Raw genomic sequence first — 72089 nt, 5'->3', positions numbered from 1 at the left:
CTAAGCGGCAGGGCAGCAATGAGGTCTGGGAAGATTTAGATGGCATTGAATTCCCACTGAGCGCAAACCGTGGTGCACACAAGCTTCTAAATGTAATGGTGTGCCTGAAGGTCCTTCACAGTGAGCACTAAATGATGGGCCTCCCCTATTTTCATCTGCAGCAGCTGAGCCAGCCTAGAATTCCAAACAAATTAAACTCTCCATAAAATCTGATGGACACAATACTGTCACTTAACAAAGAGGTCAATGTTTTACAAGCCCCACTGCAGCCTTGCAGCACTTCCAAAAGTGAATAGCACACAGAGGCCATTTAAGGTACTTCAGCGCCAAGGATAGCCCCAGAAATCAAAAGAAAATCATCCTCTTAGTGGGAGGAATGGGCAATAAGAAGTGTAAAAATTAGAGTACAACTGTCCACCTCATTGAAAAAACAATCCTGTGCATCTAGCGCTACCTGTGGCAATATCAGACCTGGGGTACACTCAGGAACCCTTGGTGAACAGGTTGGTGGGATGAGGAGTGCATCCGCAAGCAATAATTTCAAAAAGCACAAACTCTGCTACTGTCATGTGGCCCATTGAAAAGATGGAGTTTTTAGTAAAAGCCAAGGTGCATCACATTCCATTACTACTAGCATTTCCATTGGAGCACACTAGCAATCCACCTGAAGAAGCGATAATTAGGCGGCGACTTCCAACAAATGCACCCATCTAACAAACCCCTCAACGATTTCAGCCAGCTAAGTGGCAGACTGGCTCCCCTTGCTACATCACTTCCCTCTACCTGGGAAACTACTCCCCAGTTACACAAAAGAAGCCTGACAAATACAACTTGAACACAATGGAACCCCTTTTGGATGGAGAAACGGGGACATTGGAGGTTCTGCTAAACTCCTTCCAAGGTGCAGTGGATACAATAACATAACTCTTGACTTCCAGGTTGATTTACTTAATACCCTGACAATTTATGTCAGCGTTATTGATACTAAAACAGGGGACTTAACTTGATCCAGTAAGCACAAGCAGGTGGATTTGAAGAGAACAGGGGTGAAGGTTCACAAAGTACCTTATTGAGGTTAAACTGTCGGAAAGGGATCACATGAGAAAACCGTCAGATGGCCTGCCCACCTCCTTAACTACCTCTTCAAAGAACCCCAGGCCAATAAGACAATAGCTCAGTTAACAACCCAGCCATGGGCAAAAGGTAAGAGGAAGTCGCCCACTATTAGCCGACTAGTCAGAGTTGGAGACCCCAACAGATCTCCCCAGCCCTTAACAGCCGTACATGAGTGAAAGTGTGTGAAACAGAGAACTAGTGAAGCCAGAGAAGCCAGCGAGTGACTGCAGGGGGTAGGTGGTGAGTGAGGGGACTTGGTAGGGTGGTTGGTTGGGGCACTACATTGGGTTGAGCCCGGCCACATGGAAACGGCCACACTTGGTTGGCGTGCAGCTTGTGTAGCTGTGTAGTTGGTGTTTGCTCCACCCAACTCCCACACCCCCCTCCACCCACACCTACGGCCGGGATTATAGTCAGACAAAGGAACAGTCCAAGGTGTATCTGGTGTGTTGCCATGGTGGGGCAGGTGGTGCTACATGATATGGTACATCCCTTTTGCTATTATAACCATATCCTGTCCATTCCACTCTGCAATTTTTATTTGACCTCATTTTGTTATTTTACAAGTAGCATTCTACAGAAAGGACACCAAGGAACTACATTGAACTCTAGCAGGTTAATCAATGACTAACTCAACCTAATTAGATAATCATTGCACATTAGTGATCGGTGCTCCTCTATTTGCAAGATGCAATAACAATTAGGAGTGGGTGTACTAAGGGAGATCAGGTAATTTTGAGGTGCTCTCTGATTGTGTATAGCAAGCTAATTATGTTTCTAACCAAGGGCAAAAGGAGGCCCCAGGGATAGCGAAACACACCACTGACCGAGGCCCAAGAGCTTGATGTATGTATGTATGTATGTATGTATGTATAAACCATTTTATAGCGCGCTCCGTTACTTGAGAGTATCCTGGCGCGATAAGGGAAAAACAGAAAACAGAACAGCAGGAGGGCATTTTAAATTGTACTCATGAATAAGTGTGTTTTTAGATTTTTCTTAAATAGGGCCACAGTTTGCGTAGAACGCAAGTGGAGAGGGAGAGCGTTCCAAGCCCGAGCCACGGTCACAGAGATCGATTGACCGCCGAGCCTGGCTCATTTAAAACGGGGAAGAGACAATTTGAACAGAGTGGATGATCTAAGGGTACGAGCGGGGGTATAGCAAGTGAATCTCTTTCTTAGATAGTGGGGGCCTTGATCATGGATAGCTCTGAACGCAAGCACCAGAGACTTGAACAGAATGCGCTGCGCAACAGGAAGCCAATGGAGGGTGCGCATCTCAGTGTGTACACTCTTCCATCTAGGGATGTTAAGTAGCAGACGGACAGCCGCATTCTGAATGATTTGCAAGCGTTTCACCAGGTAGGCCGGAATGCCACTGAACAGTGCATTCGCGTAGTCCAGCCTTGCCAGTATGAGAGCCCGAGCAACTGTCTCCTTAGCCTCCCTAGGGAGCAGTGGGAAAAATTTGCGGAGCATTCTCAGCGTGGCAAAGCAGGTGCCTGTCAATTTTTTAATATGGTCCTCAAATCTAAGATCCTCTGCAAACCAGATGCCAAGGTTTTTTGCCGGTCTCCCCATCTCTTTCGGGCTAGGAATGTTGGGGGGCCACAATGTGTTCTTAAACGAGGAGGGAAAGGAACCATAAAAAAGCACCTCGGATTTGTCCTCATTGCATTTCAGCTGGGCCTGGGTAAGCCAGCGAAATACAGAGGACAAACACAGATGCACTGCCGATACATCCAGATTGTTGTCTGGCCAGGTAAACAGCAGTTGGGTGTCATCTGCATACCCTATAATCTTAGCCCCATACTGTTCCGCTAGATAAACCAGGGGGGTGATGTAAACATTAAACAGTAGGGGACTAAGAGTGGATCCCTGGGGGACCCCCGTGAGAAGTGGTTTGGGCTCAGATGCATATGGGGGCATCCAAACCTGCTGAGACCTGTCGGAAAGGAAAGAAGACAGCCAGGCCAGCACAACTCCCCCAATACCAATAGCAGACAGCCTGGCGAGGAGAAGCTCATAGGGAACGGTATCGAACGCGGCAGAGAGGTCCAATAAAATTAGGACCGCTCTGCCGCCTCCGTCTAGACAGTCCCGAATCGCCTCAGTCATCTCCACCAGTGCTGTCTCAGTGCTATATGCGGCCCTGAAGCCCGATTGGGCAGGGTGGAGGGCATTGGAGGTTTCCTCGAAGTTCTCCAATTGTTGAAAAAACACTTTCTCACAGATTTTCGTGAGTGCTGGCAAAAGGGATATGGGACGATAGTTCCCGGGGACCGTAGCGTCCAGTCCTGGTTTTTTCAGGAGCGGCAAGAGTTTGGCTCGTTTCCAGCCTAGAGGCACCTCACCTGAGGCCAGGGAGAGATTCACTATCTGCGTGATCTCGGTGCAGACCGTTTCTGCCACTTCCGAAAGCACACGGGCTGGGCACGGATCGGCGGGAGAGCCAGATTTCAGGGATTGAAGGAGAGGCAGAATAACGCACTCACCAACTTGCACAAAGTTCGAAAGCTGTTGTCCAGAACCAGGACATAGTGTGGAACACATGTCGGCCACTGAGCCGTCAGCGGGCAAAGCCGCTAGTAGGTCCTGCTGGATCTTCGCTATTTTGCTGATGAAAAAGGTGGATAGATCCTCGCACCATTGCGCAGAGGATGGGAGAGTAGCTGCATCAGCAACCGGCGTGACAATGCTTTTGACAATAGCGAAGATCTCTCTGCTATTGTTATCTGCTTTCACAATACGCCCTGCGTAATAGTTCCCTTTCACTACCTTAATGGCTGCATAATAGTCCTTTTGTGCAAAACGTAGGGCGGATTTAGCCTCAGAACTATACCTAAGCCTCCACACTCGTTCTAATTTTTTGCAGCCAAGTTTCATCACCCTCAACTCAGGAGAGAACCAGGGTTGAGAGGGAGAGCGTCGTGATCTGGACACAGTAGTGTGTTTCGTGGAAGCGGAAGCCGCCTGCCGCACCCACTCGTTGAACTCGCAGACCGCCTCATCCAGAAGCATCATAGATTTAGGGCGCGCTCTGGACAGGGCCTGTCTGAACGCGGGCAAATTGATCTTTTGAGTGTGACATATGGGGGGTGTAAAACCAGATTCCGCCATTACCCACGCGAACCTGACCAGATCGTGGTCAGACCAGGTTGTTTTTTCCACGGTCACAGACTGAATTGGAAAATTAGAGCAAACCAGGTCAAGCAGATGACCTCCCGCATGAGTCGGAGCAGTAACCCATTGCTTGAGCTGAGCCAGGCTAAGAATTTCACCGAGCCTACGGGCTTCCGGTGAATCAGGAGCATCAACGTGAATATTTAGGTCGCCGACCAAAAGAAACTTTGGAAAACTTAAGGCCCGCGGCACTATATATTCTTCTAGGGATTCAAGAAAATGATTAGCCTGGCCCGGAGGCCTGTAAATCAGGGAACCACCTAAGGTGAAATGGGGGGAAATTATTATGGAGAAGTGAAGGACCTCGCCGCCAGCATCCGCAGTCGGTGGCTCAGAAGCGAAGCGCCACCCATCCCTAAAAATAACGGCTAATCCACCCCCTCTCCCCAGTGGTCTGTCTACCCTAGCAATCTTAAAGCCCCTAGGGACAGCAAGTTCCACGCTCGGAGCGGATGTGCTGGTCATCCACGTCTCCGTGACGAACAGCACATACGCCTGGCCATCCACCAGTAGTTCAAAGACATCTGCAGTATGTCTCACCAAAGATCTGGCATTAATCAGACCCGCCCTAATGGTTGTAGCATCGGCGTTACTGACTGAGCGTGGGGGTAATGCAGGTTGGGGGAGAAAGCCACAATTGGGGCACTTAACCCAAGCACAGTCTGGGTCTGCACGTACACACGGCAGTCCTTTACTGGGGGAGGCAAGTTTCATGAGATCGTTACGAGAATACTTGCGTTTCCCAGAGCTGGCCATCCCTGAAGGTAGCCGGGCAGAGTAGCAGGCCCAGGGCCCATCCGGGGCACGGACGGGCACAGACGGGCCCTCCTTTGGCGCTCCTTCGGCGCGCAGACGGCGCGCCCGCTGCGCGCGACCGCTGCGCGCCCTATGGGATATCATTATTTATCGCCCAAGCCCCTCCCCGAGCTGGACCGCTACCTCCCGCCCAGCCAGGGACCGGGCCTCACTAAAGATGGCGCCGCCCGACCTGGCCCTCCACTACAATCGGCACAGAGCAGCCGCGATGGAACAGGGCACAGGGGAACCGGGAATCCAGCACAAGAGTTTAAAACGGGTGCAATTAATTAAAAAACAGACATCACAATTCTCAATCAATTGAATGTAGAAAACAGATAAATTTTTTAAATTGCGCTTAAAACTGCAGTGCAGAAAAGCGAGTGGGCAGAAGAGTGAATCTCGCAGTCTGCCCGTCTTTCCCCAGCGGAATTTCAAAGTGCTGCCACCACCATGATCAACCACGAGGGTCTGGGAGCAAAGGATCTATTTATCGCCCAAGCCCCTCCCCGAGCTGGACCGCTACCTCCCGCCCAGCCAGGGACCGGGCCTCACTAAAGATGGCGCCGCCCGACCTGGCCCTCCACTACAATCGGCACAGAGCAGCCGCGGTGGAACAGGGCACAGGGGAACCGGGAAAACAGCACAAGAGTTTAAAACGGGTGCAATTAATTAAAAAACAGACATCACAATTCTCAATCAATTGAATGTAGAAAACAGATTAATTTTTAAAATTGCGCTAAAAACTGCAGTGTAGAAAAGCGAGTGTGCAGAAGAGTGAATCTCGCAGTCTGCCCGTCTTTCCCCAGCGGAATTTCAAAGTGCTGCCACCACCGTGATCAACCACGAGGGTCTGGGAGCAAAGGATCTATTTATCGCCCAAGCCCCTCCCCGAGCTGGACCGCTACCTCCCGCCCAGCCAGGGACCGGGCCTCACTAAAGATGGCGCCGCCCGACCTGGCCCTCCACTACAATCGGCACAGAGCAGCCGCGGTGGAACAGGGCACAGGGGAACCGGGAAAACAGCACAAGAGTTTAAAACGGGTGCAATTAATTAAAAAACAGACATCACAATTCTCAATCAATTGAATGTAGAAAACAGATTAATTTTTAAAATTGCGCTAAAAACTGCAGTGCAGAAAAGCGAGTGGGCAGAAGAGTGAATCTCGCAGTCTGCCCGTCTTTCCCCAGCGGAATTTCAAAGTGCTGCCACCACCATGATCAACCACGAGGGTCTGGGAGCAAAGGATCTATTTATCGCCCAAGCCCCTCCCCGAGCTGGACCGCTACCTCCCGCCCAGCCAGGGACCGGGCCTCACTAAAGATGGCGCCGCCCGACCTGGCCCTCCACTACAATCGGCACAGAGCAGCCGCGGTGGAACAGGGCACAGGGGAACCGGGAAAACAGCACAAGAGTTTAAAACGGGTGCAATTAATTAAAAAACAGACATCACAATTCTCAATCAATTGAATGTAGAAAACAGATTAATTTTTTAAATTGCGCTAAAAACTGCAGTGCAGAAAAGCGAGTGGGCAGAAGAGTGAATCTCGCAGTCTGCCCGTCTTTCCCCAGCGGAATTTCAAAGTGCTGCCACCACCATGATCAACCACGAGGGTCTGGGAGCAAAGGATCTATTTATCGCCCAAGCCCCTCCCCGAGCTGGACCGCTACCTCCCGCCCAGCCAGGGACCGGGCCTCACTAAAGATGGCGCCACCCGACCTGGCCCTCCACTACAATCGGCACAGAGCAGCCGCGGTGGAACAGGGCACAGGGGAACCGGGAAAACAGCACAAGAGTTTAAAACGGGTGCAATTAATTAAAAAACAGACATCACAATTCTCAATCAATTGAATGTAGAAAACAGATTAATTTTTAAAATTGCGCTAAAAACTGCAGTGCAGAAAAGCGAGTGGGCAGAAGAGTGAATCTCGCAGTCTGCCCGTCTTTCCCCAGCAGAATTTCAAAGTGCTGCCACCACCATGATCAACCACCATGTGAAAGCCCCAGTAGAGTCCTATGCTGTTCCCAAACTTATAACAAGCTTTTTTCAGACGATTAGCAAGGAACCAACATCTGCCTTAAATGCTCACACTGGCATAGCCAGCACGAGCCAGGATAGAACTTGCAAAGTATCCAAAGTCCACTGACGACATTACAAAGTAAGGTGAATGCTATACTTGGCGATGGAGATGCAGAGGAAGGTGAAAGATGAGAGGAAAGGAGGATCACTGACAAAGGGGAAGGTGCTGGCAAAGCTGAGTTGAGTGATCAACATGGTGCTGAGATGATTTGCTAGGGTTGCTTTGATCATGTAAATTGCTTACTGCCCACATGGCTGAGAGAGGAGAGCAGAGTGCTGAGACGCTTAATTGCCATGCTTGTGCTTTAAGGAAGACCAATATTAAAGGCAAGCTTCTGGACATCCATTCTCCCAAAGGCAGCACCTTAGAGTGTGCAACTCATGAAATCTACACGGATTGCTCAGGTCATGGACCTCGAGGAGAAGAGTCCCTGACTGCCAATTCTCCAATTTTCCTCAATTACACCTTACCTGATCTACTGGCCTTACCTATAAATTTGGTTGATAACAGGGGGACAATTGATCTAGAGACTGGTTACATTAAAGGGGGTGTAGCATTTAGCGAGGGGTCTAGAGAGTAAGACGAGCTCGATAAGTGCCTTGCAGAAAATAGCAGGAACTCTATTGAGAGAGCACAATCAGAACACCTGATCTATTTGATATTATGGATAATAGTTATACGAGTAATGTCAATCCTGGGAGCCCCTCTTATAAGTCAGAAGGTCACCAAGAATTCAGCATCTCCGAAGCGATAAATGCCTTGCATAAGGTATTGCCATCTATACTCCTGATGGAGCAAGGTTGCACACGTAAAGTGACTTGCTTGTATTCAGCCCTCTCAAAAATAATATTAATGTACTAACTAATATGTTTTGTCATATTAATATTGCATTACATGACATTTTAGGTATCTAGTGGGAAGCTTGTCAATGGGCTTTTACTAACTATAATCCACTTGCATTAAAATGGCTGCTGCTACGCAGGATTTTTCTATTGCGCATGTGTTTGTCACACTCACGTGACATGCTTGGTGGGAAAACTTTTGCTTCTGCGCACTAGAACTAAGATGGCTGTTCTGTGTACTAACGTGCAAGAAACTTGCATCGCTGCTTTGCTAAGTTGTTTGAATGTGCTTAACATTTAATGCAATAGTTTAAATAAAATAATGGGAATAGAGTAGAAAGAAGTGGAATACAGTGCATTCATTTTATTCAGTGTCTCTAAAACTGTTTCTTTTCTATTCTTGCATGTATCGTATTTGGGCCTAAATGTACTTCTGAACTCCATCTTTGGAGAGACGGTGCCTGTGCAAAAGAAACCCTGAGCTACTGAAGCTGTGGCATTGAACCCATGCCAATCTGACATGGATAGCAAGAACTATGAGAAGAGTGAACTCATCACCCTGCCAGAGGAAGCTGCAATTGAATAATTTGTTTGAATGTCTTATTATTACATTTCACTACTGGGCGGAATAAAAGTACATGGGAAGATAAAGTCATGGGAGGGAACATTTGAATACATGATTGACAAGTTACCTCATATCAATATGGTGTGATGCCTACTCCTCGTTCTTTGTCCAATAAAATTGTGGGATTCACACATTTGCAAAATTTGGGGGTGGTACACGGACCTGGAAAATAGTATAACTAGGGTAGGCTTAGCTAGTTAGATTGTCCGACTTGTCCGAATAGCTGACCTGTCACTGACCCAACGCACTCAATAGGTGATCGAAAGCAGAGTTGCTGGTGGAGCACTCTGTCAGAAGATTCGATAACCCAATCAGGGTTCTGGGAAGGAGTTCGATGACCCCATTGGGGTTCGACTATTATCTGCAGAGAGGGTTTACAATGCTGGTGTTTGAATTTTAGCTGTGGGTGCCGGTCTTAGCCTGTGGTGGTCCTGCCCTGATCCAATTTGGTCCGTAACCTGTCCTGATTCTGGTCTGCACCTGTTCTTTCCTGCTGGCACCTGCACTTTGGGATTCTTATTCTTTATCTTATCCCGTGGCCAGGGTTGGTCACCATACCATTCTAGGTAACTATAAAGTGTAGGTTTGTCATTGTACTGTTTATTGTACTGTTTCCCCTTTTCTCTTTACCCACCCTTTGTCGAATTACTTAATGATATTTCTCTCAAAATTATTGCATATATTGTTCTTGATCTTCAACGTTCTAAATAGAATAAGAAATTATTGATTTCATGGCTTCAAATATTTAAAAGATTTTTCTTAGATAAAGAATTAAAAAAAATTCCGAGTTTGTGGTTATTTACAAAATGCTGAATGTTATTTTACTGCCTATTTCTTGCTAACTTCCTTGATCCTTTAGGACTATAGGTATTGATGACTTGGATTGGTAAGACAAATGGTATAGATCTTGAATGGAAACATTTTAAATTGATTCAGTGTAGGTTTACCTGTTTTAATATATATATAAACATATGGGCCCAAGGTGAGTATGTTGAACGGGTGAGCCCGCGCTCTATCACTCCTAATGCTGGAGAAATACTTAGGAGGATCAGATCACATAGCTTCCCTACTGACGTCAATATAGCTTGCTGTATTATCACTTAAACAAAGCATGGACGTAGACACTCAGACGATTAGTTGTGGTGAAACGCAGGACCAAAAACAAGTGCAGAATACAGTAAATTCCTAACTAAAGTACCTTCAGCCAAGAATGTTTAAAAGAATGAGGAAGAAGAGAGAAGCTTTGGCAGCAGTTGCACGAGGCCCAACAATCCAAGGGCAGAAGAAAGTGGAAATATAAAGAAGAGTCAGACTAACCCACGGCCTACCAAAGCAGAGATGAACAATCAAGCAATCAATCAATCAATCAATCATTTGTAGAACACGCTTCTTACCCGTGAGGGTCTCAAGGCGCTGAGGGGGGGGGGGTGCTGCTACTGCTCGAACAGACAGGTCTTGAGAAGTTTCCTAAAGGTGAGCAGGTCCTGGGTCTGACGCAGGTGGATGGGGAGGGTGTTCTATGTCTTGGTGGCAAGGTGGGAGAAAGATCACCTGCCGGTGGTCGTTCGGTGTATGCGTGGAACAGGGGCGAGGGTGAGGTCCGAGGACCAAAACTGGCAGTTTGGGGAGTAGAAGGAGAGTCGTTTGTTGAGGTGTGTTGGTCCGGTGTTGTTAAGAGCTTCGTGAGCATGGTGGAGGAGCTTGAAGGTGATCCGCTTGTTGACGGGGAGCCAATGCAGGTCTCTCAGATGGGCTGTGATGTGGCTGTGGTGGGGGATGTCAAGGATGAGGCGTACGGAGGCATTCTATATGCGTTGTAGTCATTTCTGGAGATTGGCCGTGGTTCCCGCAGAGAGTGCGTTGCCGTAGTCCAGCCTGCTGCTGACGAGGGCCTGGGTGACCGTCCTTCTGGTTCAGGTGGGGATCCATCTGTAGATCTTGCGAGCATGCAGAGGGTGTTGAAGCAGGAAGAGGAGATGGCATTGACTTGCTGGGTCATTGACAGTGATGAGTCCAGGATGAACCCCAGGTTGGTGCATGGTTGGTTGGAGTCGGTGCAGCTCCTCACAAAGCCGGTCACCAGGAGTCGTCCCAGGCAGAGGGGGTGGAGCCAAGGATGAGGACCTCCATCTTGACAGATTTCAGTTTCAGGCGACTTCATTTCTTTGTGGAGGTTGGTTTTGGCAGTGGTGGGGTCGTTGGTTAGGGAGAGGTTCAGATGGGTGTCATCGACGTATGAGACGAAGTAGAGGTTGTGTGATCGGACAATGTTGTAGACTTTGAAAAGGGTCGGGCTGAGGGATGATCCTAGGGGTATGCCGCAGGTGATCTTGGTGGCTTCGGATCGGAATGGAGGGAGGTAAACTATCTGCGTTCTGCCGGTGAGGAAGGAGGTGATCCAGTCCAGGACTCCATCGCGGATTCCTGCTTCCTGGAGGTGTGTGCGTAGGGTGTGGTGGCAGACGGTGTTGAAGGCAGCTGAGAGGTCCAGGAGGATGAGAGCCGAAGTTTTGCCGTTGTCCAGCATGGCCCTGATGTCGTCGGTGGCGGCGATGAGGGCGGTATCGGTGCTGTGGTTGCTGCGGAATCCAGATTGGGACGAGTCCAGGGTGTTGTTCTCCTCGAGGAAGCAGGTCAGTTGCCTGTTGACAATCTTCTCGATTACTTTTGCCGGGAATGGAAGCAGGGAGATGGGCCGGAAGTTCTTGAGGTCCTTTGGGTCTGCCTTGGGTTTCTAGAGTAGGGCCTTGATCTCAGCATGTTTCCAGTCCCCTGGGAAGGTGGCAGTTTTGAAGGACCTATTGATGATCTTCTGGAGTTGGGGGGTTGATGATGGAGCTCGCTTTATTGAAGACATGGTGAGGGCAGGGGTCTGATGGTGAGCCAGAATGGATGGTCTTCATGATTTTGATGGTGGTGTTGTCTTCGACATAGTCCCAGGAGAGCAGGGGGCCGTGAGGCTGGAGGGCGGTGAGTGTGGGGTGTCGGTGGCTGTCGGGTGGGTCTGGGTGTTGAAGCTGTCATGGATGTCTGCGATCTTGCGGTGGAAGAAGGTGGCTAGGGAGTCGCAGAGGTCTTGCGACGGCGGGATGTCGGAGCTGGAGCTGGGGTTGGTGAGTTCCTTCACGATATTGAAGAGCTCCTTGCTGTTGTGTATGTTGTTGTTGATGCATTCGTTGAAGGAGGTCCTTTTGGCGGCTCAAATGATTTGGTGGTGCTTGCGGCTGGCATTTATGAGGGTAGTGTGGTTGTCCAGTGTCCGCTTGTGGCGCCATTTCTTCTCGAGTCTGCGGCAGTTCTGCTTGGATGCCTGGAGGTCGGTGGTGAACCAGATTGCCCTCCTTTCCGCGCGTTTGTTAGAGGGTTTCTTGATGAGGGTGAGAGTGTTGGCGCAGTTGTGAATCCAGCGTCTGTAGTTGCGAGCGGCTGTGTTGGTGGGATCGGTTGGGGGGTCTCGGCAAGGGTGGTAATTAGCTGGTTTTCTGTGACCTTGTTCCAGCTGTGGTGTGAGATTTGTTACGTGTGGTTGTGCGTGGTGCGTTTCTCGAAGGAGAAGTGGATGCAGCGGTGGTCGGTCCAATGGATTTCGGTGGTGTGGCTGAAGGTGACGTGGTTGCTTGCTGAAAATATGGGGTCGAGCGTGTGTCCGGCGGAGAGGGTGGGTGTCGTGACAAGCTGTTTGAGTCCGAGGTTGTCAAGCTTGTCGAGCAGGGCAGTGGAGTTGCTGTTATTGGCATTCTCAAGGTGGAAGTTCAGATCTCCGAGGAGGCTGTAGTCAGTGGAGGCAAGGGCGTGCGTGCTAATGACTTCGGCGATGGTGTCGCTGAATTGTGGTCTGGGTCTGGGGGTCTGTAAACAAGGGTTCCTCTGAGGTTTGTGTTGGGATTGATGTGGATCTGGAAGTGCAGGTGTTCGGCGGTATTGAGGGTGTCTACGGTGCTTATCGAGAATCTGAGGGTATTCCTGTGGATGATGGAGATTCCTCCTCCTGGTCTGTTGGTGTGGTCCCTGCGGGTGAACTTGTAGCCCTCCGGGATGGCTATGGAAACGTTGGGCGCAAAGGAGGGGTTCAACCAGGTCTCCATCAGGTAGGCAATGTTCAGGGAGGATGAGTCGAGTAGATCCCAGAGTTTGATGGTGTGCCTGTGTACGGAGTGGGTGTTCAGTAGTATGCACCTGAGATGGTTGCGGCCTGCCTTGGTGGGGGGGTTAGGACGTGCAGGTGTTCGCTGACTGGTGAACCTGCTGCTTTGGCAGGTGAAGGGTACATGGGTGAGCTTAGGGGTGGCCTGGAAGCAGATGGTTGATTGGCCAAGGTTGAGTTTGTGGATGATGTTGGCGTTGTAGCGGCATCTGCCGTCATGGTGCTTGTGGGGGCCAAGAGATCTGGCGCTGGGCGTGGTCCAGGCACGGACGGATGCAATCGGGCTTGCCTAAGGCGCGCTAGCGGCGTGACCGTGCAGCGGTCGGCATAATGTAAGGGAGGGTGGAGGGAGGAGGAGCTGGGAGGCGGGCGGTGGGGGAGGGGTCGACGGCAGTGGGAAAAACAGAGGGAAGACGATGGGGAGCAGCAGCAGCCCACAGCAAGGCTGTGGGGGAAAAGTAAAATAGAAAAATAACAATAGCCCAATTAACAGTAGTACGAATTTAGGTAAAACAAGTCCAATACTAAAGTTATTTAAAAAGGAGTAATCCCCAAGCACCTGAAAGGAGACCTGTATCAGGGTAGCCTTGAACCCTGCAATGGAGAGGGGCTGGCTGGCTTAAAAAAACAGAGCAGAGCACCGTGGAGCTGCCGGGGAGTGTGTGCCTTAGAGCAACGTTGGAGTATTCACACGCGCTCCCATGCAGTGGTCGGCATAATGTAGGGGCGGGGGGAGGGATGAGGAGTTAGGAGGTGGGAGCGGGGCATAGGGGGAGGGGTCAGCAGCAGCGGGAAAAACAGAGGGAATATGAAGGGGAGCAGCAGCAGCCCTCAGCAAGGCTATGGGGGAAAAGTAAAATAGAAAAATAAAAATAGCCCAATTAACAGCAGTACGAATTTAAGGAAAACAAGTCCAATACTAGAGTTATTAGGTCTCGCTGGTGTTGCGGCGCGAAGCGCTGCCGACAACGAGACTTATAGTCACCTTGCTAGGTCCCAAGGGAACCAGAGCTGTGCACGAGCCGATCCAGACCTGGGCACGAGCCGACTCAGGTCTGTGAACGCGCGGGAATGCCAACGTGCACGTTCACGGCGTCACGCTCCTGTCCTCCCGCGTCTCTTCCGAGGCGCGCTCCAGGCCGACTTGCGGTGTGCGTGCTCCAGCGATTCTGTGGCCGGAGGTAGGTAAGTGAGGGCCAGGGGGATTTGTTTGCTTGTTTTTTGTGAACTTGCCTACCGTTAATCAGGTGGATTAACAGTCCGGGAGACAAGAACTTATCTAAGTCGCACCAAATGAGACAGTGTCTTACTTGAAGCAACAGCTTACCTTTCGGAACGTAAAAAAGACAGTTTCTAGTGCCTCATGTTTTTTCCCTGCTTCCGGCGTTAGGCGCTTCGGTCGCCGTGCAGCCCTGACAGACCTCTCTGGTCCTGGCCCTTGTTCTGGGGGCTGCGCGCAGACCTCTCCCTCGCCAGGCAGGTGTTCCCGGGCACACACCGGCCCGTGAGCAGCTGAAGGGACGCAGCCGGCACCTCCAGACAATGCTCCTGTGTGCCGCTTCCGAGGCAGTGTCACCAGGGAGTACCCCCCCTCACCCCTCGGGTGCCTGTAGGTGGCATGGGGGCCCCTGCCACTCAAGGCGCTAGCACCGGTGCAGCGGCAGCTACCGCCGAGCCCGAATCGAGAGAAGCATTAATGCAAACAAGAGTGGACAGACCTTCTGGTCTCGAGGGGAACTGGGGGTCTCACAAAGTGTCCGGCTGGCCAGGGTCCTGTCCCTCACACCCAGACCATGCCATCCTCACAGAGGCGCTGGGCTGCTTTACTCCTGTAATTCGGATCAGTTTAAAAATAATTCTGCTTACAACCTACCATGTTCCTTCGCTAGATAACATCCCAGGACACCTCAGTGCAGGGTATATAGGGTGACCAGAATTTTAAAGCCAAAAAGGTACCTTATACTTTGCATCCAAAAAATAGCACGGATGGCGGCACTGTAAGCGACCAGCACGGGCAGGCGACGTTTACGGGTGGATTTTTGCTCCAGCAGTTCTTCCTCTCTTTCCATTCTCACTCCGCTTCGAGACCCTTTTTGGATGTACATTTTGCAGTTCACCTGCTTTATCACCACTGCGCCCAGTCACTGGCCTGATAGAGTACGTTGTAAACTGCCAACGCAGGCTGGTTGAAGCCGTTATTCATGTGCCCATGAATTTCCTCATAGTTTGTTGCAATGGACCCCCCACAGATCTGTTCGACAGTTTGGAATCAGGAAATGTATTGCCACACAATGATATGGAGAGTTGCAATGAAGCAACGTACAAGGACGTGTATTAGCACACGAACAACAATACAACGTAAACTTAAGGGCGCAGAAAGGCAGAAACGACAACTGCCGTGGCCAGGACACACTTTAGCACTGTTAGCGGTTGTGCTGGTGTGCGCCGCGACGTGGCGGAGTGCCACGTCCCAGCGGCTGGGATAGTGTACCAGGAGATATATTTCCAGTAAGAAAAGAATGTTACCGAACAGGTACTGTGCTGAGAAAATGTATCTACCTTCAAATGAACACTGCTAGGCTCCAACGGCCTTTTTGTGCCTTGACTTGAATATTCGGATGAGTGTGCATTCACTTTTATCAAACAAGACAGCAAAACCTCGTTTAGCCAAGGGCTCCAATATTGTAATATATTATACAAACCCTCTAAGGTTTCTCGCACAAGCGGATCGCATGCCATTATATGTACCTTTGTCCTGGACCTTGTCAAAGTACAGCTAGGTTCAAACTACACAAGTACCACACTTGTCTCCAAGAGATTGTTTGTACTCGTGCAGCATGAAACGGTAGCAGAGACATCCATCTCATCCTCCAAGCTGTCACTTGAGCCCCCAGAAGAGCACCAGCAAGACTCAAAGCACTGGAGTGTGTCAACATGGAAGGTGACTGACTCTGCCCCAGCCTCCATAAGACTTTGACAATGTACAGCGATCCACTGGCCAGGTTCACGCCAGGTTCACGCTCTATAAATACTACATACATACATATATACATGCGAGGATTAGTTCACTGGGGAAACACTTCTAAATGTTTGAAACTTTTCTTCTCATAAATGAGGAAACTTTGAACTCACATCTGTAGCAGATGTTTTGAGTTAGTCGCTATTGATCCGATTGCTTAAAATCTGGTGTGAGACATTTTCCCAAGGACGTTCGTGGTCACCGTTACTGAGCAGCCTTCTTGCTTACCACTGATGAGCAAGGACATGGGTCCTATTATACGGCTCATTTTTAGGTCTCCCCTAAAACAACACATGCCTGTTCTGTTGCAAGACATATTGTTAACTTACAGTGAGCTTAAAGCCTGACCATTCCTTATTATTTGTTGACCTAATGGTCACCCTCGTTTGCTTGCTTCGTATTTATCAGGTTCTGTGGGATTTCCTTCCTTTTCTTTTGCTTGTCCCTCCTCTGGAGCACAGATGCATTACTTATGTCCTTTCACTGCTCATTTTTCAGGTGCTACGTTTTTCTTTTTGTTTAGGCACTCTATGAGAGTGCATGTGTTTTCTTACCATCTCCCTCGTGTACTTCTTTCTCCCACAGTGTTCCTCTATCTTCCACTCCCTGAGTTGTCTTTTTGCTTCGTCCCTACTACTTACCCCTATCGTTTTTGATTCCCTACCACTGCTACATCTGTTTATTCCACTGCTCACCCTCCATTGTCCGTTTGCTTCCCTAGCCCCTCCTCCCCACCCTCAGTTTTCCTTGTTTCCACATCTCTGCCACGTCCGGACTGGCCGCAGCGAGCATTGAGTGTTTCCCCGGTGGGCCGCTAGGGTAGGGGCCGGTTTTGACCCTCTGGGTGGCCATTTTTAGGTCTCGCCTGTCAATGCGCATGCGCATTGAGCGGAGCGAGACTATAGGGGCTTAAACAGACTTTAACGAGACTGGCGATTTGATGCAGTGCATGTGCGGTTTTAGCTCAATGCGCAAGCGCAATGAGTTAAAATGCGCGTGCACAGCATCTAATCGCCAGTCTTCACCATCTGTCCCCCCCCCAGCCGCCAGCACCTCCCCTCTCTCTCACGGCCGCCAGGCCGTGTTATTTTGCTCGCATTTCACACAGCCTTGCTCGCATTTCTCCTCCCCCTCCCAGCCGCCAGCACCTCCCCTCTCTCTCACTGCTGCCAGGCCGTGTTATTTTTTCAGCCTCCCCCTTTTTTTTAAAACTTGTTAGTAACAGTCTGCACGGTCCCCGAGGGCTCCAGACACACTGCAGTGCTGGGCTCATTATCGCCCCACCCCTGGCCTCATCCTTCAATGAATATGGAGGCCACCCGCTTTAATTTGGTTACGCAGATCAGCGTAGCACACAGTGCTCTCTCTTTACATGTATCGGCGTTGCATTCTTAAACTGCTGGTCCACAACAATTGGGACATGTTCTCCCCCCTTCAAATTGGTAGAGAATGGAAACTTTGAACAACACAATGGGAGCAGTGTTTTATTCCTCTAAAGAGACTAAAATAGGTTTGCTGTACATTATTTTAAGGCTGCGCACCTTTTAATTACTCTCCAGCAGCCCTCACGCTCAGCTGCCACTCACTTCTCTTCCCTGTTGCCTCCTCCTCCTCCTCTCCTCTTATTACAAGGAACGCACCTTTTAACAACACACATATAAACAGGGAGTGCCCTATTTCCCTGTGGGTTGCCCTCCCTCCACCACCACTCAATTTGCATGTCATCTTTCATTGTATTATGACCAGGTTCCAGTACGTTCAGGTAGCCATGTTGTTCCTGCTTACATTTGACATGCTATATTTTAACAGCAGTCTACTCGTTTTCTCTTTACATGCATCGGCGTCGGATTGTTCCACTGCCCGCACACAACAGTTGGGACATGCTCTTCTCCCCTCCACATGGGCAGAGAGTGCGAAATTTGAACCACACAATGGGAGTGGTGTTTCATTTCTTGCCAGTGACTAAAATAGGCTTCTAAAGTTATCGTTCCTCGGAAGTTGTGAAAGCCGAGGATGTACCATCATTCGTCCACTTTAACAGCCCAATTCTGCATTGTTTCTCTACTCCAAACTGCATTATGCAGATAAATCAATATGCTGCTTTGCTTTTGCTGGGCTCATTATCGCCCCACCCCTGACCTCATCCTTCAATGAATATGGAGGCCACCCGCTTTAATTTGGTTACGCAGATCAGCTGTCTGCCTTCTTCCGTCTTCCCTCTCCTCTCGTTTCCTTCACTTTCTCCCCTCTCTGTTTCTATCGTCCATCTCTCTCGCTCGCCGTCACTCTTCCTTTTCTGTCACTCTTGCATGTTGCATTACAAATGCTATAGGTGTCACATTTGCAAAAGTTATAACTATTGGCATTGTAAATGACAAAGCTATTAATTTAAAAAAACAGCACATAAATAAAATAAATGTCATTTATAAGACCAATAGTTCAAACTTTCCTAATGCGAGACCTATTGCATTTCCAATGCTTGTTTAAAAAGGAGTAATCACTAAGCGCCGGAAAGGAGACCTGTATCAGGGTGGTCTTGAACCCTGCAATGGAGAGGGGTTGGCTGGCTTCAAAAATGCAGCAGAGCACCGTGGAGCTGCCGGGGAAAGTGTGCCTTAGACCGAAGCGCATAAAGATTCAGCCTGTGGCAAGGAGATGAGCGATAACTAGCAAAAGCAATGTGCACTTTTTTTATAGACGGACTCGGGTGTAGATACCTTGACTGATAAAACATCCGGCAGGAGTGAGCAGGAAGACTTTCTTTTGTGATTTCTTCTGTGATTGAAAGCATACAGTGGTGTAGCTAGAGCCTTTGCCACCCGGGGTGGTCCCTGAGCTTGCCGCCCAGGGACGGCCGGTACAGGTAAGAGTGGGGAGTCGACAGACGACGACAAGACAAAGATAAAATGTAAAAAAAGAAAACCACTTACCTTGAACTAACTGAAATTGCTCACCATACGGGAAGTGCCGCTGACCCAATAAAGTGCTGCCCACCCCCCTAGCTACGCCACTGCAAGCATATCAAGTTTTCCTTCAGAGCAGTAACTTTGTGTCAAATGAAACACTCCTATTTAATGGACATGTGCATACTGTTTGCTGTGGTTTGACAGGTCTGTTCTCCCTTTTCCCTGCTCAAAACTATCTCTCCAGGGCCGAAAGAAAACCAGTGCCTACAGACTCACACAGGATATTTGGGATAAAGCAAGATTGACCCTACCCCACCCCCCATTGATGCAGCTCCCCGATTGGAGAGTCCTCACCACCATAGATTACGGATAGCTATGGGAGATGGACAACTGAGTGTGGGAGATGGACAGCTGAGTGTGGAAGATGGACAACTGAGTGTAAGGGAGTCAAGTCCATAGGGCACCAAAGTGCTCATAGAGGTTCTCCACCAGGTCAAGCATAATCTTCATCTCCACCTCATGGGGCATATTACCCCATATTATAACGATTAGCGATATTTATCGCTAACTAGGCTTAGCAACTAATTTTTTATCGCTAAGCATCGCCGGAAATTAGTACTGAGATAACGTGCTATTAGCAACGTTTATCTCCAAAGCGATACATTTTCCGGCGATAGCGTGAATATCGCTGAGAATACAGCGATATTCACGCATTAGCGACAAAATGCTCTTAGCCATGTTATCCACCTCCCATTGGATAACATGGCTAAGAACTGGTCAGAGCAGGCGTTAGTTTTTGGCGATAGCGGGAATATTTCAATCGCTACGCCTGCCTTGCTAATAGGCGATATCAACGTTAGCGACTGCTTTCAGTCGCTAACAGGTTGGGGACGCCCACTTTGCATGTCATTAGCGATAAATATCGCTGACATGCAAAGCGGGACCCAAACCGCTCACTATCGCCTAAAGCTGTCGCTAACTGCTCTTAGCGACAGCTTGCTAATAGAGCGATAGAATTATCGCCACTTAGCGGCCGCTAGAGCAGCGATAATTGCCTATCGCCCTGCTTGGTAATATGCCCCCATCTTTGTCGACAGCCGCTCCGACAATATCACGCCCAGGATTGAGACACCCATGGTTGTTCACCTATTCATCAGGCACATGCTGTAGTCAAAGGCGCCCAGTAACCACTGGCTGCTTCATCACCCAGAGAACATGATGACAAACAACCTTTAGAAATGTAGGGGCATATTATCAAGGCTGGCGTTACAATTATCGCCGCTTTAGCGGCAGGAAACTGCCGTTAAAGCGGCGATAATGGGCTTGATTATATGCCCTTGAGAATTCCAATAGAAGCCCAGGTTCTGGTGTTAACCTGGGCATCTTAGGGAATTCACAAGGGCGTTTTATCAAGCCCATTATCGCCGCTTTAGCGGCAGTTTCCTGCCGCTAAAGCGGCGATAATGTTAACGTCAGCCTTGATAATATGTCCCTCAGTCAATTGGCCGGAAATAACTCATGTGTTATCAGCTCCGTAAAGCACGCACAAAGTGTGCTGGACAATGCCAGAGACAACATGGGTCGTGCACAAGCTTTGACTCTGCTAGTCATTTTAAGACCCTTTTGATGCCACTGAGGAACTGTAATCAACTTTCTCCTAGTTACTGCACACAAAAGTCCGCGATTTACATACTTCCGTGCAATCACCTGCCAGCCACCTTTGCCGCTGCAGCCCACTGCTGTCTTTTCATCAGTTTAGATATTGTGCGCTAGGGCAAATAATGACAGAATATCTAGCTAAAGAAGGGGTGCTTAATCAGCAATCAAGATTCAATTTGTTTTAATTTTAGCAGGTGTTTGCGAGGTACATTGATGGCAGAGATAATATGAACCGCTTTCATTAGCTCTCTTGTTTTTGTGCTTGAACATTTAAGAGACAGATGTTCGGAGGTGAGCTGATCAGAATATTAAGTCCCCAGAGGTTGGTTTCCATAGAGCTCCGCATTCCTTTCTGAATCTCCCCCATGTCACCCTGAGCTGTTAGGTGCAGCCGTGCAAGTGCTCGCAATGACAAACTGCAGAGCCGCTCCAGCTCAACCCAGGATCTAAATGAGAGACTAATTCTCTCCACAAAATACTTCATTCTCATAATCTGCAATTAATTCCTGATCCCTGGATCAGATTCTTTACACCAGGAGGAGGTATTTTCACAGAATATGCTTCTTTCAGGAAGGCTCTGTGTAGTTTTTTGGCATGAGAGGAGAAGAGTTTATGCAACAGAAAACGAGAGCATACAGCAATATAAAGGAAAATGGCAAATTGTTGTTTTGGTATCTAAAATAACTAAAAGTTAAATGTATATAGGATGTGTTGCCAAAGGCCAAGAATGATGCTGTGCCAGAAATAAATGGGCACTTATGGAAAATGGAAACAAATAAGATTTCCCTCATTAAATCAACTGTTTGTTTCAATGATTCTTTCTTTACAGGCATCTGAAATTATTTACCATTGCTATGAGAGACAGAGAGCGGGAGGGAGAGAGAGAGGAATGTTCATTCAATATGTCAACATTTTTTTTATAGCTGAATTGTTTTATAATAGAACATGAAACGCTGGTCAGTAGTATGTCTACAGTAGTGCTGATCACGTTCTTCGTCAACTAGATATAATTTAATCAGCAACAGATGGCTAGAACCTAGAAGCATGAGGAACGTAAAGGAAATACCCATTGAAAACGGCAAGGTGAGGCTCGCGCGGATGGGAGAAACCAAGCGCGTCCCGTGGGGAGGGTGGGAGTGCTTCATTTGAGCAGGTGCTTTCAGGTGCTCAGCACCGGCACTTCTTTCACTGGGCCGGGGCTACAATTTCTGACCCTGCAGGTGGTGGTCTCAATATTCATTGTTCAAATTAAAAATAAAAAGAATAACATACATTGCATGGTGACTGGCTGGTAAATGTTCATAGACAGACCAGCATACGCCTGTCAAGGCAGGCATGATTGTGTATCACCACGTTAGTGATGATGTCATCACGCCGATCACAAATCCAAGAAGTAATCGACAAACTACTCCCCAAGTCTGCTGCACCCTGCCACTGCCTAAGCCTAAGCCTCCAATTGGCTAATTGTAGCTGGGGGCTGGCTCATGACGGAGTTCATGAAAGGCAGCTACAAGAGCGCATTTGGAACTTGGGGGTGAGGGCTCTTGAGGAAGAATAAACAAAAGTAAGTGTGGACTTTCCACTTGCTGTATAGCCAGAGCTGCGCAGCCAGAGAGGCATTTCCTGCAGACCTGCATTGCTGCTGTCCTCAACATGGTCGATGCAGCTGTAGACCAACACAACTTTTGTGCACCATTGCGTCACCTGTAAAATCTGTGCGCTGCAGCGCAGCATGGTAATTGCTGAGCATGCGTGAGTCCAGTAGGCACCACAGACATACTTACCGGCATAGGCAGCATTAAGGTTGGGGACAATGACTATGCTGTAGCAGGAAGGGTAACAGCAAGCTGAGCAGTGGATGCTGATGCCATCGCCATCCCTTGACCTACTATTTACAGGCAGCACTAGCAGTGAGATCACCGGCTGTGCTCGAGCAGCTGTCTGTTTCGCAATAAACCCAGTCATACGCACTGATTAATATATGCAAAAAAAGCATTTTCATTTGGTGTACATTTTGTTTTTGTACTCGGTGTAGTTGAGAAAGTAAAACACGCCATCTTCCACTTCTTTAGGAATGACAACAGGAAAACGCAGAGTTCAAAATAGTAGGGACATGTATAGGCTGACGACAGGGGTCACAGGCAGCAGCAGTGTTATAGATGAGAGAGAGAGCAGGAGTAAAGAGGAGAAAGAAACAACAGGAGAGGACAGAGATAAGACAGAGCTAAGTATAAAAAAAGGAGAGCAAATCAGATACAAAGAGAAGGCAGCCATGATGTGAAGAGAGCATTAAAAAGAGAGAAGATAGAATGAAAGGATGTAGAGAACAGGACAGAAGAAAAAAAGCAGACAAATGATAAAACGGAGACACAGCTAATCACTGCTAGAAGAGTGATAGTAAAGAGCCAAGATCGAGGGGAGAGAGAGCAGAGCATGGATAAAAGTGAAGAGGAAAAAAAGCAGGGCTAGAATGAATAGAGGGCAAATCAGAAATGCAGGGAATAAGGTAACACACCAGGTGTGACAAATATGATAGAAAACAATTAGAGAGGTGAGAGGATAGATTCTTACAGCAAAGACTAAGGGGATAGACAACAGATCAAGGTTAGAAGATAGAGACTGAGGCAGTGAGAGTGTTGAAAGTGGGGCTCACCGGAGGAAGAAGTGAGCTGTGGCCTCCTTGGCAAAATTTTCAGCAGCTGCACTTCTTTGTTTTTCAAATTAAGCACTGCGGCTTTAAACTATATTGCTTGATTCACAAAACCTTGAACAACCAGGGCCCTGTCTTACTAGAAAAGAAACTGGTAAAATATCAGTCAGGGCGCCCCCTTCGCTCATCCAACAATTTCCTGTTGAAGATCCCCAAGGTTGGACTGTAAAGAATGGGGACAGGTCCTTTTCCAAAACTGCTCCTGAGCTATGAAACTCACTGCCGATACAACTTCGCCAGGAAATGAACAACAAAAAATTCCAAAAAGATCTTAAAACATGGTTATTTTAATCTCTGTTTCTCCCCTCTAGACTTTATGTTGGCAAAGCGCTATGAGACCTCAGGGTGAAATATGCGCTCAATAAATATCTACTACTACTACTACTACTTTAAGGGTAATTTGCTCTTTCTATGTGTGCTACAAAATGCAGCACACATAGAAAAAGCAAAAACAATGAGAAATAAAAGTATTTCTCCACATTGCACCAATCTAAGGAATGCTATTCAGTGGTGTTAGTTTTTGGCGCTGCCTCAGATTTACAGATCCTTGTTGTGGTGGAAAGCCCACAGCAGCACCCATTTCAGGCCCCTGTCACTCAGATAGCTGCGTGAAAGGGGACGATATTTACAAAGTGGCGTTAAGCCATGGAAATTGGCTAAACACCGCTTTGTAAATATAGGGCAGGGCATTGCACCACCGGAACATCAGAAAAAATTATGTTCCGGTGGCACAATGCCCTCTTAAATATGCCCCCCACATTTCTCAGCAGGAAAGGTTTTTTTAACCTTGGGAGGAATGTGATCAGGAAAGTGGCAATCTTTCAATCTAACCTCATCCTCCACCACTGCTTCTCTGCGAACTCTTGAATGTTCCACTAAAATAATGCTGCTTATCAGAGACTGCTGAAACTAAAAAATGTCATCTTTTACACTGGAGAACAATCCTTGAATACAATAAAAGCATTGAAGGCTACTAAATGGAATAAATGGACAGCCAACCTCGTATACCAAACATACAGCAGTGTAAGGTTCCAACATTTGATCTATTCTATTTACACTACCCATGTGCTTATTGTAGTCTAAAATGCACAAAGGTTTGCTTACTTCAGCAACCTGACCCCAAACAATACTAGGTGAAGTCCTTTCATCATGGATGGTAGTCAGCATGTAGACATGTCTTCTGTCAGAAAATCTCACAGCTAATTCATCGCTACCCAAGGCACTGCACTGTCCCTTCTCAAGTTCTTTACAAAGAAGCTCATTTGGGTAAACTTTACAGTTATAGCAGATTGTACCACAAGCAACAGTGTCCACTTTGAATAATTTCCTGAACAATTGCACACCAGTATAAAAGTTATCGACGTATAAATGGTGACCTCTGTTAAAAAGTCCTCGACCAAGTTCTCACACAACGTTTTCATTTTCTCCAAAAGTGGACGGCCAACCAGGGGGGTCAATACTGGAATCCCTACCGGTGTACACCTTGAAATTATAGGCTTATCCAGTACTACTCTCGGACAGCATATACTTATCATTTCTATAACATGCCTTCTTGCTAGGAATGTACTGCCTAAAAACCAATCGGCCCTTAAACAGAACCAAAGACTCATCCACAGCTATTTCTTTCCCTGGAACATAGATCTCTAAAAATCAATCTACAAAGTGATCAAGGAAAGGCCAAATCTTAAAAAGGCGCTCACAATCAGGGTGATCTTGTTGGAATGCTAAACCATTAATAAAAAAATGCAGCAAACAAAAAAGCAAATACTGATTGCAAATCATGATTGCAGGAACGATAGCCGTTGTCATCAAGGGACTAGCAGACCAATATGAAGAGAGCCACGGCTTCCGTATCAGGCCCATCAAAAAAGTGAAACCCAAGAACTTCTTCAACTCATTCAGATTTGTGGGACTCCACTGGGTAGATCGAGAATGGGGGTTAAGTCTTGCACTGTTGTCCCTCAAATACTGTTCAGCATACAAATTAGTATGCTCAACAATCTCATCTAAAAATACATCGTACATACACAACTGAAAGAAATGTATAGGCAAAAATGTTCAGTATTCGCTCTACACCTTGCAACACTACTAAATGTAGGCAACACCGACTGCACCATGCACCCAGAGTCCGGCACTTCCAATGGGAAGCCTTTCAGCCCTAGTCCCTAGGCTGCAATCCAGATGCCTCTTGCTGCACTGTTGGCACTTCAGTGTCTTCCTTTAAAAACTGCTCTTCATCCTCACTGAGAGTGGCTTCATCATCAGATGATTCCTCTTGGATAGAAAATTCACTGCCAGAAGTCTGGCCTTCCACCTTTGCCTCAGAAGCAGAGTCCATTTCATAATCATGGTCAGAAGAAAACTCGAAAAGTATACTAACAACCTGTTGAGCAGTCATCCTCCAGCTAGCCATAATCCTTACTGAGAAACGCAACTTGACAAACAACTCAACAATGTACAAAATAGGTAATAAACAAAGTGTGTCAAACGGAAAGTAAAACTACTGGAATATAGTAAAATTTAGAAAGAAAAGTCAATCACTACAAGGCACATAAAGACACATCTACTCTAAAATGATTCCACCCACTTGTCAGAAACAGCAACACTGAGCATCAACTGCACCTACTCTGCACAGGCACAGCACGCACTAAAGTATTCCCACTAGAAAGAAAGGGACAAAACATTACACAAATGGCAGTAAAGAACGTGCACAAATCAATATGTTACTTTAAAAGACAATCACAAAATAGCAAACAAAACAAATTATACAAACAGGCGAAGGATACACATTAGATGAAAAGATTTTGAAATGAGTGACTTATCAATCGCAACTCCAAAACTGCAGATCTGCCAGTGCTGCAACCACAAATAGGATTCACCAATAAGACAAAAGAAACAATTGGCTCTACATCAAAAAAGAAAAGAAAATTAAAGCATAAAAACAAAATATCAAAAAACACAGATATTCATTCAAAAGGAGGCGTGGCTCCACCAGTTGAAATTAAAACTACCCCCCAAGAAGCGGATCTCCCACCACATACATAGCCCTGTTCCCAGGTGACTCAAGTGATACCACCCATCTTGAGGCTCAATCCACTCACAAATCTCTTGAGTGAAAAAAATCACACTCCAGAGGGCAGATCAGCCTAAATATGCCCAATATGCCCTCAGGGGAGAGTGCATGAAAATAAAGATGGGTCCTGAAGGAGAGCGAGCCTTCCCCACAGGGTCACTCCCCTTCAAAACAAAACTCTCAGTTGAGTCGGGAGCCACATTATAAGAGACTGTAATAGACAATAGCATACACAGATGAGTACTAGCTTCCATGTATGATGTGCAAGTTATGAAAATGGCAATAAAAAGAACTATGACTAGGGGCTTCCAACCCCACACAGGGCAGGGGTCGGAATACAAAAAAAGGTCTGTCCCAAAGGCAGCTACTCTTGCCCAAGGGTTTGCTCCCCCCCAAAAAAGCTATCACTGGTAGTTTAGTGAGCTTCCACCCCCCACCCCAGAGGGTGTATCGGCTAAAAAGCAGCCGATCTGCCCTCTGGGGGGTGGAATAGCCTAAAACAATTCTCCCCTAAGGTGAGAAGCCCTTGCCCAAGGAGTCTCTCCCCGAACAACAAAACAATCCCAGTTGTTCTAGTGGGCTTCCACCCGCCCAGAGGGCAGATTGGCTTAAACATTTCTGATCTGCCCTCTGGGGGTGGAACAACTAAACAAATTCTTTCCAAAGGGGAGCTACTCTTGCCCAAGGAGTGGCTTCCTGAACAGCAAATCAGTACCAGGTGGTCTAGTGGGCTTCCATCCACCCAGAGGGCAGATCGGTCTAAAACGGCTGCTCTGCCTCTGAGGCGAGTGGAATAACCAAAAACAATTATCACCCAAGGGGTCACTCATCATAACTTAGGCCTAAATAAAATCCCTCTTGGTATTGTGGATTTTGGCCCCCCTGGGTGGAGATCCGCTGAAGAAAACATCTGCTCTACCCCCAAGTGGGCCGAAACACAGATATTATATGCCCCCAGGTTAGCGACCCTTGCTTAAGGTGTCACTCCCTGTATTTTGTGCCTAAATAAATTTCCCTGGTGGTATGGTGGGTTTCGGCCCCACTGGGGGCAGATTGGCCAAATATACGTCCGATCTACAACTCAGGGGGGCTGAAACTAGGATATTAGATGCCGCCAGGGGAGAGACCATTGCCTAACGGGTCACTTCTTCAACAACAGAAAAACAAATCCCTTGTGGTCCTAGGGTTTGAATCACGGCACCACCCATGATCGTGGACCAGAAATCCACTTTAAATAGGCACAGGATAAAAGAAAAAACTCTTCCCTTTCATCCTGTGTCTATTTTCCTAAAACAAACACCCCCCCAAGAAGGGCTCACCGAAAGTGCATCCTCCCTCTAGACGCACTAGAAGCAAATGGCTTCAGCATGTCCCTGGCTGCACTTGATGACGTTGGTGTAATGTGAGCGCGCCACGTCATCGGATTGCCACTGGGAGTGTTGGGCTGGGCGCGGAATCTCTTCCAGTGCCATCCCTGGTGTAGGGGTTGAAAGGTTGGGCCACTGGGGAAGCCCGACATTACTTACATTTATGATAAAAAATACAGAAGGGTTTTTTAATTTACATATTTGTACAATTCAAACATTAGTGAATCACATATTTTACTGGACATTAACATTTTGGTGCAAGCATTTGTCATGATAATGGACACCAAAGGAACCTATATTTTATTTTAAAGTGTTAATACAGATGTGTTATTTTAACTTGATAACTAATAAAAAACACATATGCATTATACCGTAAAAAAATAAAGCGAAATGTAAAGTTAAATACAATATAGGAAATGCACTAGACAAGGGCAAATGTTACATTTATAATTATATGAAATGATTTAAGTTTAGATCTAACATTAATTTGACTTTTTTTTAAAGCAAAACATGATACTGTGTCTAGTGCAATTTCTACAGTATATTAAATTTAAATTATTCCAAAATTGTGTAATGCATGTTTATAATTTGATAATTTACGAAAAATAAATGAACACACCTGTATGAAAACATTTTCAATCATTTCAATTCATGAAGCTTTATTCGATTGTTACAAAATTACAATCATAAAAGCACAAATTAAAAATCATTATTATATCACATACAGTTGTAATTTTTTTTTACAAAGTGTCAGCTTTCATACTGTGCAAACAACGCTATCATCAAAAGCGAACAAGGTTAATCCATAGAGATTTTAAAAAAATTCAAATAAAAATGTATAATTCAACAGTATTACTTAGTCTTTTCCTTGGATAAAATACTCTCTTTAAGAACATGTCAAGTCTCCATACAGTACGCTCATTTTCTAATTGCTGGAGTTTTAAAAAAGCGGGGCAACACTGTCTTACTCCATAAGCTTTAACAAGCGGGACCAGCCACACTTTTCTCAGTTCAGAATAAAATCTGCAGAAAAAAACAGTATGGATTGTAGACTGGCATGATTGGAAATCACCTGGACACAGTTTGAGATGTCTTGCCAATCGTTCAATTTGGGCCACAAAACCATCCTATAAAATATATTTAGCCTGCATCTAATCAATAACATTCTATCAAATGTAGCAGGAACATATGACAAGTAAGGCTCCATTCCAAAAGAAGTTACAATAGTTTGATGCTGGTTAACAGTAGGTTTAGTGAGTTCGCTAGACAATCTGGCCTCTTCTAGCATAACCTAGCCCCTCCCTTTTTAATGCTTCCAGCGAGATTTTCTGCATGGAGCTTGGATTTGTAAAATACTCTATGTGGCCGAAGTTGGTCATAAAATCCCGCACGTATCTGATCCATGGTATTTTGTGCACTCTGTCAAGTTGGAGGCAGTCAGCAATAATATCCCTATTTAACTGTGTGTGCTCCTTAACCCAGACACTATGCCACAATAGTATTGGTTCTATTTTAATTAAATCAGATAAAAAAGAAAGATCCAACTCTTCGTGGCAAATAAAAGCTGACGTACTCGGGGGAACAGACAGAATACATCTTAAAAAAGAATTCTCCACTTGCTGCAGCTGCGTTGTGTTAGGTAGACAACAAACTCCAGCTCCATACATCGTGGAGCTAATACACTTCACTTTGTAAATTTGGATCAGCTCCAAAGGGGGTTTCCGGCCCAGTTTCTTAGCAAACCCCATCAGGGCGTTCGAGGTCCATATAAGACTCAGTTTTTTAGCAGTAATAGTTTGGGCCCACAATTCGTTTTTATTAAACAAAATGCCCAAATATGAAAAACTCTTAGTTGAATTTAGTTTCTGCCCCTCTACAAAGATATCTTTCACTTGCTTGGGTCCATGACCATATTTCATTACGTATGTCTTAGAGATGTTGATACTAAGGCCTAGATCCTTCATAAAAACAAAGAATCCATTAAGGACCTTTTGGAGGGCAACTTGAGTTCTAGCCAACATAATTGGGTCGTCCTTATAAAGAAGTACCGGGATGGGCCGACCGGAAACATAGGGAAAATCATGTGTAGTTTTAGCTAGTGCTTCCCCTAAACCGTTTGTATACAAATTAAACAGAAAGTGGGCGAGCACGCAGCCCTGCCTCACCCCCTTCTAACGGGAAAGTTAGCTGTATGTTCCCCCCTATTCCATAACGCACAGTAGCCTTTGCGCTGCTATAGAGATTTGTTAAAAAAATAATAATTTGGGGATCCACTTTCAAGTCCTCAAGGATTTCCCATAATCTTACATGTCTCACTGAATCGAAGGCAGCAGTTAGGTCAACTAGGACCATGTACAATAGTGTGACATTGAATTAAAACAAATCTATCAGGATGCCGTCTGGTCCGGGCGCTTTGCCGGACTTGCTCCTGTCCAATGCTCTAATCACTTCATCTAAAGTGAAATTTAAATTCAGTTTTGGGTGGTCGTTCTCTACTTCTTCGACAGGTGTACTATGGGTAGCATCAGTGCCATTATATACCTGCATGACATGGGTTATCCACTCCTCCTCTGTAATAGCAAAAGCTATTGAAGGGCCTTCTAGTGTGGTTAGGAATGGTAGCTTCACCGCCCTCCAAAAAACCGCACTATCCTTCAGGACTGCCACTGTATGTAGGGCTTCCCATGCTTCATTTCTCAAGGTATCCTTCCTTTCCCTTAAAGCCTGTCGATATTCCATACTTGCAAGTCTGATATTTTCCACTATTCTAGGATGCTTGTGTAATTCTAATTTTAGGTTACAATAAGCTTTAGTACATCTTGAGTTAAACCAGCCTGACGCCTTATTTTTCTTTCGATGCTGCACCACTAATAAGTTGTTAAGGGCATGTGATATTTCAGCATAAGATGTAACTTTACTTTCTACTGGTGCTATCTCGGACAGGCAAGTTTCAATTGCTATCTTACAATTAACCACAAGAGATCTAGTTATTTCTGAGGGATACACCGTTGCCCATTTGAGTGTATACCCATTATGTTTGTCGAGAGTCAATTCACCCGCTTCCTCTTTATCCTTGTTTGTATTAGATACCTTCTTTACCGGTAGAGAAACAACCAAGTGTAGCGGGAAGTGATCACTTAAGGAATTTTGGTCAACCTCAAAACTCAGTGGTCTTAAAACGTGGTTATGGGAGACTACTATGTAATCAATTGTAGAGGCACCTCTTCCGTTATAGGTATAAGGCATCATTACTGGGGGCTCCACAAGCTCATTTACAAAACCTAAATCAAATGTAGCTAAAACTTCATTAAACAATTCTCCCGCCGTGGAATGCCAAAAATGACTTAGAAGAGTTGATTCCTCATATAAATGACCACACAATCTCCTATCCTCAATAGAGCAAATTGCACAATTAAAATCGCCCATCATAATGATCGCAACATTGGCAGGGCTAGCCTTTCAAATTATATGTAGCTCTTTACTAACATTTTTTAAAACCAGACAAAGTTCTGTTGAAATCCCATTATTATCAAAATTCACTAGTACCACACATTGATTCATAAGTATGGACACCTTAATTATCTGATAAAAGCTGCTACTCAAAAAAGCCTGTATTTTAACAGTTACCAACTTATTAGAAATATGCAGATTCAGGCCGCCCTTAAGCTTGTCCCCCAGGCCTTTTACGTCTGGTATATGAAAAGTTTTAAACCCATTGATAAGAATTGGCTCATTAACCCAGGTTTCCTGTAATCCTATAATATCTCTATTCTGAATGAATTTATGCCATTCTGGGTTATCTATTTTTTATTGCAATCCTGCGATGTTCCAGGAGATAATATCGTAGGGGGGCACTTCACCGTACACAGACGGTAGCAGTGACATGTTCCTAGTGCTAATACTATCCACAGTATAGGGAAGTTCAAATGATTGCATGGTAGGACGAGTATTAAGAGTGAAGGTAAACTCATTGCCATCTTCTTGTCCCCTCACTCGCTCAACCCTTGATCTTACAAACTTGCTGCCTTCTAACCCCATGTTACATAACCCAGGATGTGAGCGATCTTACCCAAAGGTCCTTACTTGCCTCAATATTCTCGGCGGGATGATGTACCCCCACATTCAGTCAGTCAATTTCCCCCAGGGAGCTTAAGGCTTCAAATTGATTGCTACTTGGAATACAGAATCTTTGTTGAAAACCTCCAAAGCAGTTCTCTGTCTCAATCTGGTACTGTGGGCGCCTGGGGGGTGGATAGAAAAAACCCAGTGGTAGGATATTTATACCCATTGAAGAGGCATATCTGGATCCAACTCTCACCAGAATGGTTTTAATCAGGTTAGGTGAGCCTAAAGTTAACACTATACAATCACCGGGCAAGGATATAACTGATCCTCCTACCCATGCAATTATTCTGACCGTCTTAAACTCGACGAACAGAGTGCTAGTAAATCCCGTCCTTGCCCCCAAAAAATGTAGGGCCTTGTTTCTCAGGGTTGTCCAATGTTCTACTGTTCAATTTGGGAGTGGGGGAACATTCGCTAAGACAATGGTATATGGAGTTGCTTCGGGCGGGAGGGACAAGTTCCTAGATTCTGGTGGACATTCCTGTCTTGATGTTAGGCTACCTATTGTAGCTGGGGGGATATTCACCATATTGATGGTCGGCATGGAGTTCTCCACAAGCCTCCCTCTCCCTGACCTTGGGCCTGGTGATATGTCTTGCCTAACCTGGATTGACTGCACTTGGTTAAGAGAGGCATTAAGTGCTCTTACTCTCAACGACTCTGATCTAGTCCGACCATTTGAAGTGTTACAATCTAGCTGTATCTGCTGATGTCGTACCACCCCATTATCATGGCTCACTGAAGCATGGTTGCCTTGTATTGCTGTTTTTGAGCTCAAATGGGCTGTTTGGTTACAGCTGGTACACAACATCGGGTTAATATTCAGAGAGTTCTCCAGGGATGCCAACCTTTCATGGATTTGTGAGAGCGTTTGCTTTAACGGGTCCAGCATAAGTTCCACTGTCGATTCAATTTTTACCAGAAAATCCTCCCACCCAGATTCAGACTGTGGTCCTGGACATAAATTATCCTGACCACTTGTAATAGGGACCTGCTCTTGATTAGATGGCTTCCCCACATGCTTACTCTTACTGGCCTGATTTTTTACGGGATTTCTTATTTTATTTATACCCTGTCCCTTTCTCTTTTTAGATGGGGGCGTAAGTCTGTTATACTCAGTGGATTTAGCCTTTTGGCCTCTTGGTGGTCACATTTGGCCTAGGCCTCTTATTACTAGGTCCTGGGTTCTCTGTTGGAGCTACATCCTCTGGGTCCTCTACAGTAGATTGAGACATTACAGTTATACATGGATTACTATCATTACTATTTTGGGGGATTACAGCTGCAGGGGGAATTACTACAGGTCCTACTGTGTGGTTTTGTGGTTCCAATGAGAGCCTATGTTCAGTTAGCTGTATTTCATTAATTAACGCCGACTCAGCCCTTATTAGAAACGCATCTAAGGTTCCCACCACCCCCCGCCCCGTGGAAAATTTGCCCCTATTCATTATAAAAATCCTTCACAATAGCTTTAAGAAAGGAAGGGAAAACAAAAACACGACACTACACACTTAAAAAGCAATTAAATGCCACAAGACCCAATCTTCGGTTGCTGCCCAGGCTCCTCAAACCAATTCCTGGACTCTACCAGAGTCGGTCTGTTTCAAGTATTAACTTGATGTTCTTAAACACAAACCATATGAAAGGAAGTCACTCACAACTGTACCTTTTGATTCCTGGGCGTCACTAAATATACGGTGCAGTCCAGCAAGTATTTCAGAGGGCCTCTGACGGTCCCTGACGGGCCTGTCCTTGGCCCCGGTGCGCCCGCGCGCGTCCCGCGTCCACTCACGGTGCTTTATGTGCCGGGTGGCGCCAAGGTGTTGCACGGCTCCTGCCGCGATCTCCCAAAGCCCCTTAGGGCTTGTAGTCCAGTGGCGGCGGGTGTCAGTGGCGTTAGCTGCCGCTGCAGCATGCAGAGGGAAGTTGGCTGCTAGCAGGTAACAGGGCGGCAGGCAATGATTTCCAAGTCGGGCGTCCCACGCTGCAGGAGCGCTCACGGTGCTTTATGCGCTTGGTGGTGCCAAGGTGTTGCGCTGCTCCTGCCACGATCTCGCAAAGCCCCCTGGGGCTTGTAGTCCAGTGGCGGCGGGTGTCAGTGGCGTTAGCTGCCGCTGCAGCGTGAAGAGGGAAGTTGGCTGCTAGCAGGTAACAGGGTGGCAGGCCACGATTTCCAAGTCGGGCATCCCGTGCCGTGGGAGCGCTCACGGTGCTTTATGCGCCGGGTGGCGCCAAGGTGTTGCGCGGCTCCTGCCGCGATCTCGCGAAGCCCCCTGGGGCTTATGGTCAAGTGGCGGCGGGTGTCAGTGGCGTTAGCTGCCTCTGCAGCGTGAAGAGGGAAGTTGGCTGCTAGCAGGTAACAGGGTGGCAGGCAATGATTTCCAAATTGGGCGTACCCAATACATTTTGAATTTTTGATTAATGTAAATTTTTGTTTAAGCGCCCATTATCATGAAGGCAGCTTGCACCAAACTTAAAATTAAAACACATTTTTACAGATGTGTTTCTCTAAATTTCTTAAACGACAACATTACACTCATATGCATTACACATTAATTAATTATTGCTTGTAGGAGAGATTTAAAAAATCACAAGTCCATAGCTAATGTGAACAGACAATTCATATGGAAACAGGTCAAAAAGAAGCTTACCTTCAATTACGGCGATGACGGGGTTCATTTGATTTGTGGTCAAGTAGCAGCAGCAAAGGGTGGACTTGGGCCAACGGGTTCATGTCCGAAATAGAAGTGGTAAGAGATAAAAAGGGAGTTTCTACCTTTTGTCCCTTTGAAACTGCCAACTCTGGTGTGGAGGTTTACCCGCCACAGTTATGTCAGCCGGAAGGCACATCATGATTGGCATCTGACAGTCGCTTTTGCCTTTGTGCCGTCAACATGGGTGGAAAATTCTGGCGGAGATGGTAGCACTCGGACAAACTGTCGTCTACAGACCCGCCAGCATTTAAACTGAGCAGGCGGACCGCCTAGTAGGTGGGTGGAGAAACTGATGGAAAAGCGATGGCGGGACCAGATCCGCCAAGAACTAAGTCAAGCCTTAAAATCCTAGTGGATCAGGCTCAACATTTCTTCAACATTAGTAACACTTCTGAGGCCAAAAAATTAAAGCGTTATTAAAGTTAGTGAAAATAAATTCTAGGCAGCCTTAGGATCCCACCGTCAAGCGGGTCTAGATAGCACCTAGGTGCATCACATCTGGCGCAATCGTTACAGAACCGTGGTGACCATACCGAACTGGGAAGAAAAACCAGCCCTGGCAACTCCATTGGACAGGCCCCCAGGGGATTGAGGGGGCATGTGTCACTCAGAAGCTGTAGTTACGAGCACAGCAGCCGCTTTTATTTTGTTACAGGGGGGCGATCTTGCAGCACTGCTGCAAAACCAGCCCCCACTGACAAAACCAACCCCAACGGCCGCAAAACCAGCCCCCATCCCTCCGGCCCACTGGGGAAACGCCCGGTGCCCACTACAGCCAATCCAGTTCTGACCGTGGCCACAAAATGTCATGTCACTTAGGAAGCCAAAGAAAGGGGGTGGCCCAGCCCAGCCTCTAACGGTCCCTGACGGGCCTGTCCTTGGCACCGGTGCGCCCGCGCGCGTCCCGCGTCGCGGGAGCACTCACGGCACTTTATGTGCCGGGTGGCGCCAAGGTGTTGCACGGCTCCTGCCGCGATCTCGCAAAGCCCCTTAGGGCTTGTAGTCCAGTGGCGGCGGGTGTCAGTGGCGTTAGCTGCCGCTGCAGCATGCAGAGGGAAGTTGGCTGCTAGCAGGTAACAGGGCGGCAGGCAATGATTTCCAAGTCGGGCGTCCCGCGCTGCAGGAGCGCTCACTGTGCTTTATGCGCCCGGTGGTGCCAAGGTGTTGCGCTGCTCCTGCCACGATCTCGCAAAGCCCCCTGGGGCTTGTAGTCCAGTGGCGGCGGGTGTCAGTGGCGTTAGCTGCCGCTGCAGCGTGAAGAGGGAAGTTGGCTGCTAGCAGGTAACAGGGTGGCAGGCCACGATTTCCAAGTCGGGCATCCCGTGCCGTGGGAGCGCTCACGGTGCTTTATGCGCCGGGTGGCACCAAGGTGTTGCGCGGCTCCTGCCGCGATCTCGCGAAGCCCCCTGGGGCTTATGGTCAAGTGGCGGGGGTGTCAGTGGCGTTAGCTGCTTCTGCAGCGTGAAGAGGGAAGTTGGCTGCTAGCAGGTAACAGGGTGGCAGGCAATGATTTCCAAATTGGGCGTACCCAATACATTTTGAATTTTTGATTAATGTAAATTTTTGTTTAAGCGCCCATTATCATGAAGGCAGCTTGCACCAAACTTAAAATTAAAACACATTTTTACAGATGTGTTTCTCTAAATTTCTTAAACGACAACATTACACACATATGCATTACACATTAATTAATTATTGCTTGTAGGAGAGATTTAAAAAATCACAAGTCCATAGCTAATGTGAACAGACAATTCATATGGAAACAGGTCAAAAAGAAGCTTACCTTCAATTATGGCGATGACGGGGTTCATTTGATTTGTGGTCAAGTAGCAGCAGCAAAGGGTGGACTTGGGCCAACGGGTTCATGTCCGAAATAGAAGTGGTAAGAGATAAAAAGGGAGTTTCTACCTTTTGTCCCTTTGAAACTGCCAACTCTGGTGTGGAGGTTTACCCGCCACAGTTATGTCAGCCGGAAGGCACATCATGATTGGCATCTGACAGTCGCTTTTGCCTTTGTGCCGTCAACATGGGTGGAAAATTCTGGCGGAGATGGTAGCACTCGGACAAACTGTCGTCTACAGACCCGCCAGCATTTAAACTGAGCAGGCGGACCGCCTAGTAGGTGGGTGGAGAAACTGTTGGAAAAGCGATGGCGGGACCAGATCCGCCAAGAACTAAGTCAAGCCTTAAAATCCTAGTGGATCAGGCTCAACTTTTCTTCAACATTAGTAACACTTCTGAGGCCAAAAAATTAAAGCGTTATTAAAGTTAGTGAAAATAAATTCTAGGCAGCTTTAGGATCCCACCGTCAAGCGGGTCTAGATAGCACCTAGGTGCATCACATCTGGCGCAATCGTTACAGAACCGTGGTGACCATACCGAACTGGGAAGAAAAACCAGCCCTGGCAACTCCACTGGACCGGCCCCCAGGGGATTGAGGGGGCATGTGTCACTCAGAAGCTGTAGTTACGAGCACAGCAGCCGCTTTTATTTTGTTACAGGGGGGCGATATTGCAGCACTGCTGCAAAACCAGCCCCCACTGACAAAACCAACCCCAACGGTCGCAAAACCTGCCCCCATCCCTCCGGCCCACTGGGGAAACGCCCGGTGCCCACTACAGCCAATCCAGTTCTGACCGTGGCCACAAAATGTCATGTCACTTAGGAAGCCAAAGATCCTATGAAAAGTTATAAAAAAACAATCTTTGTGTCTGCTGACTGAATGCCGAGAAACTGAGCAACATCTGCTTGTAAATATGTCTGCATTTCTTCTTTTTTAAGATATGCGAGAGTCATTCATTTTTGAACACGAACAAGGACATCATTATCAGATTAAAAACAGACCATTTCGAAAGGGGGTAACTGAACTACATTGATATAAACTTTCCCTTGGCCCCCAGTTCCTCTGTTTACTTCGAGGCTGCGGTACAACCCTGTTTTACAAGCATATTTTCGTGACTATGCCACCCTGGGCTGCGCGTGTGTCAGAGGGGAAACATTTGCTCGTGATTAGTTTGGGACCTGCGTGTCATCGAATGTGTGCGGTACATCCCCTTTTAGGATATAATTGTCATCTTTTAATAGGCAGCCATTGACCCAGGCTTGTTATTATCTATTATAGTTTATAATAATGTATCTTTTTATGATTAAATGATGATGCCCGGCAGAACACTATGATTAGCATTTCAGTTATTTATAGATTATGTCAGAGCAGTAATAAACATAAAATGCTGTTAATGTGTGGCTAATGAAATCTGGACATGAACAAGTTTATGAATTGATATAATTCATTTCAGCGTTCTCGCAGAGCTGCCGGTTCTTGTCATAATTCAAAAGCTTAGCAGGGTTCACCGATTAGGTGCTAGACTAATTTGCTACAGAAAGTCAATGGGTTTTCATTGTCTTGGGCTATCATACACAGCATGGCTGACTGCATAAGGACTATGCAAAGAACTCATAAATATATTTATTAAGCGTAATATGTTTTGCTTGGGTAGAAAAGATTGTGCTATTGTACAACATTTCGGGAGGAAACTCAGGGTCATAATTAAGATTTCAAAAAGCTAGGAATAATTTAACAGAAGTTCGGCGAGAGTCTGTAGAAATCAGCACATTAAGGCCCCAATGCCCAGATAACTGTTCCTACCGCTAGTATTGGAATTATGATTTTTGTGGCAAACATTGCATCCGCACAGTTTCCCCCAAAATTATCGGTAAGTCAAACCTGCCTAGATTTACTGGGGAAAAATGCCTGGTAAACACCAGAACATTAGGCATTTTGTTTGGAAAACACCAAGGGGCAGATCTACAAGAAAGTGCCTCAGCAAGGCCCCGCAAGCCCTTTGGCTGCGCCACGCTGCAGCACTTTCAGAGCACAGGAATGCAACATATCTACAATGATATGTCGCATTCCTGTGCTCTCCCCTGCGCTGGCGCAGAAACAGCTGCCATGCGCCGGCGCAGGCACCCTTGCACCATGGTGCAAGGATGCCTGCGCCATAGGGAGATTGCTTTTGTGAAGGAAGGAGCCCCTTCCTGGACAAAAGCAATCACTGCAGACATGTTCCTCTTTCAATGCGTGCTGTACAATGCAGCACGCATTGAAAGAGGAAAAAAACGAGGAGAAATGAAAAAATTTCTCTTCGTTTCTCTCGGCTACGCCACCCCTACAGTGGTGCAGAAAACTGACGCATTTCCAGGTTTACGATTCCTTGTAAATCTGGAAATGCACCAGTGGACATGGGTGTTGGTGGAAACACCCCCTGCAACACCCATGTCCCGCCCCTAACACACAAAGTGTAGAGTGAACAGGGGAGATATTTACAAGCACAATCAATCAATCAATCAATCATGCCATTTGTATAGCGCACTACTCACCCGGGAGGGTCTCAAGGCGCTTGGGGGGAGGGGTATGCTACTGCTCGAACAGCCAGGTCTTGAGTTGTTTCCTGAAGGCGAGATGGTCCTGGGTCAGCCGAAGGTGGATGGGGAGGGAGTTCCAAGTCTTGGCAGCCAGGTAAGAGAAGGATCTTCCTCCGGCGGTGGCTCTTCGGATGCGTGGTACGGCTGCGAGGGCGAGGCTGGTGGACCGTAGCTGGCGGGTGGGCGTGTAGAAGGTCAGGCGGTCGTTGAGGTACTTGGGGCCCAGGTCGTGGAGAGACTTGTGTGCGTGGGTGAGGAGCCGGAACGTGATCCTCTTGTCGATGGGGAGCCAGTGCAGGTTCCTCAGGTGGCTGGAGATGTGGCTGCATCGGGGGACATCCAGGATGAGTCGGGCGGAGGCGTTCTGGATGCGCTGGAGTCTTTTCTGTAGCTTGGCTGTGGTTCCGGCGTAGAGGGCGTTTCCGTAGTCCAGTCGGCTGGTGACGAGTGCCTGGGTGACAGTCTTCCTGGTCTCGGTCGGGATCCAGCGGAAGATCTTGCAAAGCATACGCAGGGTGTTGAAGCACGATGAGGAGACGGCGTTGACTTGTCTGGTCATCGAGAGGGAGGGGTCCAGGATGAAGCCCAGGTTGCGTGCGTGGTCGGTTGGCTTGGGTGCGGTGCCCAGGGCTGGGGGCCACCAGGAGTCGTCCCAGGTGGAGGGCGAAGATCCCAGGACGAGGACTTCCGTCTTGTCCGAGTTCAGTTTCAGGCGGCTGTCCTTCATCCACTCTGCGACGTCTTTCATCCCTTCGTGTAGGCAGGTTCTGGCGGTGTCGGGGTCTCTGGTGAGGGAGAGGATCAGCTGGGTGTCGTCGGCGTAAGAGATGATGTTGAGGTTGTGCTGGCGTGCGATGGCTGCGAGAGGTTTCATGTAGATGTTGAAGAGGGTGGGGCTGAGTGAAGATCCTTGCGGGACGCCGCAGATGACTTCGGTGGCCTCGGAGTGAAACGGGGGGAGGCGGACTCTTTGTGTTCTTCCGGCGAGGAACGAGATGATCCACTCCAGTGCCTTCTCTTGGATACCGATGTTGCTGAGGCGCTGGACTAGGGTGCGGTGGCAGACCATGTCGAACGCAGCGGAGAGGTCCAGGAGGATGAGGGCCACTGTTTCCCCCTTGTCGAGCAGGGTCCGGATGTCGTCGGTGGCTGCGATGAGGGCGGTCTCTGTGCTGTGGTTGGCTCTGAAGCCGGACTGCGAGGGGTCGAGGGATCCGTTCGTCTCGAGGAAGGCGGTCAGCTGTCTGTTGACGATCTTCTCGATGACTTTAGCAGGAAAAGGGAGGAGCGAGATGGGGCGGATGTTTTTGAGATCGGTGGGGTCCGCTGTAGGTTTCTTCAGGGTGAATTTACCTGTCCTTGTAAATATCCCTTAGCAGCCTGCGCCACCGGTGCGTCACGCCCCCAAATCCTTGCTGTGCCACATTTTAGGCCAAAACATGTCATAGATGATATTTATTGCACCCGATAAATTCCGATCTGAAATTAATAGTGCACCCTCTTCTGGGGCAGTCCTAATCAGAGGTCTAAGTAATTTACCTTGTTAACTGAAGCCCCTGTGATACAAGGACTTTATAGAACATGAGTTAGCATGTGTGTTTTGGCTTTGTTTCAGTAACAGCTTCTACTTTCTGGATTACCTTTATATTTTCCTATCCACAAGCAAGATTGTATTTTACGATCTCTTTCTACTTGTACTACGGAGGGTGATCATGAAATAATATTTTTCTTGTTACTATTTACTAGAGATTTGGGTTTCATTAGGGGTAGCCCTTTATTTCCTTGAAACAAACCTTTTTGTCCATTCAATTTAATAATACCAAAGAAGCAAAAACTGAATATAGCAAGCTCTCTAGTCCCCGTGTACGTTTTGTCCAATCAAGGAGAAAGTTTATCTGTGACTTATAACTCTTTGGGCTTGCTTCACGCTTTTCAGTATTCACAAATGTGTGATAATAGTAAGTTTACCAATTCGGAAACTCTGCAATCGGGGCAGAGAACTCCACACACATAAACAAAATAGACCTGTTCCATCTTTTATTATTACTATTAAATTGCAATTTTGTGAATACTGAAAAAGAGTAAAAATACACAGAGCCTTCTCTTACCGGCAGGCACGGCCCGTGTAGGGCGTTATACCGGGGTGGTGACGTCAGGGGGGGAGGGTCAGGGTGGGGGGTCGTAAAATGCGGGATATGGACCATTACAGGTAAGTACCGGAAAAAAAAAAGAATTTCGTTACCTGCGCTGCATCTCCAAATGTGATGCAACGCGGGCAACAACATTCTTTTTTTTTTCGGTACTTACCTGTAATGGTCCATATCCCGCATTTTACAACCCCCCATCCTGACCCTCCCCCGCCTGACGTCACCGCCCCGGTATAAAGCCCTGCACGGGCCGTGCCTGCTTACGGGGCATCAAAATCCTGGAACAACCTACCCCAGCAGAACAAGTCAGCATCACTTATGGATTTTAAGGATAAACTGAAAACCTGACTCTTTATCGGATCCTTCTCGCAGAACCTGCACCTACTCAGCACCTAGATACCCTCAAGGGTGACAGGTTTTGTGCTCTTCAATTGCACCTTAAATTACATTACAACGTTCAAATTTACCTTTGTGAATCAGGCCCTACGTTTTTGGACTGTTAGGATCCTAGACTGTGTTGTTATTGATGTTGAAGTTTTTTAAATTAGTTTGGGCAATAACAAATGTGTTAAAAAATGCAGAGCTGTTTTTTAATGATTTTTTAGGTTTAAATATTTTTATTAGGTTTTCAATTTAACAACTAACGCAGTATGTATGCATTTACAAGCATAAGCATAAATGTAGTGCATTTAGCTGGGGTCCATGCAATTAATGGCTAGAATTATCAAACAACAGTATTAGTCGTATACAGATAATAGATGTTATCCTACTCAAACTATAGCACAGTCTTTCATCAGAGAAAAGGGGAAATACAGTAAAAATGTATGGGAGAAAGAAAGATACTGAAGTAAAGCTCAAATTTGGCACATAAGCCTCTGAAGCTGCACTGGAGTAAACATTATAGGGTCATATTCTCAAGGAGTTATCGCCGAGTTAGTGGCACTTTATAGCAGCCAAAGTCGTGATAAATGTATCACCCCATTCACAACCTTGTGGTAACAGCCGATAGCACCAGTTTACCTGTGATAGCAGCCGCAAAAAACATCGCCACAGATGACCCCCGCAACTATCGCTAATGAGATGCAGAGTAGGCGTTCCCATGCCAAAAGTCACGACAACACCACTCTGCAACTTTCTCAACGACCAGCCAGATCAGCGATGCGACTACAAAACATGCGATAACGCGCGTTAGCTTCAGGAAAGTAACACCTGCTCTGACCTGGTGCAAAGTCAGACCACAGCCTGCACCACAAAAGGGAGCGAGAGAAAGACGGACAGAGAGGGGGGAGAGAAATAGATGGACAGAGCGGGGGAGAGAGACACAGATAACAGAAGAGATGGACAGGGAGAGAAAGTGCTGACAATGCCCAGGCCACACTGCTCACCTGCTGCCAGCGGTGTGTCTCCAACCACGTGCCAGTATGTAGTGCAGTTCGCCAGGTCCCACATCTGAAACAGATCCGTCATCTGAAACAGAGTCTAGATACATGAATGGCAAAGTACATAAAATTGCACACAACATCATCACCTGTTCATCCCTGCGCACCCAGGCAAATGCACCAGAGCCCCTGCCGCCGCCCAGCAGTGCATGCCCACCCCTGCTCACCCAGGCTGCTGCACCACAGCCCCTTCCACCGCCCAGCGGTGCATGCCCGCCCCTGCACACCCAGACTGCTACATCCCAGCCCCTCCCACCGCCCAGCGGCACATGCCCGCCCCCTGCACACCCAGGCTGCTGCACCCCAGCCCCTCCCGCCACCCAGCAGTGCATGCCCGCCCTAGCGCACCCAGGCTGCTGCACCCCAGCCACTCCCGCTGCCCAGCGGTGCATGCCCACCCCTGCGCACCCAGGCTGCTCCACCCCAGCCCCTCCTACCGTCCAACGGTGCATGCCAGCCCCTGCGCACCCAGGCAGCTGCAACCCAGCCTCTCCTGCCGCCCCGTGGTGCATGCCCGCCCCAACACACCTAGACCTCACTGCTCACCTTCCGCCAATGGCGTGTAGCAATGAGGGCCCACCACGTGCCGCAGCAAGCTACAAGCCCAGGGCCCGCGGACATGACACCCTCCACATCATGCAGCCCCGCTCCACAGGCCACCAGTTCTCATCTTTGATTCTGGGTCATGATTTTGCCATGGCAGAGGACATACCAGTGCACGCGGCATCATTGCAGGCTGCACACCTGCTCAGCCTTATAGGTGCCACTAACTCTGTGATCCAGGAGGCAATGCCACGTGGCATTAGGCCCCCACTGTCCCCTCTCCCAGGCCTACACTGCGGTCCAGCAGGGCACACAAAACCTGAGTAGTCCGGACCGCCGGGACTGGGGATCATCGCAGGCTGCCCACCCGCTCTGCACTGAAGGTCCCCCTACCTCAGTGCACCGAAAGTCACTGTCCTGTGGTGTTGTGCCTGTGCCGTCTGCAGCATATTCGGTGCCACCATGTTTGAGGCTGGACAAGGAAGTAACAAATGTGTGGGTCTCTGTTGATGCATGGGCGCCACCTGGACAACATTCGCCAATCTGTCACCCTGTGTCCCAAGTCCAATGACATGAGCCACATGGACGTAAGAGGAATTCACTGACCATACAGCCATCCATACTTCCACATTTGAAAGACCATAGACACAACACATCTATGTGATTCAGAATGCTTAATGCACATTCAGTGGAGTGTTGAATCTGGAGCAGTACAGGGCTGTGCAAACCTCACTTTACAATGTTGGCCCGTGTAGGGTCAGCCAGAGTCTTTCAGGGAATGACTAGCCCAAAGGAAGAGGAAGTGTTCAGTCTGTAGTCTGATTGCTTTGTCATTGGCGACCAAACAAAATTTGGCAGTCCATGTCGCGGTCCAAGGTGAGTGTCGTAGGGTGCATCAGGGGACAGTGGAAGGAGATGATGCAGAGGGCAGAATCAATCAGAAACAGGCCATATGATGGAGATGAATGCTACTGCGTCCGTCTTACCATGAAGGTGGTTTCATCCATATGCTCGTCCACTGCTGTTCCATGTGCCTCACGTGTGGGTGGTGCTGGCCTTTCTCCAGCACTGTGTGGCAGTGCCACCTCGGGGGCCGGAGGTGGAATGTCTGCCGCACTTCAGGGTGCGGAGATGTGGATGTGGCGGTAGCAGCAGCATGCATCAGCACCAGACCTTGTGGTAGCAATGCCATGAGGATGGTTTTTGAGGTCATTGAGGAATCCAGATACCACTCGATGGTGTGCAGCCATGGCAGCCGCTCTTTCCGCATTTGCCCGCTTCATGGTCTCCATTAACCTCTGCATGTTTCCAAACTCCTGTGTGGCATCGCTAGAGCCACTCAGACTGGACAATTGTTCTATTCTCTGAGTCAGGGCTCCAGCGATGTCAGCCATGGTCCATTGGAGAGCATGGAGCAGACTTTGGGTGTGCGTTAGGAACCGTAAGTGGTCCCTGATGGGACTTAGACACCCACATATGGCATCTAGTTTGTCTGCCATGCGGTCAAAGCCCACCCGCACCTGTTCAGCCATCTGCTCCTGGCACCCCAACACACGGCGCTGGAAGGCCATGTGTTCTTCGTGGGGGTCCTGGGAGGCAGCCGTGGTGAAGTGTCCTGCCTGCTGTCTGGTCTGTGCAGGGGGTGGGGTATCCTCGTTGCAGTAGGGCGGCTGTGCTCCTGGAGGTGGGCTGCGGAGGCTGTCAATGAACTCTTGGAGGGCATCGAAGTCGAAACTGTCGTGTTCCTCTTCGTCATCGGAGAAGAGACGGTCAGGATGATCTGTAGGAGGTGTTGATTCTCCCTCTGCAATGTGAAGGGGAGATGCAGTTTAACAAGGTGTTTACATGTGTGTTGTCACATTGTACATGTTTATATACAGACTGCTTGAAATTATTCCAGCGCCTCTTGAGCTCTTCCATTGCCCTCTTCTGCACTGCATTCACCTTGTCCACGATGGACTGCCATAGTCCATTTTTTGTTACCAAGGACACAGTGGAGGGGACGAATAGTTGTTGATGGTGTTCTACCACCTCCGTTATCAGGATCCTGTTTTGCTGCGGACTGAACCGCTTCTTCCTACACTTCTTCTCCTTGGCCTTCCCTGACCCCGAGGTCCCAGGCTGGTCCTCTGGTGGGCTTGTGGGGTTCTGGTTCTCCTCCGTACTTGCACCGGCAACATCAATTGTGCTTTGCTGTTGTTTGGCATTTATTTGTCTGTTTTATTCTACTTTTATGGTGATTTTTCCCACCTGATGCGTGTGAATTGCAGGCCTGTCACTGGGTTTCGTAGATTTTTGTCCAGCGATTGGCCTCATTGCAAAATTTTTTGCATTCGTGTTTCGCATTTTTGCGGCATGGCGTTGATTTTAATGTGGTTATTTGATGCGTTAACTGGTGACTATCGCATGGTACCGCCGTGTAGAGAATGCTTTGTTAAGAAGACAGCGTAATTGTCCTGCGATAGACTGCGATGTTGAGAGTTGCGTTAAGTTACTTTTGGGATGGTTTTCGCAAGTTCTTGAGAATATGCCTCGTCAAAAAATCAAACTGGCTCTCCAAAAAAGTGCTAATGGAAAAGCTGCGGGACCAGAAGGAGTGCCCATAGATGTTTTTAAGTATAATATGGATTTTTGGATACCTATTTTATTGAATGTTTTTAATGCTGCATTGGGAGGCGCATTCCCCCCACTTGGGTTGAAAGTATTATCGTACTCATTTTTAAAAAGGGGGACAGAGGAAAGGCCAATTGCTACCGCCCAATATCCCTTCGTGATTCCTCATCTAAGTTAATGGGCCGAATTATGTTGCAAAGGCTTGAAGAGTGGGCTAGTGAAAATAAAATCTTAACAGAAGCACAGTATTGTTTCAGAAGGGGTGTTGGTATGGTAGAGCAATGCTTAAATTTAGAAATGTTAATAGGGAAGTATACACTGGCCAAGGTGGGGGCACTTCACTTATGTTTTGAAGACCTCACTAGCGCCTTTGAGTTAGTTAACCATCATAAACGTTGGCGAACACTGAAGGGGCTAATGGCTCCCATTGAAATAATGTCATTTTTATCACAAATGTATACCTTTTTAACTACTAGGGTACGGTATGGTAAAATGGGGGAATGTACGCCTGACTGTTTGATAAAGCATGGTATTAGACAGGGATGTGTTTTAGCTCCCCTTTTATTTTCATTTTATATAAACAACGTGGACTAGTTTTTTCAAACATTTGTTGCAGATGCCCCGAAAGTAGGAATAGGCCCCTCACCCGTTTTACTATACGCAGAAAATGCTGTCTTAATGTCTAGGACTCCAAATTGCCTGCAATGCTTAATAGAAAACTTTTCCCTATAAATGTCTGATATAGACCTGCAGTTAAATGTAAAGAAAACGTTTGTAATGACATGTGGGGGCAAGAGGCTAAAGCATATACAGCATCAAGTGGGTGGGGTTTTTATTAATAGAGTGCCAACTTTTTCTTATTTAGGAATGCTATTTTGCAAGAATGGTACATGGAGCAAGCACATTGAATCATGTAAAATAAAATTCTTAGGAACCACCGAGGGAATTTTTAGATTCGCAGCAAAATTGGGAAACAAACCCATACGAGAAATTTTAACATTGTAAAGGAGTAAGTGTGTCTCAGGGGTTTGTTATGGAGCAGCGATATGGGGTAGAGCAATCACGGCCGCATTACAAATTAATGAAAATAAGTTTTTAAAAAGATTGTTGTCAGTTCCTAGTGCTACTGCGAACATCATCGAGTATATGTTTATTCTTTTAATGCAATGTAAAGTAAATATTGATGAAAATAACCCTATTACTATACAGGAACATAGAAAAAAGTGATTTGAAACTAAGATACATTACTGCAATGGAACAGGAAACGGGAAAGGGCTGCCAGTCAAAAACAGAGCATGGTTAGCTATTGTGAACGTCCGCTCATGAGGGGCATCCGTTTATATTTGACATTGGTAAGGAATACCCAGCATAGATTCTACCTGACTAGGTCAGGGATGGGTACCTTACATTATTTAATTGCATTTCCAAGAATGGAAAAAGGGAGTCATATGTTACCACGTTGTCCATATGATGGTAAAACTTTACAATCCACTCTGCATTTTATACTTTTTTGTCCTTTATATATGGGTATTCGGAAATCAGTTTTAAACCCCCTTTTTTTAAAAAAAACAACACACTTTTTAATTATAAAAATGCGTTTAATTTTGTCTGTAGTCTGGATAACGTGAAAACAATACGCTCTGCCATTCATTTTGTACAACTTTCAATTAGGAAAAGAAAAGATTATGCACATTTGGACGTATTGTCATACAAAAGACAGGACGATTATTTATAACTTATTTAAATAAAATATATATTTTTTTTTTAATACATTTTTATATATCTATATGCACATATAAGCACTAGCACTCTATTGTACACCTTGTGACAGCGTGTACTTCTGTATTTATGGTACTTGAATGCATTAGCACTTTACTATATTCATATTGATACTATCCCCATGAAAAGCTTGACGTGAAAATTTTAACTTAATTGTGTTTATTAATTTTGATGTAATATAGGAATGTCTTCTTTTATAATTTGTGTACTAGTATGCTTTTATGGTGTTTGTTTTTATTTGCACTGAATAAAGCTATATTGAATTGAATTGAGAATATGCCCCATAATGTCAAAGAGTAAACATGACGCACCATCTCACAGTTCATCGCAGGTATCCCCTAAAATGTCATCAAAGTGTGGCAATTGAGTTTATGAAGGACCCGTCGTGGGAAGCAGGCGTTACCATTTTGCCAATGTGAGGGATGCATTGGAATCTCCAATGACACAGACTGCAGAGTCCAACCAACATATTTTCTGATTCGTATTGCCAACCTCTCACATCTTGTGTGTCATGGAGAACAGCTAGTTCTGGTACGAAGTGGAGAAGGAGATCCCTATTAGGTGGTCTCATACAGCTGTCCAATAAGGCTGCAGAGCAGGGCAGGACCACTATATGTGCATCATGTCTCCCTGCACACAGGGTCAGCGCAAACATTGTGCATTTGGAGAGTTTTGCCCCATGAAGCGTAGAAGAAGGTCAGTGTCAACCTTGCAGAAACATGAAGAAGCTAAATTTCAGTTTGGCTTCCCCGGAGGACTCAGTCATGTCTGTGCATTAACTCAGACCATTGATCCTCATTGTACGATATCTGAAGGAGTGGCTGCCATCTGTCTTTGAGATTGAATAATGTTGGTTTAAAGTACAGACTGTCAATTAACATTTTGTATGGTCCTGAAAACCAGCTTCCTGCATGTGCCCATTATTGTAGGTAGTCAAAAATGTTGGACTGTTTTACTGCTTTCTCACTGAAATGCAATTGGTAAGCAATGTAGGCATTCATTTGCATGCCGTTCAAAATGTGTTTCTGATCGAAGTAGAATTCTGCACTAAAATCTGAGAAGGACTTCAAAAATCCATTGATTATAATGTTCTCTATTTTAGTAATGCTTTGTTGTTTCTATGATGGTCGGTATAGGGACAGAATAGATCTCGTACTTGTGTCAGAGGGGTGCATTGGAGTGTGGAAAGGGATGCTGTGTAAGTGTTTATGGCCAGTTACCGCCATCTTGTTGGGTTCCTGCCAGCATAGAATTTTGTTTGTCCACTTGAGAAAGAGTTTTTTTGGGTACATGTGCAGATCCTTTGAATCCATCATGAGGTGGCTTTCCAACAGCAGCCAGTATTGGGTTTCTAGCTCTGGGTAGAAGTGATAGGTTAGTTGCTATAGATGTTGAGCCGAGTGTTAGTGTTGTAGACTGAGGTGATAGAGACCTCCAAACTCTGTGGTCGCATGTAGTGTCATTCCAGGTAGTCATGAAGATTTTTCCTACTTTACATAGGACTTGATTTGGTGATCAGTAGGACAGAGTTGTGCCCCTTGTTCTGGAATTGGTAACATACTAAATATATAGTTAAATTGTGCTGTGCCTACCATTTCAAAGGTCTGGATTCACCCCCACATGTATAATTGAAGCGTAACCCATATGAGGAAGTCCTTTTGCATTGTGTGGTTAGCTTCACAAGATTATTCCCTCACCATGAGCTGTACATCATTGCTAACTGATATACCTAAGTATTTTACACCACTCAAGACCGAACAGAATAAGAGACCAAGTAGAGATTGACCTGTTGTGCTTACTGTCAGTGCCCATGCCTCACTCTTTTCCCAGTAGCTTTTGTAGCTGTAAAAAGTGAAAAGCGAGAGCTGGTGACTATGAGTGCCGGTACTGAGGTAGAGGGGGATGTCAGCGTCAACAAAATATCATTAACGTACAACATGACTTTCAGTTCTACAATAGTGTATCAATGCCTCTGATGTCATGTGAGCAACTGATGGCAATGCCTACGGGTGTCAAGGCCAGTAACAATGGCAGTAGATGCAGGGAACCTCCCTGCATTGTCCTTTAATGTGTGTTGAGCTGTTCCGAGAAGTAACACCACAGTTTACTATTGCTGTCGGTTTTTGGTTTAGACATTGTCCCATGTTTAAAAAGGTTAAACCAATGCCCAGCGTAGACATCACCTGAATCACGTAACCCCATTCTACTCAATCAAATGGTTTTTCAACATCGAGGAATCGGGCCACCCTGTCATCAGCTATATGCCACAAGAGCAGGGCCGTTTCTAGGTGTTTTTCTGCCCTAGGCGAGAATTGAAAAGTGCCACCCTCTCCCTTTTACTACCATCTCTCTCTCCCCTTATCATCCAGGCTAGAAGAATTAATGCATTAGATCACAAAATGTACTGCGTTATGTCGCATAATTTGCCTTTTTTTACACATAATTTAGCCAACTATCTGCATAATTTGGTTCCCCCTGTGGATTATTTCAAGTGGCCCTGAGTATAAATAATGCTAACAATCAAAGAGCACATGGAAAAACGGCTGAGTAGGTTAACCGCTTGCTGCAGAGAACTGCAGTGTTAGCTGGTCACAAATTGAAATATTTGCACAGTCTACTCAGCCTTTTATCTTTCCAAGTTAAAAAGGAGTGCCTCTGTTTTGAGTAATATTGACCTAGTATGTTAGCCCTGAGGCACAATTTAATTAGCGATGTATGTTTTGTAAGTGGGCGTATAGAGCGCAAACGTAGCCGTAGAACATCACAGCGCGGTATAATAGTCGCGGTACATTTGAGTAGTAAATAATATAGAGCTGCCAAACTGACTCTAGAACCAGGAGGATTGGGGAGTCTCACTATATGATTTTATTCATGCAGGTCAAGCATCACACGCTTCATATCTAGCCGCCGCTAATATGTCTTGCAGCATAAATCGTGACAAACAACCCCAAAAGCTAAAGCGCAAGAGGCAGAGCACAATGTGATCTTGTTCTTATTGCAGGTTAGAAAATAAATTATGGCTATAAGTCTTTGCAGACCATAATAAGACTGGAACCTGTATTTTGGGGTGAAACAACTAAAAACGAATTTCAGATTGCCGCGGTGGAAAAAATAAGCCTCTTGGCACCATATATTTTTTTATATATTTTTTATGTGTGGCTGCTTAAAAACAAATGAAATTCGTGAATTATAAAACAATTACCTGTCACAGTTATTTTATTTCCTAGGCACCAGAACAGCCGACACAAACAGTCTGTCCACCACGCGCAGAGAGAGAGGGTGGTGCGACATGCAAGACATAGTCACCATCACTAGCTGCTGCATAAAGCACTGCTTGGGGACTGGCCAAAAATTATGCCCGGGGCGGTCATTGGTAGCGATTTCCCACGCTACAAGATTGACGCCCTTGGGGACCCACACACTGGTACGGCCGGCCCGCTCCACACACCACTATGCTAGGGTACGCTGCGCAGCATGTACAAGCAGGTGCGCTTGCACTCCCATACAGGTGCAGCTGCCTGAACATGAGGCAAAAAAGTTGCATAGCGCAGTATGACTTTTTATGATGTAGCCCATCTTTGAATGACTTTTTGTGAATCTAGGACCTGATTCCGTACTGCTCATACAGATTGAATCTCCCAATGAGTTGTAGTGATCAACAACATGGATTCTGGGGAGAAATTCTGTTTGACACTTTAAGAAAGAGCTTATTGTGCTGTATTTTGTGCTCCTTTCCCCTTTGTTATCTCTGATGACCCCCTTTATCTCCACTTCTCCACATTTTTCTTTCTATTTTACTTTCCTATTTGTCACTTGGAGCGGTAACTGCAAACACAACAATGGCCCAAATCCATCGTTTTTCCACTACACACCACCCTGGGTTAGACAATGGCGATATGCAAATCAGCGCTGACCCTGTGCCCCATGGGAACAGTCCAGTCCGAACTACAAAAGCCATGTCCTTCCCAGAACGGAAACAAGCATCCGAGCCAGAACGGAAACAAGCATCCTCGGATGCTTGTTTCCGTTCTGGGAAGGACATGGTGTCCTCGGATGCTTGTTTCCGTTCTGGGAAGGACATGGCTTTTGTAGTTCGGACTGGACTGTTCCCATGGGGCACAGGGTCAGCGCTGATTTGCATATCGCCATTGTCTAACCCAGGGTGGTGTGGAGTGGAAAAACGATGGATTTGGGCCCAGATCTTTGGACTGGGGTGAATGTGTGACATTGATCCACATTCTGTCCATCATTGTTGTGTTTGCAGTTACCGCTCTAAGTGTACTGGGGATGCTCAGACGTGAGTCCCAGTTACTCCACACCACTGGAATCAAGCTAGCCTGGCTGAAGAGAGGTGTTACCTCGAAACCGGGCCGGTCCTCGGATGCTTGTTTCCGTTCTGGGAAGGACATGGCTTTTGTAGTTCGGACTGGACTGTTCCCATGGGGCACAGGGTCAGCGCTGATTTGCATATCGCCATTGTCTAACCCAGGGTGGTGTGGAGTGGAAAAACGATGGATTTGGGCCCAGATCTTTGGACTGGGGTGAATGTGTGACATTGATCCACATTCTGTCCATCATTGTTGTGTTTGCAGTTACCGCTCTAAGTGTACTGGGGATGCTCAGACGTGAGTCCCAGTTACTCCACACCACTGGAATCAAGCTAGCCGGGCTGAAGAGAGGTGTTACCTCGAAACCGGGCCGGTCCTCGGATGCTTGTTTCCGTTCTGGGAAGGACATGGCTTTTGTAGTTCGGACTGGACTGTTCCCATGGGGCACAGGGTCAGCGCTGATTTGCATATCGCCATTGTCTAACCCAGGGTGGTGTGGAGTGGAAAAACGATGGATTTGGGCCCAGATCTTTGGACTGGGGTGAATGTGTGACATTGATCCACATTCTGTCCATCATTGTTGTGTTTGCAGTTACCGCTCTAAGTGTACTGGGGATGTTCAGACGTGAGTCCCAGTTACTCCACACCACTGGAATCAAGCTAGCCGGGCTGAAGAGAGGTGTTACCTCGAAACCGGGCCGGTCCTCGGATGCTTGTTTCCGTTCTGGGAAGGACATGGCTTTTGTAGTTCGGACTGGACTGTTCCCATGGGGCACAGGGTCAGCGCTGATTTGCATATCGCCATTGTCTAACCCAGGGTGGTGTGGAGTGGAAAAACGATGGATTTGGGCCCAGATCTTTGGACTGGGGTGAATGTGTGACATTGATCCACATTCTGTCCATCATTGTTGTGTTTGCAGTTACCGCTCTAAGTGTACTGGGGATGCTCAGACGTGAGTCCCAGTTACTCCACACCACTGGAATCAAGCTAGCCGGGCTGAAGAGAGGTGTTACCTCGAAACCGGGCCGGTCCTCGGATGCTTGTTTCCGTTCTGGGAAGGACATGGCTTTTGTAGTTCGGACTGGACTGTTCCCATGGGGCACAGGGTCAGCGCTGATTTGCATATCGCCATTGTCTAACCCAGGGTGGTGTGGAGTGGAAAAACGATGGATTTGGGCCCAGATCTTTGGACTGGGGTGAATGTGTGACATTGATCCACATTCTGTCCATCATTGTTGTGTTTGCAGTTACCGCTCTAAGTGTACTGGGGATGCTCAGACGTGAGTCCCAGTTACTCCACACCACTGGAATCAAGCTAGCCGGGCTGAAGAGAGGTGTTACCTCGAAACCGGGCCGGTCCTCGGATGCTTGTTTCCGTTCTGGGAAGGACATGGCTTTTGTAGTTCGGACTGGACTGTTCCCATGGGGCACAGGGTCAGCGCTGATTTGCATATCGCCATTGTCTAACCCAGGGTGGTGTGGAGTGGAAAAACGATGGATTTGGGCCCAGATCTTTGGACTGGGGTGAATGTGTGACATTGATCCACATTCTGTCCATCATTGTTGTGTTTGCAGTTACCGCTCTAAGTGTACTGGGGATGCTCAGACGTGAGTCCCAGTTACTCCATACCACTGGAATCAAGCTAGCCGGGCTGAAGAGAGGTGTTACCTCGAAACCGGGCCGGTCCTCGGATGCTTGTTTCCGTTCTGGGAAGGACATGGCTTTTGTAGTTCGGACTGGACTGTTCCCATGGGGCACAGGGTCAGCGCTGATTTGCATATCGCCATTGTCTAACCCAGGGTGGTGTGGAGTGGAAAAACGATGGATTTGGGCCCAGATCTTTGGACTGGGGTGAATGTGTGACATTGATCCACATTCTGTCCATCATTGTTGTGTTTGCAGTTACCGCTTTAAGTGTACTGGGGATGCTCAGACGTGAGTCCCAGTTACTCCACACCACTGGAATCAAGCTAGCCGGGCTGAAGAGAGGTGTTACCTCGAAACCGGGCCGGTCCTCGGATGCTTGTTTCCGTTCTGGGAAGGACATGGCTTTTGTAGTTCGGACTGGACTGTTCCCATGGGGCACAGGGTCAGCGCTGATTTGCATATCGCCATTGTCTAACCCAGGGTGGTGTGGAGTGGAAAAACGATGGATTTGGGCCCAGATCTTTGGACTGGGGTGAATGTGTGACATTGATCCACATTCTGTCCATCATTGTTGTGTTTGCAGTTACCGCTCTAAGTGTACTGGGGATGCTCAGACGTGAGTCCCAGTTACTCCACACCACTGGAATCAAGCTAGCCGGGCTGAAGAGAGGTGTTACCTCGAAACCGGGCCGGTCCTCGGATGCTTGTTTCCGTTCTGGGAAGGACATGGCTTTTGTAGTTCGGACTGGACTGTTCCCATGGGGCACAGGGTCAGCGCTGATTTGCATATCGCCATTGTCTAACCCAGGGTGGTGTGGAGTGGAAAAACGATGGATTTGGGCCCAGATCTTTGGACTGGGGTGAATGTGTGACATTGATCCACATTCTGTCCATCATTGTTGTGTTTGCAGTTACCGCTCTAAGTGTACTGGGGATGCTCAGACGTGAGTCCCAGTTACTCCACACCACTGGAATCAAGCTAGCCGGGCTGAAGAGAGGTGTTACCTCGAAACCGGGCCGGTCCTCGGATGCTTGTTTCCGTTCTGGGAAGGACATGGCTTTTGTAGTTCGGACTGGACTGTTCCCATGGGGCACAGGGTCAGCGCTGATTTGCATATCGCCATTGTCTAACCCAGGGTGGTGTGGAGTGGAAAAACGATGGATTTGGGCCCAGATCTTTGGACTGGGGTGAATGTGTGACATTGATCCACATTCTGTCCATCATTGTTGTGTTTGCAGTTACCGCTCTAAGTGTACTGGGGATGCTCAGACGTGAGTCCCAGTTACTCCACACCACTGGAATCAAGCTAGCCGGGCTGAAGAGAGGTGTTACCTCGAAACCGGGCCGGTCCTCGGATGCTTGTTTCCGTTCTGGGAAGGACATGGCTTTTGTAGTTCGGACTGGACTGTTCCCATGGGGCACAGGGTCAGCGCTGATTTGCATATCGCCATTGTCTAACCCAGGGTGGTGTGGAGTGGAAAAACGATGGATTTGGGCCCAGATCTTTGGACTGGGGTGAATGTGTGACATTGATCCACATTCTGTCCATCATTGTTGTGTTTGCAGTTACCGCTCTAAGTGTACTGGGGATGCTCAGACGTGAGTCCCAGTTACTCCACACCACTGGAATCAAGCTAGCCGGGCTGAAGAGAGGTGTTACCTCGAAACCGGGCCGGTCCTCGGATACTTGTTTCCGTTCTGGGAAGGACATGGCTTTTGTAGTTCGGACTGGACTGTTCCCATGGGGCACAGGGTCAGCGCTGATTTGCATATCGCCATTGTCTAACCCAGGGTGGTGTGGAGTGGAAAAACGATGGATTTGGGCCCAGATCTTTGGACTGGGGTGAATGTGTGACATTGATCCACATTCTGTCCATCATTGTTGTGTTTGCAGTTACCACTCTAAGTGTACTGGGGATGCTCAGACGTGAGTCCCAGTTACTCCACACCACTGGAATCAAGCTAGCCGGGCTGAAGAGAGGTGTTACCTCGAAACCGGGCCGGTCCTCGGATGCTTGTTTCCGTTCTGGGAAGGACATGGCTTTTGTAGTTCGGACTGGACTGTTCCCATGGGGCACAGGGTCAGCGCTGATTTGCATATCACCATTGTCTAACCCAGGGTGGTGTGGAGTGGAAAAACGATGGATTTGGGCCCAGATCTTTGGACTGGGGTGAATGTGTGACATTGATCCACATTCTGTCCATCATTGTTGTGTTTGCAGTTACCGCTCTAAGTGTACTGGGGATGCTCAGACGTGAGTCCCAGTTACTCCACACCACTGGAATCAAGCTAGCCGGGCTGAAGAGAGGTGTTACCTCGAAACCGGGCCGGTCCTCGGATGCTTGTTTCCGTTCTGGGAAGGACATGGCTTTTGTAGTTCGGACTGGACTGTTCCCATGGGGCACAGGGTCAGCGCTGATTTGCATATCGCCATTGTCTAACCCAGGGTGGTGTGGAGTGGAAAAACGATGGATTTGGGCCCAGATCTTTGGACTGGGGTGAATGTGTGACATTGATCCACATTCTGTCCATCATTGTTGTGTTTGCAGTTACCGCTCTAAGTGTACTGGGGATGCTCAGACGTGAGTCCCAGTTACTCCACACCACTGGAATCAAGCTAGCTGGGCTGAAGAGAGGTGTTACCTCGAAACCGGGCCGGTCCTCGGATGCTTGTTTCCGTTCTGGGAAGGACATGGCTTTTGTAGTTCGGACTGGACTGTTCCCATGGGGCACAGGGTCAGCGCTGATTTGCATATCGCCATTGTCTAACCCAGGGTGGTGTGGAGTGGAAAAACGATGGATTTGGGCCCAGATCTTTGGACTGGGGTATATGTGTGACATTGATCCACATTCTGTCCATCATTGTTGTGTTTGTATTTGTCACTTGGAGCACTGCAAAGTGTTCCTTGCAAACTTAGTGATGTTATTTAAAATACAATATATTTGTAGCTTTTCTTACTTTTTTTACGATCACTTACATGTGTACTCTTTTCCATGTGTCTGCACGAGAATGGTGACATTATTTATACTGCTTTTAAAGGTTATGAAATGGGTTCCGTATGGTTTCTTTACAATGCAGAAATTATAAAAATGACAAGAAGGATAACGTACATAAAGAACTTGACCTGCTACTTCTGTGAAATGAATGCAGACTGTTCCAGTCGGCGTTATATGCATGCACAAATTGAAAAACAATTCCCCCTTTTTCCGCCCTAGCCCTTTTGCCGCCCTAGGCAGCCGCCTAGTCTTGCCTAATTGTAGAAACGGCCCTGCACAAGAGCCTGATAAGGTAAGAAAGTGAGTGCATGTGGTTACAAAAGGTTCATCTTTTGACAACGCGCACCTGGTTCTTGTGAAACATGGTTCTTATTAGATCTGGTGAGTAAAATCTTTGCTAAAATTGTGGTGGCGGGATGAATCAACCAGATTTGCTAGTAGTTCTCACAATGAAGCGGATCTCTCCCCAGTATGGGAATCAATGAGCTAAAGGCCATCTGTCTGAATGGATTCTCCAAACAGCTTTCACTGGAGAGGGACATTCTTGTGTATTGTCATTTTGTAGAATCCTGTAGGGAATCTGTCCTCTTCCAGGGATTTTCCAGTTGGCGTGTGTTTCAAGGCCTCTGTCATCGATAACTACTCTGCTAGGGCCTCTTGATGTGTTCATGACAACTTAGGAAGACGTAAACCATCTAAACATCACTGTTACATGATGTCAGTTGCCGGGGCTTCTGATGTGTACAGCTTAAGTAGAAGTAGGCAAACTCTCTTGCAATGCCTACAGTGCAAATTAAAATCACCATAGTATCATTGTTTATATTAGGAATGCTAGACGCAGCTGTCCATTGTTTCATTTGGAAGGCTAGGAGCCGTTTGGCCTTTTTCATAATGACAACTTTTGATGTGTCGTCGGCCTTTGTCTGCCTGCATAGTAAGAATGGTCTAATGTTCATGTTTTTCTCTGTGAGAGAGTGAAGTATAGCATCAGTGGGGTTTGTTTGGTATCTCCAAATAGCACAATATATGACTCCAGTGCTATCTTTCTTGTTTTTTGTGCATGTGCGGAGTCTTTCGTTAATCGACCTCTTACATAGTTCTTCCCTGCTGCTCAAAGAGTATTGGTAGATGTCTGAGACTGTTCATTCTGGGCAATGTACTCCATGAAATATTCCACCAGTCTCAGTGTATGCCTTTTCCATGTTTTATATTGTAAGACCTGTAGCTAGAGGTCAAGTTATAGGGTATTCAGGGAATGGTCAGATATGCACTTATTCCTATCCTGCATGTTGTGATCTTAGGAAATGTGTCAGCTGTTGCCAGAAAGAAATCAATCCTAGTTGCTGCCCCATGTTGACAGGAGAAAAAAGTGTACTTGTTGTCTATAGGATTGTAAGGCCTCCACAACTCTATCAGCAAACTATCTGCCATTAGATCTCATAAAGTGCCTCTCTATCTGTGTCACTACGGAGGTCCTGTCAACTTGAACGATCAAGTTGCTAAGTTCAAACATCCTCCAATTATCGTCTTCAGATTCCTAGATTCTGTCAGAATTCAATTGTTTGCCCCCCCCCCAAAAAGAAAAATTAGGTTCAGATTGGGGGCATAGACCGATCCCAGTATGTTTGTTTGATTTTGGAATGTGAATTTAGCAAAAGCAAAACTCTTTTGTGGGTCACAACAGGAGTTATGTAGTTTCATCTGTAAGGTTTTAGGAAAGGGACTGGTGGCTCCAGCTTTTCTGTAGGACACTATTTAGGATTCTGAGCTGCTTGAGAAACATTTTCCCAACCCAGTCTCGATAGAATTTATCAGCCTCACTGATGGATAATTGGGTTTCTTAGATCATGGCCACATCAGTTGGGTTTTTTTAACCTAAGAAGGTCAACAATTTCATCCTACAAACATAACTAGTTAGATCGTTAACATTGAGAGACCATAATGATATCCTTGTGGAAGTCATGGAGTACATTATACACTTTGGTATTCAAAAGAGGCAAACAAGTGCAAATCTGTAACAAGATATTCCGGTCAAAATTGGAATAAAAATTAGCGCTAGGAGCCCAAAGCCCCAAAAGTATGTATTATTACAGTGTGTTATAGAACAACGTTCAGTACTATCTGTGTTAACTCTTCATTGACTTCCTACAGGTGACCACTCACACTCTTTACTCAGTAATATTAGCCATAATATTAAATGCTGATTTTAGGGTGGCATTGGATTAAGGTGTGCACATGCTCCATATTTTAGTCTGAGTTAATGAGCTGCCTCCCTTTGACATTGTCCCAGTTCTATGCCTTGAGGTGTGAGGATGATTTATCCCTGTCTCTCTCAAAGGGTGGATGCTCATGAAATTTGATAGGGAGTCCAAGGGTGTCGGTGTATCTGGTGAAGAATCTACCTGGCTAGTCGCATTCATGGAGTCTTCAGCTGCCCACATTTGTGCACCCTCCATTTAAATGTCTACGCGGTCTTCCTATTCTTGCAGACCATAGTACTCACAGGTCTTGTCGTTGTAACTTGCCAGTACCCTTTAAATAGCTCTTGTAGTGCAGTCCAGCATGGTATGTAATTCAGAGCATGTAGCCACATTGAAGAAGGCAGCACTACACATCTATGTACCCTTGGAGTGCCAGCACACCAAACCAATGGCAAGACTTCACGCTTGCACACAAACGCATACTGTGAAAGCCTGCAGCACCTTGCAGCATGACCGCCTGTCTCCACTCTCAAGCTAAGAAAGTAACATGGAGATTTGTCACTTTTCATGCCCCACTATTTAGGTCAGACAGTGTGTGTGAAAAAGACAAGATGTTCTTGGAGCATTTTTTACCCAAAATGAAAAGGGTGTAATTTTGTACTTTGAGAAAGTGACATGCAGATGTTTCAAAATAAAATGATTGAAAATTGAAAACATATTTAGAGCTGCTCTTTGAGTGATAATTCATTGTGTGTTTGGTAGATTTAAAGCTATCAGTATTTCCTTTGTGTCAGTTAGCACTTGCTGATGTGGCTGCTATATTAGTCATGCGTAGGCAGTCTACATTGCTAAAGATTTTAAAGACATTGCTGTTTGTAACCCTGTCTTATGAAGTGAGGTGATCGGTGTGCTATAAATATAGAGTTTTATATATTGTTCTGATAAAATATTGTATCCAGAATATGGACAATCTCAACATCATGAGTGTAAATATACATAGGCAAGTATAGTTTTATATATATTCTTATTTCCACTTTATCTGGAAGATGTATATGTATGTGTGTGTGTGTGTATATATGTGCGTATATAGAGTGTAGTGGCACAGAGCGATAGAGTGCAGTGGTGTAGAGTAGAGTAGCATACAATAGAGTGGGGTAGAGTGAAGTGGTGTAGAGTAAAGTGGGATAAAGTAAAGACGGGTAGAGTAAGTGATGTACACTAGATTGGCATAGAGTGAAGTGGAGCAGAGTGAAGTGGAGAGCAGTGGTGTAGAGTGCATTGGGGTAGAGTCAAGTAGAGTGGAGGAGAGTGGTGTAGAGTGTAGTGAAGTACAGTGGCTTTGAGTGCTGTGGAGATGAGTGTCATACAGTGACGTGCCGTGGAGTACAGTAGCATAGAGTAGAGTGCCATAGAGTGAAGTGAGGTAAAGTGAAGTGGGGGAGAGTACAATGACATACAGTAGAGTGGCATCATGTAAATTGGGGTTGAGTAAAGTGGTGTAGAGTGGAATAGTGTATAGTGGCATCAAGTGCAGTAGTGTAGAATAGAGTGGTGTACAGTAGAGTGATGTAGAGTGAAGTGGGGTAGAGTGGAGTGGGGTAGAGTAATGTGGGGTATAGTGAAGAGGAATAGAGTACAGTAGCATATAGTAGAGTGGTGTAGAGTGAACTGGGGTACAGTGAAATGGGGTAGAGTGAAATGGGGTGGAGTAGCATGCCGTAGAGTTGAGTGGGGTAGAGCAGAGTAGCGTAGAGTGAAGTGGGGTAGATGGAAGTGGGTAGAGTGAAGTGGTGTAGAGTGAAGTGGCATAGAGTCATGTAGATTAGAGTGGCATAGAGTTAGTGGAAAACAGTGTCTTGGAGTGGCATGGAGAAGAGTAGCATTCAGTTGAGTGGCATAGAGTAGAGTGGCAAAGAAGAAGTGTGGTACAGTGAAGTGGAGTAGAGTTAAGTGAGGTCGAGTAGAGTGGCATAGAGTAGAGTGGCATACAATGGAGTGGCATTAAGTGAACTGGGGTAGAGTGGAGTGTCTTGGAGTAGAGTGGCAATGTAGAGTACAGGGGTGCATAGTAGAGTGCAGTAGTATAGAATGCAGTAGCATAGAGTACAGTGATGTAGAATAGAGTAGAGTGACGTAGAGTGCAGTGGCATAGTGTGCAATGGCCTACAGTGGTGTGGCGTGGTGTGAAATGGAGTAAAGTAGAGTGGAGTAGAGCGACGTAGAGTGGAGTGGAGTAAAGTGGCTTGGAGTGGGGCAGAGTACAGTGACATAGAGTAGAATGACGCAAACTACAGTGGCGTATTGTATGGTGGCGTACAGTGGATTGGCATAATGTGAAGTGGAGTAGGGTAGAGTGGCGCAAAGTAGAGAATTGTACAGCAGAGTGTTGTAGAGTAAAGTGGCATACAGTGAAGTGGAAGAGAATGAAGTAGATAGAGTGAATGGGGTAGAGGAGAGAGGCGTAGAGCAGAGTTGTCTAGAGTAGAGTAGCATAGAGTGAAGTGGGGCAGAGTTAACTAACATAGAGGGGAGTTGTGTTAAGTGGAGTAGAGTGGCATAGGGTGGAGTGGAGTATAGTGGTTTGGAGTGGCATAGAGTAGAGTGGCATAAATAGAGTGGCATTGTGTGGAGTGGAGTAGGGTAGGGTAGAGTGGCATACAGTGGCACTGTGTGGAGTGGAGTGGGATGATGTACAGTACATTGCAGTGGCCTAGAGTAGAGTAGTACAAATTGGAGTACAGAGACATATAGTGCAATGGCATAGAGTAGAGTGCATTAGTGTACAGTGATATAGTGTGTTCTCATTTCATCATCATTATGTCACGAAAGTACCACTAGAGCCCACTATATCACTAAGTTTCTCCCCTTAGTTCTAGAAAACTACTGAATTGATTTTCATGAAATTTCAAAAACTATTCTTTCCACACCATAATCTATATTCATGGCAAATTTCATGAAAATCTGTTCACCCTTTTCTTGCAACGTCTGTATAAAATCTCTTTGGAAAATGCATTGTCGGAAAAATATGTTTGGGACACCCACTTTTTTGTTTGTACCCCCTTAACTAATCCCAATGAAACTTTGTATCCTCAGCCACCATCTGGCTAATGGCTAGAGCCAATGGCTGCCTAATGGCTGGAATGGTCGACCTCGAAGCTGGGGAAGCGAGTTGAGTCTCAGCAGATAAACTCAACATTCTGTGATTCATGGCTAATAATTTAATCTCCCCATGCCTAACAAAAAAATGAATGTGGGTCCAAATTTGTATTTCTAAGATAGCGAAGCCTTCACGAATAATGACAAGCTTATGCAGAGATTTGCAGAGCTCTGATTAGCTACCAACACTTAAGCCAGGAAGCTGAGTCCCCCAAAAAAGGCAAAAAAGAAAGAAAAGGGGGCAGAGTACGATTACCCTAACCCCCTAGCCTTGGTCCTGGAATCCCACAAAGGCCCTGGCAGGGCAAAAAAGCATTTTTTTTTTAAATTCTCAGCAACATTCATGAATATTCATGAATATCACCAAGAACGAAAAAATAAAAAATAAAAGCAAGGTCTTCCGCTCTTGGTATAACTGAGCCCCAGGGCGGACCAGGTCCTGGGGGCATGTACAGTGTTATAAAACAATGGAGGGGGCTCATGGGGCTCCACTCCTAGGGCCTAATAATGCGCTGGGGACAACCACCTCCCTGGGGCTAATGTCAACATTATGCGTTGGGTGCTTTTTAACGTTTGAATACAAATATACGAATAAAAAGAAAATCACATGCAAAAAATCACATGCTAAAAGTCTTCGGTTTGATCATCTTGTCCCAAGAAGATTATTTTGATGTACTTTGCATATATTATGACTGTATTGTTGAAAGAATTTTGTGACCAATAAGTCATCCATAACATTGTTATCAGGATAGTGCTGAACTGACCCTTTTTGAATTTCTGTCTCAGCAGGTCATTTTTATTTGCTCTAGTCACCCTAGGTAGTGAGTGACGGTGGTCTCCCTAGCACTCCGACTGTACTCACAGTAATTGTTAAAATGTTATGCCCCAACTAACAGGTTTCTTGATACTTGTATATATTTGAATGTGTGGTTACTCCCTTTTAGGGAACACCACTACCAATTGCTTCTGTCACTCCTTATCCCAAGCCCTGATCTCATCCCACATGCCACCCAACTCTAGTGCATGATCTTGGGTATGAACCTGCCTCCATGTATCTACCGGTACCAGCAGACCAAAGAACAACTCAATATCAGCTAATGTTGTCACTGTGGAGGAGGCCGCCTCCGTCAATTCTTTATAATATGCAGTAGGGTTTTTCTGGGGGTCTGGCAGCTGGCTCTTTAGAGATAGGACTTCACCCCTCTTCCAAGGAATATAGACCCACTGTTCCTGAAACCAAACGTTGACTCATGGTCTAATCAAAGTGTCTGTAGAATCGCGAAGTTCTGGTATTTCAGGGTGGTATATGGGATGGACCTTCCTCATGGGATGCTGTGTACCTATCGTCCGAACCTTCTGTAGCAATCTGCCTCGGTAACCCACCAATGTTGTTATATTGCTGAAAACCTTGTCGGGGTAGGGGTGGGCGTAAGTCGCGTAAGAGACTTACGCGGAAAGGCACGGAGACTGAACCAATCTCCGCACTCTCCGCATAGTTCCGTTACGCGACGCCCGCCTCCTGCCCGCAGTATTAAATAACATTCAAAAGCCTTAAAATAACATTTAAAATAAAACGTACCTTATCGGCGGTGCATCCGTGTCCATCGCTCCTTCTTCTGGGAACTGAGCAGGTGCAGTTCCCAGAAGAAGGCAGAGGAGTCCATCATGACCTGCACCCTAAGATGTCTGCCGAGGGACTGGCCCTCAACAGTCAACAGTGAGTAATAATTCTTCTGAAGAAGGCTCCAACCACTCCCACAAAGAAGGCACAGGGATATGGGCTACCACCTGCCAGATGGGTACAAGTTATTTGTAAGTCAAGGTCAACGTACTGAGTCTCAGCATCTCTTAACGTGGGAGCAAAACACTCACACTCAGATAGGTATGCGTAGGCAGAATGGTCGGAGCGCCGAGGGTGCGAAGGTCAGACTGCCACCACAGGTATGGAGGTTCTCGGACTGCCAAACGTGGAATCTGGCCCTTAGTGTAGATTTTTAGAGATGTCGTCATATACTTTGTTTAGAGCGATAGTGACAGCCTTGTATGGCTGTGTAGGGGTATATTTTTAGAATTGTTTGAATCATGGCTTAATCAAAGTCTATGATTTTTTATAGGGGTTGTAGTTATTTCTTTTTTTCTATAATGTTGGAGTTCGTAGAAGAGGCTGCTTTGTTTGTTCAGTAGTAAAGCATATATGAAAGGGGTATTGGTGTTTTGATGTTCACCATGTATGTAATAATTGCTTTCCTTTATGTGAAGTGGTATATTTTGCCTCTTATGTCATTGTATCTGTAAATAGTTTAGCAGTTTAAATATATATTATCATTGAACTCTTGCATATTTGTCTTTAATATGTTAGAAAATGTGGTTACTTGTTATTTGTTTAATTTTGTTTTGTTGAGATGTTTTGCACTGTTTTGCAGCTTTTCCTTTGTGCCCATAAGCTGGAGCAGATGCTGAATTTCCTGTTGAAACAGAAAACAAGTAATATTAATTAAATATGGTATTTTGTTGCATGTTTGTCAAGATTTAGGGAGTTAGGTTTCTTTTCCTGACATCTGAGAGAGTTTTTTGTCATTATTTATGCATACTTACTTTATTATATATCATTGGTGCTTTGTTATAGTTTATATTTTCTGGCAGTTTGTTGGTTTGGAAGTTTATTTTTTCTTTCTTAAATTATATTTTTTTGTTTAATAACAATCAGTGTTTAGTATAAATATAAGTATTACTTATTCAAATATGTAGTTGTTGAGATGTTTTTTTTTTAATTTGTTTGTTGAGAGAATCTGGTAGAGTTTCTTCCACTTGCACTGTTTATCATTTTTGGAGTATTTAGGGGCATATTCACAAGGAGCCTTTGCCCAATTAATGGCACTTCATCACAGCCAAAGACGTGATGAATTTACCCCACCATTCACAAGCAGGTGCTAACAGCCCACAGCACCAGTTTTCCCACGATAGCAGCCGCAAAAAACATCTCCACAGAGGACCCCCGTAACTGTCTCTAATGAGAAGCAGAGTAGGAGTTCCAGTGCATGAAGCTGCGACAACACCACACCTCAACATTCACAATGACCAGACAGACCGGTGATAAGAACACAAAACACGTGATAAGGTGCTTTAGCAGCAGGAAGTTTAAACCTGCTCTGACCAGGTGCAAAGTTGGGCCACAGCCTGCATGACAAAAGGTAGCACAGCCCACAGCCACACTTGAAGACAAACAGATGCCATTGAGCAACTGAACATGCAGCACAGACACCCAAGAGGGCCACAACACCCAACAACACCACACTCAGGCCCGCAACACCCCCCCGGGCCCATCCCAACACCGGACCAAGAAACTGCACACCAACACCACGAATCCCAAACCAAATATTCTGCCTGATGTCGCATAAGCAGGAAAATCAACATGCATGCGTGGCCAGATAACGGAGAATCAGTCATACAGGTATGCAATCACCAACACAAAACACCATCCAAACATCAGATGAGACCTACCGGGTACTCAGTGTACAATCCGTAGGACACAGCCTGGACCACTAAACCCAAGAGAAGAAGGTGTGCCATGCGCCCAACTAAGGAAAGAGAGGGAGAGAGCAAGCGAGAGAGACGGAACGAATTGCACAAGCAGCGCAAGGCCTTGCACAGCACAGCACCTGGCTCCTCATGCAAAAATGTTTGTGTGCATCGCCATCCATATACCATTATCCAAAGGCCGTGTCCCAATCTCAGAACCAAAGCCACATCACATTCCGAAAACGCAAGTAGAAGACAGACAAACATCAGGGACGAAAGCTCCATTGTCGCAATGCAGAAGGCGGGAGGACACCTGCACCTCTGACCTTGGTCCAGAACGCGCCTGGAATACCCTGAGAGAGATGCCATGGCAGATGTGGATGACTCCCACACCACGCATAGTGCGAATAAACAATCTGACTCATCCACACGCCACACACAGAAGCCCCTGTTAGAGGTACCCCTGCATGGGATGCCCTTGACACTCACGAAACCAGAAACCCATTCAGCCCAACGTTGCACACACATTCAAATCATTGCCTGGAGCTGTGTCATATATGCTCCACACAACTGGTGCTGTTGAGGAGAGTGCCGGTTCCACGAGACGCACCAAGGCAGTGGCAGGCCATACCGAGCACATGCACAACCCCCGTCACGTGGAACACTACTGTGCATGTATGCTGCATTTACTGTGCTCAGTGCCACTGGCAGTGCTGCGATCAGTTACCGGCTCAGCTTCCGCATTGCCTACCACACCTACGTCCAGCCCTGGATCCTCTGCCAAACATGCTCATTCGAGTGTCCCATGGATGTCTGGCTATGCAACAGAACCATAGATGAATTGGACTATGACTTGAGTGTGCGCCCCCTGTTGGAACATGAACAGGAGGGTAACCGAGACCGCCGTGCATGGGATACCTTGACATACGGCATATGTTTTGGCAGTTGTGCATGGGAGATTGTACAATTCCTTGTGTGCAGTGACCACATTGAGGCGCTCCCCTATTGGCCTGTGTTGCAGATTGGTGAAACGGCGTGGGCTGAGCACACGTGCCCGGGCCAGTTAATGGATTGGCTTACCCTGGTGTTCCTTGAACAGGACAACGACGTACTATTGGAACACATTGCACATGAAGCAGCGCGGGCATTCATGGACGAGTAACTACGTCCCTGCAGCCACATCCGATTGTTACCCACAGCACATGTCCTAACAACTTGATGCATCGTGGGTATTGCTCACATATCGCAACACAACAGAGGACACATCTGCTATCGTACGGACTCTGGATGCCTGTGCTTTGCACAATGCGTGTGTACACACATCTGTGCAAGGTGATGCAGGTCCATGGTCAGAGCAACACATCGTCGTTTGGCAATGTCGCCAATACGGACACACTGCTGGGTGAGAGTACACACATTGCAATGTAGCACGGCATGTGAACCTGTCGGATCCTTTCACCTGAACACTGTCAGCACAGCAGACAATCGGAGCACTCCGGTGGCAGAGCACTATGCAGATCCAATGGCCAGTGAGTCATGCCCCATCACACGGGCAATGTTCAAAAACCACACAACACATGACTTATCCAGCAAAGCAAGGTGGGCTGGGAGCATTGCCATCCGTGATGATTTTTGTACATTTTTGCACCACCATTCCCTGAACTTCGGCATGCACCCATGCAGCGTGTATGTGTCTAAAGCATGTCCCTGCCTGTTGTGGCCGGTGCCTTGACCACACTGAAACACATATCCCAATAAAGTCTATGCCACACCACTGGTGTCTAACTGTGAGGTGTGTTGACTTTATTGTCAACTCGTGCGTCCCAATGAGCATCGTTCCTACACAGGGAGGAACTGACTGACGTATGTGCAATGGGGGTGTGTCCCTTTTGCAAGCTCAACCTCTCTGAGCCAGACATTGTTTTGGGATAGGTGCTGGCCGACATGTGCACTGACGTGACTTCAGCAATGTGAGTATGGTGTCCAACCTCTGACCATGTGGAGTAATGTCATATATCATAACAGAATGTGTCCACACAGATGTATGCATCGTGAAGTTTTGTTGTCACATGTGAAGTAGTACACCACTCCTGACCTGCTACCAATTTGGTCACTCCTACACATAGCCCTATTCAACACATGTGCCTACGTTGGGGGTTCGTGAGATTGTTGTTGATGTGAAATGGGGCCACACCTAGTACTCACCTTCACAGTCATCCAATTTGCCATGTGTCTCAGGGATACACATGCGCGTAGATGTCAGTTACCATGGTGTAACTTCATGTGCAATCATTGTCCCTACATCCAGCCATTAATCCATACTTTAGTGAACATAGTAATGACACATCTGTGTGATTCTGAATGTTTAATTCACATAAAGGTAACTGATGGAGCTGGAGCTGTACATGGCCATCCAAGCCCACATCACATGGAAGCCCAGTGGTGGGCAAACGAGTCCTTTGGTTTTTGAGAAGTGATGAGGAAGTGGGAGGGTGTAGTCCACAGCAGGATTGGTGTGTAATTGGCCAGCAGTGATGACATTGGAGTCCGTGTCAGGGTCCAGGTGCATGTCGCTGAGTGTTCCGGTGGTCAGCATGATGCATAGGTCATCGCCATGCAAGGACAGGGCATATGGTGGTGATGGATGGTACTGCCTCCTTCCTCACACAGTATTTCCCATTCCCTTCTTACTCCCCTGATATGGGTTCTGTGTCCAGTGTGTGTGGCGAGGTGATGGATGCCTCACTGTGTGCCACTGACACATCAGGGGTCAGAGGTGTGTGTGTTGATGTTCCTGCTGCAGTCATCTGGGAGTGGATCAGTGGCAGCAATGGCAAGATGAAGCACTGCAGGTCATTGAAGTTCCCAGTTACTAATTGCTGGTGTCCAGCCGTGGCAGACAGACTTCCAGCCTGCATCTGCTTCATGGTCTCCATTGGCCTCCGCATCTGTGCCAACTCTGTGCTGTGATCGCTGGTGCCTGTCTGAGCAGACAGTTCTTGTAGTAGATTCATGGCCCCAGCGAGGTGAGCCAAGGCCTGTGGCGCAGCATGGTGCATGCAGGGGGTGTCTGATAGGGACTGTACATGGTCCCTGATGGGACTCAGACACCCATGTATAGCATCGAGTTTGGCTGCCATGGGTTCGAAACCCACCTGCAGCTGTTCAGCCAAATCCAACTGGCAACTCCACACACGTTGTTGGAACTCCATGTATTGGTTGGGGAGGTGCTGGAAGACAGGCGTGGTGGTGTCTGTTTCCTGCTGTGTGTTCTATGCAGGTGGTGGGCTCACCTCAGGGCAGCTGGCCTGCCCTGCTCTTGGGGTTGGGGTGTGGAGGCTGTCCATTATCCGTTTTAGGGTGTCTTGACATATGTGCAGGTTGTCCTCTTTGTCATCATTGAAGTGAAGTGTGGTGTGCCCTACATGAGGTGTTGTTTATCCCTCTGCAATGTGAAAGGTGAGATGCAGGTTAACAGAGTTACACATGTATTTTGAATTTTTGCAGATGTTTACATTCATACTGCATGCCAAAGTACATTGTCACAGTTTTGGTGGAGCTGGCTATTTGTTGGCTGTCAGTGTGTTTATCGACTACATTGCGGATGTGTGGTAGTACCCGTACATTTTCATCACACAGTGTCAGGCAATGCTAGATGTGAGTGGACAGTTACTAAGCACGTGTGGGACCTTTTGTGAGATGTGGCCTATGCTGTCGGTGTTCCACTTTGTACCACATTGCCGTCATTGCTGATGTTCTGTGATTGCTATGTGTGTGTACTGCATTGTGGGGGAGTTGCCCCTGCAGCTTATATTTCGTGTGTCCTTCTCCCTTTGAGGCAGGGTGCCTTTGAATTGTGTGCTTTTCGGACCCTGATTTCTTTTTGACATGGGTCATATTTGCTCTTGTACAGATTTTGTGGCATGGTGCATTGATCGTCTGCTGCATGTATTGTACGGCATGAGTTGTGTGTGCACGTGGACAAGTCAGAGGGTGCTCCTTTACGGATGTGATCCGCACTGGGAAACCTCCATGTCGATCCGTGGGCCATCTCATGTGTTTGGGCTGCTGCCATGCTAACGGGCATGCATTGTTACTTGCATAGTCAGTGTGGGTCACAGGGCCACTGCTTTGCTGGATTCAGCACATGTGCATGTGGTATTGGTGATATGGAGGGGCCCCCTTTGTGCACATTGTGAACGGGGACCTACTTGGAGTTTCTATGTGTGCTGCAGTGTGCCAAGGCTATCAGTGACATGTTCCACGATCATTGTTTGTGTGCAGTGTGCTACACATTCTAGTGCATGTGTGCCATTGAGCCATTCTCCCCCGTCCCCCCGTCCCTGGTCGTTACTCACTCTGTTGCTGTTGGGTCAGGTCGTATCATGCTGCGTACAGGCCCCCAATTCCTTCCACCATCTCCACACTGCTGACTGTGGCCACCATTTCCTCCGGGTCTTCCAGCTCCTCCTGTGTCGCAGAACTCCCACCTTCAAATGCCCTTGCTGCCTTCCTGTTGGCAGAGAGCTTATCCTTGGTTTGGCTGTGCACTTCATGCCAGCGCCTCTTGACCTCCTCCAGTGACCTCCTCGACACTCCGACTGCATTGATGTTGGTGACGATGGTCTGCCATATTTCCGTTTGTGTTGCCAGTGCCGCTGTGGAGGTTCCAAACAGTTGTTGATGGTGTCTTATGACCTCTGTGAAGATGATCCGGTCTTCCTGCAGACTGAACCACGTCTTCCTCTTCCTCTTCTCCTTGCCCTTCCCCGAAAACGGGGTTCCATGCTGGTCCTCCCTGGGGCTTGTGGGGTTCGATTTGTGCTCTACACTCGGTCCGGGTGCATCCACTGTGCTTTTGCAGTTAGAACTGGTTCATATTTTTTTTTCTTTCTTTTATAGTGCATTTTCCCCCATGATGTGTGGGATTTGCAGGCCTGTGGCGGGTTTACTTTGATTTGTGCCCCGCGATTTGCTTCATCGCATGTTTTTTTGCGTTTGCATATCACATTTTTGCGGCACGGCGTTGATTTTCATGCTGACATTTGCCATGTTCTCTGGTGTCTATTGCATGCTACCGCCTTGTTGTGAATTACACTTTGATACTGGACTATTTTCCCGCGATAGGCTGCGATGTTGAAAGTTGTGTTACGCTACTCTTGCGGTAGTTATCATACGTTCTTGTGAATATAGCCCTCAGTTGTTTTAATTAGTGTGCCATTTATATTGTTGGTTTAATTGTTGATTTGATTGTATTAGTTTAAGTTGTTTATAGTGTTATTTTATTGGTTGGTTTAGTAAAGTTTGAATATTTTTATCAGTTGAGTCCTTTTTTGGTAAGTGATAATTTATGTTTTATTTTTGTAGTATAATATAGAGTTTGTTTTATTTATATATGAATATAATTGTGTATATATGTTTTAGGTGTATGATTTTTTGGGGTGTCTGTTTAATTTCTGGTTATTTAAATCTATTTTTAGTTAACTATAGATATTTATTTAGGTTTTGTGTTTATTTGAAGTAATTTATTTTATGTTAAAATTGGGTTTGGGTGTATTTTTTAAGGACTCATTAGTTATGTTGGCAATATTATTGTGTGCTCAATATTAGTTATTTTTATATGTAGATATATGGATTCAATATTTTTACTGTCAATATTTAATTTCAGATATTTGTATGTATCGATCTTTGTTTGATTGATATTATGTCAGTGGATCGGCAGCAGTATCATATATATGTGGAGAATTGTGTGGCTACCATCAGTCACTATGAATGTATTCTTGTAGTTGTACAAATGACGTTACATCTTTAGTTCACAACCACTGAGGCAGGACTGATTTGGCAAATCCTAAAAGTATATATAAAGCAACTGACAAGAACATCGCCCATTTTGGCATTTAACAAGGCACTATGAGAAAATGTCACCTGTGTTCAATATATATTTATTAGTGTGGGTTGTTGATTGATTGGGGTATTAGCACTGGTCAAGCAGCAGCCATAATCCATTGGAGAGTGAACCACAAAAAGTCACTAAATTAACCTCCCTGGATAGCTTGGCAGAAAAAAACATTTAGGCTTAACTTAGAGGCAGTGCGGAATGTATTTACGCAGCACACAGATAGTAACTAAGTGAAAACACAACACAAGAAAAATCCCACACCAATTTAGAAAAAATAATAGATTATTTGACACAAAATAACAAAAATCATATCAGGTGAAATGGAGTTATGATTTTTTTAAGTTTTTAGTAACAAGTAGCACCTAAAAGATCAAAACACCAACTGTGCACATCTAGTACCGCAAAACCAGGTCAAAGAAAAAAATATGGACGCCCACAATGGAGCTTGGGTCGGATACAAGAAGTGGATTGGGCCCAGTCGGTGCTTAACTGTGAAATTTTAAAGAAAATATTCTGAGAAGGCCAAGTTCAGCTGGGCAAGGCTGCAGGCAGTGTCCGAGGAGGGAATGTCATTGTGGGGAAGCCAATGGACGAAGTTGTAGTGACGATTTCTACGTTCAGACTTGGTCCGGTTTTTGGAAATCAAAAATCTCCAGCAGGATTAGACAGGAAGCCATAGCCAACAAGAGTTTCAGGAGGCCAGATACCCCTTTGGTGAAAGACAGCTGAACAGGATTTGGTGCTGCTGAGAAGAATGTAGCCGGAGCAACAGTGAAGTCAGGCCCATCAGCGAGGCCTCCCTCGGCAGATCTACAAGCAGGTTGGTCCTGATCTTCCCTCAGTTCTCAGAGCAGTTGGATTTCGACTATCTGGGCACCTTTAGCACCTCCACCAATAGTCCAGGAAAGAAGAGGCACCACTTGAGGGGGGGTTAGTACTCACTCAGGCTTGGTCCAGGTGCTGGTTCAAGATTGTGGCAGCCTGTTATATCCCAGGAGCTATGACAGTAGGCCAGCCAACTAGCCCCTGAAG

The sequence above is a fragment of the Lissotriton helveticus genome, chromosome 6, assembly GCF_964261635.1.
Source record: "Lissotriton helveticus chromosome 6, aLisHel1.1, whole genome shotgun sequence".
Classification (NCBI taxonomy): Eukaryota; Metazoa; Chordata; class Amphibia; order Caudata; family Salamandridae; genus Lissotriton; species Lissotriton helveticus.
This window is presented reverse-complemented; position numbering follows the sequence as displayed.